At 38.7% G+C, this 72,089-nt stretch overlaps 1 protein-coding gene across 1 annotated transcript; it reads left to right on the forward strand.

Annotated features, from left to right (window-relative positions):
• Positions 1-12,276: 12,276 nt before the first annotated feature.
• LOC307188868 (spermatogenesis-associated protein 31A3-like) lies at positions 12,277-16,304 on the forward strand (the record flags this gene model as incomplete). Its single annotated transcript, XM_079926543.1, is given in 12 exon segments — positions 12,277-12,711; positions 12,715-12,774; positions 12,778-13,228; positions 13,231-14,413; positions 14,415-14,560; positions 14,563-14,607; positions 14,610-14,930; positions 14,933-15,070; positions 15,073-15,114; positions 15,241-15,472; positions 15,474-15,748; positions 15,751-16,304. Coding segments are annotated over 12 exon segments (3,882 nt in total).
• Positions 16,305-72,089: the final 55,785 nt, after the last annotated feature.

The following is a 72,089-nucleotide window of genomic DNA, read 5'->3' on the forward strand; positions in this document are numbered from 1 at the left end:
GCAGGTGGGTACCCTTTTCTCCACACCCTCTCCAGCTTTTATTATCTGTAGATATTTTTTTGATGATGGCCATTCTGACTGGTTTGAGGTGATACATCATTGTGGTTTTGGTTTGCATTTCTCTAATGATTAGATCATATGGTTTTTATTCTTCAATTTGCTCATGTGATGTATCACATTGATAGATTTGCATATGTTGAAGGATCCTTGTATCCCTGGGATAAATCCCACTTGATCATGGTGTCTGATTCTTTCAATGTGCTGTTGGACTTTGTTTGCAAGTATTTTGTTGAGGATTTTTGATTCTATGTTCATTCATGATATTGTCCTTTTATTTTATTGGCATTTCCCATGAGGTTTTGTTATAGCAGTCTATATATATGTGTGTGTGTGTGTGTGTGTATATACACACACACACACACACACACACACACACACACATATATACACACAAATGCTCCTGGCCTCTTAATTTCAAATACAATTTCCATTTCTTTCATTTGTACTCTCCTCTTCTTATGTTTACTGGTTTTGATATCATATTTGTGTATGGATGATATCCTGCTTTTACTGTATGTTTGCCTTTACCAGTGAGCTTTCCCATTTGTGATTTTCTTGCTTCCCCTTGTGGCCTCTTTTTTTTTTTTTTCCCCCTGCCTAGGGAAGTTCCTTTAGCATTTGTTGCAAAAACTGGTCTGGTGGTGCTGAATTCTATTAGCTTCTATTTTTCTGCAAAGCTTTTGATTTCTCTATCAAATCTGAGTGACAGTCTTGCTGGGTAGAGTATTCTTGGTTGTAGGTTTTTGCCTTTCATCACTTTAAATATATCATGCCACTCCCTTCTGGCCTGCAGACTTTATTCTGAACAATCAGCTGATAAATTTATGGGGATTCCCTTGTATATTATTTTTTGCTTTTCCCTTGTTGCTTTTAATATTTTTTCTTTGTATTTAAATTTTGTCAGTTTGATTAATATGTGTCTCCACATGTTCCTCCTTGGCTTTATCCTGTATGGGATTCTTTCTGCACTTTCTGGACTTGGGTGAAATTTCCTTTCTCATGTTAGGGAAATTTTCAACTATAATCTCTTCAAATATTTTTCTCTTTCTCTTCTTCTGGGACCTGTATAATTTGAATGTTGGTGTGTTTAACATTGTCCCAGAAGTATCTGAGACTGTCCTCATTTCTTTTCATTCTTTTTTCTTTATTCTGTTCCATGGCACTGATTTCCATCATTCTATCTTCCAGCTCACTTATCCTTTCTTCTGCCTCAGTTATTTGGCTATTGACTCCTTCTAGTGTGTTTTTCATTTCAGCTATTGTATTATTCATCTCTGTTTGTTTGTTCTTTAGTTTTTCTAGGTCTTTGTTAAACATTTCTTGTATCTTCTTGATCTGAGCCTCCATTCTTTTTCTGAGATTTTGCATCATTTTTGCTATCATTACTCTGAATTCCTTTTCAGATAGATTGTCTCTCTCTTCTTCATTTAGTTGTTCTTGTAGGCTTTTTTATCTTGATCCTTTGTCTGCAACATATTTCTCTGTCATCTCATTTTGTCTACCTTACTGTGTGTGTGGTCTATTTTCCACAGGCTGCTTCTGGTGTCTGCCCTCTAGTGGGTGAGATTGGTCCAGGGCCTGATGTAGGCTTCCTGTTGGGAGAGACAGATGCCTGCCCTCTGGTGGATGGAGCTGTGTCTTGTCTCTCTGGTGGGCAGGGCTGTGTCAAAGTGTATGTTTTGGGGTGTCTGTGAGCTTAGTATGACATTAGGCAGGCTGTCTGCTGATAGGTGGGTCTGTGTTCCTGTCTTGCTTGTTGTTAGGCCTGAGGCATTCCAACACTGGAGCAGACAGGATGTTGGATAGGGTCAGGCCTTGGTGTTGAAATGGGATCCTCCAGGAGAGCTCACACCAATTAATATTCCCTGGGGCCTCCACTGCCACTCCCCTTGCCCCCACAGTGAGCTACATCCAACCCCTTCCTCCCCAGAAGACCCTCCAAGACTCCTACGTAGGTCTTGACCAGGTTCCGATGGAGGTACTGTTTTGTGCTGGGTCCCAGTGCATGTGCACCCTTGAAGAGTTTTTATTTCCTCCAGCCCTGTGGAGATCCTGCACTCAAGCCCCACTGGCCTTCAAGGCTAAATGCTCTGTGGGTTCTTCTTCCCCATGCCTGACCCATAGACTGTCTTGCAGGGCTATTTTTATGTGGGAATATTCCTGTGTAGCCTGCATGGTTTTATTTTTTTTTTCTTTTCTTTTCTTTTTTTTTTTTTTGTGTGTGTGCAAAGGCTATTTTTAGTATAGATATCTGCTACCTCTTTCCTTAGTGTATGCTGGCTGTTATCACCTTGATAGAGGGTTTGACTGGTGTTGTGGTGACCAGAGCCTGCACTGGATATTGAGTGGGGCATTCCCTTTCCTCTGTGGTTGTCACTGCCTTGTCAGGGTTGAGTTCTGATCCCTAGTCATTGGAGTAAAGGCCCTCAGATCTGTTTCTTAGCTGTGCTTCTGATCTGTGGTGTGAGGTAGGGAGGATTGGAGCACTCCCACTTGGAAAGAAGCCACTGAGTATTCCTCCTATAGAGGTGTTCACCTGTGGGTATGCTCTGTTTTGTCTCCTTTCACCCATTGTGTGGGCTTACAAAGTACACTGCTGTTGGTACTGCTCTCAGTCCCACCTTAACCATGGTTATGCCAGCAACTGGCCCTGGTGACTCAGGCATCATTTTCACCAGGCCACTGGCCCAGATCCACCGAGGTCAGGTCCCAGTACTGCAGTAATTGTGTACCTGGACCCACTATGTGAGATATGGAGGCAGCTCAGACTCTGGCCTGGCCAAACCCCAGCATGTACGTGCCCACAAAACCCACAGCTGCTAAAGCCAGACCTGTCTCAACTTCAGGAGCACTTGTCCGCTGGGATGTTCCCAGGTGCTGAATTTAGGAAGCCATAAGAGGGAATGTAATGCCATGATTTGCACAGCCATGAAGCGAGATTTCAGCTCTTCTTCCTTAGTTGCATGTTCCCTGGAACTCAGCTGTGGTTTCAGCCCCATCTCTGCATGTGGGCCACCCACTGACGTCTGCTCCCAAGGCTACTGGAGCACATGAGCTTGTCAGGCAGGAGGATGTAGAGGCGGCAATCAGGGCAGGCAGGCTGCCCAGATGAGAGGGTGCTGCGTGGCTATGGGATGTGCGAGCCTGTCAGGCAGGAGGTAGTCAAGGTGGCAAGCTGGGCAAATGGGCCACCCACACGGGAGAGTGCTGAGGTGATGATGGCTGGGGGCATGTGAGCCACTCTGGCAGGAGCCCTTCCTAGTGCCTGTGGAGGCAGGGGCCAGTGCATGAGGAGAGAGGCTGCAATGGTGGCCCCGCCCTTTGTGCATCACTCAATCATGGCACTTTTCTTCTATGGTGGTCTGGGCTTCCTCCAGGTATATTCCTTGTTGTGGAGCTCCTCAATCCTATCCCCTTGAGCTGTCTCCTCACAGCCAACATCATTCCCCTTCCTGGGTCTGTTTTTCAAACCCCACATTCCAACATTCAGCCCCCATGTGCACCAGTGGTCACCAGGGGCTGGGACATGCAGAGCTGTGGCCAGACCATTTGTGTAGGCCTCACTCTCTCCTGCCTGCCACAGACTGGTTGCTGCACTATTCTCTGAGCCACCAAATTTCTCCTTCTGCCCCAGCTTCTCTCCCCGCTGCTTCCCCAGATGCGGGAACCTCTTCTCATCTTCAGCTCTCCCCCCACCCCCGCCCAGGGTCACAGGTCACGTCCCACTTCATCTGCTCTTCCTTTTCCCTTCTTCTTTCTTTCATCCTACCTGGTTATGTGGGGATCTTTCTTGTCCTTTCAGGTGCCTGAGGTCCTCTGCTAGTGTTTATCAGGTGCTCTGTGAGAATTGTTCCATTTGTAGATGTATTCTTGATGCATTTGTGGGGAGATATGAACCCCACATCTTCCTACCCCTCCGTTTTCTTGACTGACTAATCAGCAGTTTGAGTTTTAAAAGGCCACATTTTCCTCCTTTTTTAACCTTGGTTTCAGGTTCTACCTAATTTAGCTAATTAGGCTCGGTCTCAGGTCATTGTGGTCTGTATTTACGTTTCTGATTTGTACCGATTTGCGAGACAAAGACAGTTGCTTTTAATTCCCCAAAGAACTGGCCTGTCACCTAAATAATATTAAAAGATTGATTTGCCCAACTACATTTTCTTTAATTTGCTTTTCTGTATCAGTGAGAAGATTTCCAACTAGACTGAAATTTCAGAATTCTATAGTCTAGAACTTTATGGTTTAATTTATCATACCTTCAAAACTTGCATAAGGCATTCAACAAAGACCCTCTTTCTGAGTGCACAGGTTAGACCCAGAGTAAAGTCTCCATTATTTATTTTTATTATCCCTTAAATATTAGCTCTCAGTTTTTACTTTATATTGTATAGGCTCAGGTGATCCCACTGGTTTCCTTTAGCATGTTTAATTAATATTTCCTTCATATGTCATCTTATAATATCAAGCAGGGGAAGAAGTCCCCAGTGAAACATCTCTATCCCACACAATATAATTAGGCAAAGGAGAGGTAATTATCTTATACAATGCCCATTTAAACATACCAATTTTTATAAACTTTCATCTCAATTCAATCAATTTTGTACCTTTGACTTTAGTTTTCATTAGGCTCCAATCAAGTCTTGGTCTTACAGGAGTTCTAAAATCTTTCCTTTCTTGTGTCCCCCAACCATTTTATCTGTTTTGTAGGAAAGACTCTGGGGTCCCCAGAGAGTGGTTTAGCCAAGGGACTCAGGCACTTTTGTCAATCTTTTAACTTGATTAATTGGTCTAACTTTTGCCCCAAGTAATTGTTGGTCAGGTATCTCAGTGTAATTTTACGTGTATAAAATTTATATATAATAAAGTATACATATTTTAAACTGGAGTAAATAGGGCAGACTTGTTTGGGTCTGACCCTTTAATGTTGAGCACAAGTAGGAGATCTCTTTGGCCCATCCAATCTTAGGTAGTTAGTTGTATCCAATCTTTGATTTATCTCATTAATGTCTGTTTTATTTATCACACTTTAAAATAACCATCTAAAGATTTCTTATTCATTTAGGAGAAGTTCCTTTAAAATTTCCACCTTGTTGGGAAAAAGTTTCTAGACTGTTCCTTCAGTTTTTTTCCCTGTTACTTAACCTAATTAACAATAATTATTCTAATGTTTTTATTAGCATCTGTAAGACCCATTGAGGGGAAGCAGAGACCACAAATAAGGTTTCCCAAACCAATTTTTGGGGTTTGTTTGAAACTAAAGGAGTTTTTAGGTTAACCATTATATGTCTAATTTTCAACATTTTTCCCCCCATATGAGCCAATAAAACAGCTGTTTATAATGAGAGCTCTCTAAAAATTTACCAATTTAGAAGTTTCTCCAATTTGAAGGATCCATTATCTGGCCATAAATGAGGTATACCTTAATAGTGACTCAAACCAATAAGACACAAGAGGCTTCCCCACAAAAGAGTGTAAAGGATGCTGTCTAAATAAGATCCAGAAAATTTACTCCCAAAAGTAGTTTAAGAAAGTAATGATCTTTGTAGTACAGGCTGACACAATGAAGGTTAAGATGGCAAAAAGCCCCTGAGAATTGGTACAGTCAGACAAAAGACTACTCAGAATCCCAGTGTATTTGACTGGCTACCAAATGTACACCATATAAGTACTTCTGGATGGTAGCGACCAAGTTCTCAAAACATACACACACACACACACACACACACACACACACACACACACACACTGAAGTATATCAGATAGAACACTTATATTTCAAAGACACAGGAAGAGAAATGTAAGTTTCCCCTAGAAAGCCTTTTGTTTTTTTGAAGTCAGAATTCTGAAAAGATGTTTTTATCAAGCCAGCTTTTTCTAACTTAACTGCATATGCAATAAAAGAGGCTTATCTTAGTCATTTTAGGGCAAGATTTTCTTTAAGTCCCAAGTAAGTAAGCACTTGTAAATGTAAATTTTGTATGTACATAAACCTGGCCAGGGTATAAGTTGGAGGCTGGAAATCTGTTGTTCCTTTTTCTTTTGTATTGAAAGCTAAGTTCCCCATTCTGAGTTCAATTTGTGAAGATCACTTTTATTTTGACAAACTCTATTAAAGTAGCCAATTCAAGTAAGACAAGTTAGTCTTCCACCTAATTACCCAGTCCAAATTTTACTCAGTGTCTTTCACCTGAGCAAAGTCTTCCCAGTCTTTCAACTGAAGATAAACCAGTGTCTAAACTGAGCAAGATCTTCGCAGTGTCTTTTAAGTGAGGCTAATCCACTTGAGCAAAAGTCTTCCCAGTGTTTTTCTACAGAGGATAAGCTCTCAGTGTTTAAACTGAGTAAAAATCTTCCCCGTGTCTTTCACTGAGGATGACCCAGGTACTCCTTCTTGAAACCAAGTTTCAAGGATAACCTACTACTCGAGAAGAGTTTAACACCACTGAATAAAACTTGGGATCATCAACCAAAACAGGAGATCCAAGAACCAAGAGAGACTCGCCCAAATTCGTCCTGACTCTCTGAAAGTGGACAGGCCCAAGAAGCCTCTGCTGGTGCCAAGACTCTGGATCCTCATAGAGTTCAGGCAAAGAAGAAAAGTCTGCTCTGGGCCCCTTCATTGGTTGCCAAGACTGCTGACTGAAAAATATGCACAACCCAAAAGGAGAATTATGTTTTATTTGGCAGATTTTCTGAGGACTTAAGCCCAGAACACAGCCTGTCAGATCACTCTGAGGAACTGCTCAGAAGACCTAAGGGAGGAGTCAACAAAAACCAGGTAGTCAGAACATCAAAAGATTACTATTAATTAAAGGAAACTAGACATCTCAAGTTAAGGACTTTAGCACGTTTCTATGTATGAGAAGATGAAAGAATCTGGGCTTCTTGAAATCATTCCTTTGATGTGCCCCTTAACTCTAGAATCAGTACCCTGTTTTTCTCCATCCCGAATCCCCTCAAGGTGCACAGTTGAGGGTTCCTGCTTTGATGTCTGACTTGATGGCTGCAACATCCTTTGTCTACTGATATGGCAGGGAACATTTTTCATCCACAGGTAAGAAATTGAGGAGAAAATTAACATAATTCATGATATAAAACCATTACAATATTAAAAATTCCCAAATGTCAAACAAACATAAGTACCCTTGACCTGTAAAATGGAAGATGCCATAGAAGGGAAAAAAAGAAACAATAAAGAAAATGTAGAAAATAAAGCATAAAATAAGATGGCAGAAATCAATAACAGTAGAACAACAAATAAATCAAGGTAAATGTTATCATAAGATTTTTAAATTTCAAAAAAAAACCCCATCAAACAAAACATATTGAAAATAAAGTAATAGAGAAAATTTAGACAGCAAATATGAATACAAAGAAGACCTGTTAAGTAGTTAGTCAGACATTAGCAGCAAGGAGGTGACAGTGGTGAGAAAGACAAGAGGAAGAAATTGAGTCACACCCAGCCATCTGGGGACTCTCCCTTGACTCCACCCAGAACGGGCAAAACTATGGTCGTGTGGTGGGCAGCTTATCCTGATAAAGAGAGGCACAGTAACACGAGGGGACTTCTCCAGGCTGTGCATGCCCAGACCAGAGAGGCGTATAACCTATAGTAAATCCAAACTCATTATACCATAATTACAATAAATTACATGTGGTTTTGCCCCTCCCCCCACCCAGTAGGAATTTCTTGGGGATTCAAGGATGAGAGCATGCTCAGCAGAAAACTTGTTACATAGCTCAGGACTATCAATCAAATAATGATCCCTTGTCACTCACCCCCACCTCCCTGCAAAATGCTCCTTAAAAGCGCTCTTAAGCCTTTATAGGAATGCTGCTTTCAATTCGCAGAAACAGCACCCCCACCCCCACCCCCACCCCCGAGAGTGTACCTTTCTTTGCTTCGATATACTTTGCTTTGGACTTGCTTCACTTCACTGAAATAGCCTGTTCTCAGAAATAGCCTGCTCTTTCTCTCTCCTTCTCTCTCTCCCTCTCTGAGAGTGTACCTATGCTTAAATAAACTTTGCTTTGTGCTTAAGTTTAACATGGTAGTTTGTGATCCTTTGCTTACTATCATGGAACCAAGATAGCTGGTCCAGGCCTTCCACTGACCTCCTCAGTTGAAGCTATTTTATTACAAAGCATGTCCGCCCGGTGACAGACCTAAATCTAAATTTTGATAAAAGGTTGAATTAAGGTGAGAATATCATATGGGAGGAAAAGATTGTAAGAAAAATAGTAGATGTAGAAGATATGTTTGTGAAAGTGCACATTCATGGCAATATAGCCAAATAAACTCACATGCCCACGTTCCCACTAAAACTGTATAAAATTATGACCAACAAGCAGAGAATACACATTATTTTAAAGCCCTCATGGGGCATTAAGACAAATTTACCATGCAAATCCTTCAGTGAATCTTGTGTTACTGCTAAAGGATAGAGGGTGGTGTCATAAGGGAATTTTGTGTAAGACTCAAAGCTCCCTTTCTATATGGTTCAGGCTGGACTTGAAGCTTCAGGGGCCTGGGAGAATGGGGCAGGGAAGGCAAGGCACACTCAGAAAAGAGAATACATACATAACACACTAGGGTTATATGAAGAGGCTGCTCAAGACCTGGCTTAGCCCCAAGGGTTTGACCCCCTAGTCCTACTCTTCACCCTACAGCCCTTTAGGGTCAGGACCTTGGCTCACCCTAACCCATTCCTAGCTTCTGGGTATAGTATGAGTGTACATGTCTGAATGTTCAGGTTCTCTCAAAATTTACATGTTGAAATCCTAACTCTTAAAGATAGGAGGCAGGGTCATGGAAAAGTGCTTATGAGCTTTCATGAATGGGCTTAGTGCCTTATAAAAGAGACTCCAGCGATATCTCTAGCCTCCTTCCATCATATGAGGATACAGAGAGAAGGCTCCAGCTGTGAACCAGGAAGAGAGCTCTCACTACGAGGTGACCATGCTGCTGACTTGATCTTGGGCTTCCCAGCCTCCAGAACTGTGATAATAAATGTCTGTTGTTTTTAATCTACCCAGTCTATGGTATATTGTTATAGCAGCCCTAATGGATTAAGACCACATATTTCAAAATTTACCTGGAGAGTGGGGACTGTCTTATCGTTGCAAACTAAGAAATTGGGTTGAGACAACATATGAAAGATTTTTTTAAGTAGAAAATTATGGATTATTGGATTTGAAAGTACTAGATTGGTTAAGGAAAATGAGTACGTGTGTATGTGCGTGTGTCCCCAAAGTTTTTGTGCAGTTTAAAGATTTACTAACTCCAGAATTATAAACGCTACAAACTTACAAAAATATCATTTGAAGGTTTAACTGTTACCAGATGCAAGTCTGTGTGCCTGATGCACAGTGAGGCTAAATACTGAAACATCAGAGTTTGGAGCAGAGAAAGGTTTACACAGTGCCATGCAAGAAGACGTGTGGCTCATGCCCAGGAAAAAACCCAAACTCCCTGAAGGCTTTCAGCAAAGCCTTTTTAAAAGCAAGGTGAGGGAGGGGCATGGCTAATTGTTGCAAATATCTTGGTGTTGGATCCTTTGTTCTAGCAGCTGGCTAGATGGGTCAGATCCTGGTCAGGTCACATGTTCCTGTAAACCTCCAACAAAACAATTATTATTCTCTGTTCTGCAAATTTTAATCTCCATGAATGGGCTCTTAAAAGTCAGAGCCTTAGAAATAGGCTATCCTGTATATTTCAGGCTATAGGCAACATTGTTTTACAAAAAGTGCAGAGCCAGACTGGGTCACAGGGATGGACAGAGTTAGCTCGGGCAACAAAGCATAAAGATTAAAGTAAAAAAGATCTAATGTGGAGTCAGATTTGTTCTTCCCTATTACATAACTATTTATAATTCTTTCATACTTATGAATTTTGAAAAATAAATTATTTTAATTTTTGTGTGTAGTTCCCTCTGATAGAAAATGAGGCAAAACATACACTATTCAAAATTCACAAAACTAAATAAGTGTAAAAGAAATTCAAGTTCTATCCCTGGGTTTATACAAGACATAAAAATGATGTGGGAAAGTTGGAGCTGAGGACAAAGGAAATCCTGAGTGTAAAAATTTCTGTGAAATAGCCAATCTTCCAGGGTCAACTTAAGATTTTCAAGAGTTATAAAATTGGTGGGCCTCAAGTAAAGATCTCTAATGGATGAAGCCACCAGGTTCCAGATGGAATGAATAGAAAATTGGCTAAGGTCTCTCTGACAGAATGAGAGTAGTTGGAAGGAGGGATCTGGAAACCCCAGGAGGGTGCAGGTGTCTGTGGGGTTGGATGGGAAGGAGGGGCAGTGATTCAGCCTATTTCTCTTATTGCTCCCTCCTCCACACTCAAGAGCCCTTTGTGACAAGGCCACAGCTCTGTGATGCAGGCCTGGGTTTCTGCCATTAAGTGAACTCCCAGTGCTCTGTTGCCTGAGGGCAGCAATGCAATTCAGAAGATGGAGAATCTCTTTTTTTTTGAAAAACATTGTTGCTATCTGGCTGAGATCCAGCCGGACTGCCTGGGTGATTGATATCATCCTTGCTGTTCCTGTGTGGACTGGGACTTTACCTAATGTTACTCCCCTGCTTCCAGAGTAATCCATTCTTAGCACCACCTAGGAAACATGGAAACATCAGGAAGGTAAGAAACCTTTGGCTTAATCCCAGCAGAGATTATCTCTTTTTTTCTTATTCTTATTTCCACTTTTCTAAACCACCTAGAGATACTCCTGAGATGGGAACTCTCAGAAAAGTATAGAACATCATCCTTCTAGGGAAAAGGCAGGCCAGAGAGGGGTTAGAGTGGGCATGAGGATTTCTAGCCCAAGATCTTAGACCAGGAGTTCAGGTATGGTAGAGGGTTCCAGGGCAAGTCCCAAATGCAGTGACTAATGGTCAAGGACTGGATTACTAAGAGTTCAGTCTCTGCAGGAAGGCTGATCCCTGAGCCCTGGTTCACCAGCCACCTTCCCACAGCGGGTGTCTCAAGTGAGACCTTCCTCTGTTTTGGGGCTGATCTAAAGGCAATGCTGAGCCCCTGAGAGCCTGAGAGAAGAGGCTGGAGTGGAGGTCTGGCCTTGGGAAGCAGAATCCTATCTGACAAAGCTCACGTGAGCATTTAAGTCTGAGAATGTGTGTGTTTCTTGATCAGAGGAACAGTGACAGAAGAAATCTATGGTGATTAAAACTTAAAAAATCCTTTGCACTCTTCAAAGAAGAAAAACTGAAAATATTGTTATCCACTTTAAAAATAAGTAAAAGGTGAAAAAACCCCACAGAGTTTTAGTTAAATGTAGAAAGTCATGTTGTTCATGAACACAGCTTGCCTAGATAGAGGAGAGTGAGAGTTGGGTGTTAGCCCCTCATTTTTTCTTATCTCTCAGCATCAAGTAGAGCTGAAGTGGAGGAGCAGGAGTAGGAAGAAAAGTAGATCTTTGAAAGCTAAGCCTTTGCCATTCAGCCCTGCATGCCCCCGAGAGTTAGCTTCCATCTCTCCTAATCCTGAGGGCCCAGCTTCACGGTCTCTGAGGATGCCAGTGGCAGAGCTTATTCTTCAGGAAACAGAGCCTTGGGGAGGCTCCTTGGAAGGAGATCAGAGCCCAGATACTTCCCAGAAATTTGTGCTTAGAATGAAGCCATAAGGACCTAGAAATGGGGCGTGTGGACTGTGGTGGGCCATTGGTGTCTGGGTTGGGAAGTGGGACCTCCAAGTCCAACTGTGGACAAGTTGTTTAACTTTGCTCAGATTCCTCTGTGTGATGACCACTGACCTTTCTCCCCTACAGGGCAGTTGTAAGGGCTACAGGGGTTAATTAACATGGAAGCACTTTGCAAAGGACAAACCCTTTTCAAGTGATCCTTACCATCACGGTCAGGGACATGTGGCCTTGGACACTGATACTTGGGCTCCAGAGTCTAATCCTCCAAAGATTTCCCTTAAAGGGCCATTGCACTCAGCCTCCTGAAAGACTCTTAAGCCTCTGCCTTCACCGCCATGACCCAGTATCCTGATTTCCAGCTTGCAGAGATTGCCTGGAAGAACTGGAGGGGACTCACAACCTGGTTTCACTTCTGCAAAGGTAAAGAATCTTTCCCCTTCTCTGCTGGGTCATCCTTCCTCCCAGAGGCTATAATGTGACCCCAGTCATGGGAGGGGGAGCCATGGGAGGGCATGGCTAAAGCCCTAGGGTGAGGGAGAGCAGGAGCATTATGAAGTCAGTGTGGGGGCAGAGGAGGGTTCTTGAGCTGCAGGTGCCCACCCCTGCCTGTCCTGTCCAGCCCTCCTGGCCCCATCTGCTCTCCTACAGCTGCCTGGGAAGGCTTCCTGGCAAGGGCAACTTTCATCAGCTCTCATGTCAAGACCCTCCTGGTGAGATGTGCAAAGCAGTGCCTGCTGGAGCCCACCAGCCATGCAGGGAGCCTGTGGAAGATACTGCTCCTGCCACATCCCTATTGGTTCCTCTTACCAAGTGCCATCTACATCTGGCCTCTTCCATTTCTCCAGGCCCAACGACCTCCTCAGTTTCTGTTCATTCACATACATCCCTGAGTGCCTCTCAGTCACCAGAGCTTTTTCTTCCACTGGATAGCCTTTCACCCCTGCCACTTGCTCTTTCCTCTCCCACATCATGTCTGCCTGATTCATAGGCCTGCCCTCTGACAGCCTCCTCTGCCCTACCACCACCAGACTCAATTCTGACTCTTACTTAGTGTGACTCTTCAATGGTACTACCACTGGGCACTGTCCCACAGAGGATGTCTCCACATACTCCTTGGTCATCTTCCATCATCCTAGCCATCTCAGGCCTTGGCCACTCAAGCTGTCCAATTTCAGCCCTGTCCTGGTGGCAGGCAGCTACCAAATCCTGGTGCCTATCAACCTCATCACAGAGCAAGTCCCAAAAAAAGCACCTTTCCCACAACCCACCAGAGGCCTCATTCTGCATAGGCCCCACAGACAGACAGATAGAGCTGAGTACCCCTCCTTTGCTCAACTCTGATGACCAGAACCTCCTGGAGATACAAGTCACAAACAGAGTTGAGATCAAGATTCGGAAGGAAAAAGAAAACAATGGATCACATCTAAAACAAATGAGCCCAAACTGCCACCTGAATTCTTTGGGGAATATGCTGAAATCACTAGGTACTGAGCAGAACACTACAACCCCCAAATTTTCTGGAGCATAAAAGACAAACCAGAGCAGCTGCCTTGTCTTCAGCAGTTCTCATATCCCAAGGTCTTGGGGGACCATCTACAGCAGAAATATAACCAGTTTTTCTGGGGTCTCCCTTCTCTGCACAGTGAATCCTTGGTGGCTACTGCCTGGATCTCCGAGAGCTTTTCAGCACCACAGTCTCCTTCTTTCTTATTCAATGGAATTTCAAATGCCTGCCCAGTTCAAATGCAAGCTAAAATATCTCCACTGCTTTTCCAGTTCCAGCCCCTGTCCCATCTAGAGTTCCAATCTCGACCCTTTATTCCAACAATACCTCAATTCCAGCCTCCACTTCTGGCTCAGGTCCAAACCCAGGCACATCTCAAATCCTCTCTCCCAATCCTACCACCTTCTTCTCTACCCCAGATTAGGGCCTGTGGAGCACCTTGCCCTACAGCCCAGAATAAGGTACACTTTCTTACCCCAACTGGGATTCAACATTCAGAATGGTCCTTGTTGCAGAAGCAACTAGAAAATGGGTGGGCTTTATCTTCTGTAGTCAAAAGATCTCAGGAACTCTTTAGTGTCTTCACTTCCAACATTCCTGAGGACAGCTGGGTTGCCTCCATCCTTCCTGAGAATTTTCCAATCAGTCCTGAGCTCCAGAAGCAACTGAAAGAACACTTCCAAAAGTGGCTCATCCAACACCGGTGGGAGCTGCCACAAAGGATCCAAGAGCCTTTAGAGATAAGGCAGCTTCAGGGAGAATTACCAGGGACATGCCAGGCAAAGGACAAGCATGGACCCTCACAGCCCTCTTTGTTTACAGGTGAAAGCAACAAAGATGCACAGAAGGTGGGGTTCCGGCTAAGTCAGGAACTGGGCAAGGGCCTGGGACATATTCTGGGGAAGATCCCAAAAGATCTCTCCAGAAGCTCAGAAAGCTCCCTAGTGAAGTTTAAGGAGGTGAACTCTGAGGAGTCAAAAAGTGACTTGAGGCTCTTGAGGAGTGACTCAGGAATTGATTTACTAAGGAGCTTAGACAAGAATCTAGAAAACATTTTGAAAGGCCATTTGGGCAAAAAGTTGGGGCAGATCAATGAGGGTTTGATTCCTGTGAATGTGCATCAATCCTGCCTTGTCCTCGAGCATGCTTCTCCCAAGTCCAATATTCACATGGAAACCAGAAATCTTGAAGGGTTGGGAACCCTGTATGAACACCTCCTGTAGGGTTTCCTTCCTTGATCCAGACACTCGAGAGGTGCTGGAAGCACATATTATAAGGTTTTTGGTAAAGCACAGGTGGACCCTACCCCTCAAGGTCCTCAAGCCCCTAAATCTAAGTTGAAAAAGTTTCAACCCTCCACCATTCTGCAGTTTGTCTTTTCCCTTCAGCCACCTGTGTATCTGGGTCCCACTCAACAGTCAAGTTTGCTGAGTTCCTGGGAAAACCTCCTCAGGCTAATTCAGGAGAGGAGGTGATAACAGGAGAGTCAGTTCCTACCCTGATGAGGCCTCTCCTTGTCCCCTCACTTGTGTGTAAGGAAATCCAGAGTGCCCTGAGAGGGATTCCATCTGGTGACTACCATGGGCCCTCAAAGGCTTCTCTGACTGGACAGGAGGGCAGGCCACCTTCTCCATCCCTCACACTCAGCCTTGTGGGCAGAACCTGGAAGAGTGAGACTGTGAAATGGGTCAAGAGGGACAGCCAGGTCCAAGTTCAGAAATGGTCAGGAATGAGCCAAGAGAGGAGAATGGTGGCCAGGCCTCACGAGACCCCTGCCATAGGGTAACAGTGATGGAGGTGAACTTAGGATCCCAATCTTTGAGAGGTGAAGAGGCCAGGGAGTTGTGGAGGCCAAGGAGTCCCCTGCTCTTCAACCACAGTCTAGTGTTATCTTGGAAACCAAAGTGTTGACAAAATTCCAAACCACATATGTACATATGAGGAGTTTAGAGGTACCAGGGACCAGTTAAAATTTCCTACTACATAGAATGTCTGTTTTCCAACATCCAGGTGAGCCATGCCTTAACATGGAGGTTGCTAGTGAGTTTAAGTCCAAAGTAAAGGTACAATCAGACAACCAGCTTCAGGACTTTCCCAAACACATGTTCCTTGCTGCAGACAACTTGGCTTCTCAGGTGCCTCAGTGCCATCCCCAGAGAGTCCCCACCAGAGACAGGTTAGCTTCCCAGGAGCCAAGTGGTCTTATGGAAGCCCAAAAGAGCAACCTAGGGCATCAGGAGCCCAAAACTTCAGGACTCATGGAAGAGCCAGAGCAAGATGATTGCCCCTACTTACAAAAGAGAGGACTGTAGGAAGTATAAACCAGGAGAGCATGAAGAAGGGTTTAAAGAATTAGGGACCTCTCAAGCTGGAAGTATGAGCCACCCTGCCCAGGTCAGGGGAATAACAGACTCTGTTGGGAGCAAATGTCTCCAGTTCATGCCAGAGAAGAAACATAGCCCTCCAGAAAGCCTCTTCAGAAAAAGGATGAGGCTATTTTTAAAGTGGATTTTCCCCAATAAAAACTCAATGGTCGAGATGCTCTGCAAAAATTCAAGCCCATATCAGCCACTGCCCAGAGTCACAGATCAGTCAAAAGCAGATCAATCTTGAAGAGTGAGACTGCTGAGGGTCAGGCACTCATGACAGCTGTTGGACAGATCCTAGAAGAAAAAATAGCAATTCACCATGGACTTCGTGCCACAAAGTTAAATGAACACAAACAGGAATTCCAAGCCCCAGTATGTGGGTGTTTCTGCTACCATAGGCTTACCTCCTACCCAGAGCAAGGGAGAATGATGGGTTATATAGCCTGCAGTCATCAAGCCACCTCCAAGGACCAGAGTTGTTCTATCAGGGAAAGGGAAGTCAGACACCAACATAGTTTGAAAAGTGTAAGATTCGACGATGAGCAGCTGGGCCTAATGTGCCTCCCATCCTCGCCCTCCAAGAAGAGTCTGTTTCCAGTTAGTACCTGTCAGTATGGGCCAAGGATTCCAGGTACCCCAGCCCGCCATCAACACTGTCCAAGGCATTGTCATCTTTGGGGAGGTGTCTTGCCTGGTCAACAGTAAAATCCTTCTTTAGTCTTCCCTTTAGTAGGAAAACATGTCTCCAAGTAAAAATTCAGTCCATGTAGGGAAAATGATTTTCTCATTAGCACATCCAACATATTTAATGTTCCCCGATACATATATATATATATTTTTCTTTCTTTCTCATAAGAGCATAGTGTAATGGCTGCTGTCTGTGCTGTGCACTTTGTCTTCTAGAAGGGAGGGGCATGGAGGGAGGTTGACAGTAGCATCACAAGCTTGCTCCTTGTCTCGTGTCCCTTCATTTCACCTTATAATACTGTCATTACACAAACCAAAGCTACTCTAACAATGAGATGGGAAAAACCTATGAAGCCCACACCCAAGGATCTGGTTCAACCAGTCTTTCTCCTTCTTCTCTGCTACTTTGAACTTTATACAACTGTAGTGGATAGGTTTACACGATAGGGCCGGACATTCCAATTCAGGCTCCAGGAAGTGTCAGAGCCAAGTGGATGGAAGTTTGGGGAGAATAGAGTATGGGCTCTGAGTTCAGAAGCAGGAGAAATCTTGCCCCTGGATCTCTTGGTAGGCAATATACAACATCTGCTCTTAAGAGCTCCTTCTCTCTCTGATTAAGGCTGGGATTGAGATATGCCCTATGAACCCCTTTTAGCTTAGCCATAAAAAAATGTACAGCATCACCCTCCCCCACCTCTGTTTTTCCTACACTTTAGAGCAGCAGCAAGGATGGCATTTCGAGCTCTGTGTGTGTAGGTGGGGGGAGTATCAGGGAGGCTGCTGAGGGCTGTGTTGAGCCCAGTCCCATATAAATGAATGGCTATGTTCATGGGTCACCTACCTTCCACTCTATGTTAACCCCAGAGAAGGAGTTTTGGATGAATGGAATAGGAGTGTGACTGTGTGTAGTAACTATCTGATGGTCAAACACTGTGAATTTAGGGTGGGATGTAGGTGTAGAAAAAACATTGGATCCAAGGAAGGAGCAAAGTGGTACCATATTCCCATAAATGTGCAGTGAAAGAGCAGCCCCCTGACATACAGCCACCATCTAAAGGCCTAAAGGGGAGGAAAAGTTAAGGGTCCAGTAGCTCATCATAGCGCCACCCCAGGGTCTCTACCCTATTCCAACTCTAAGATCACAGACCTAGAAAAACCATCTTTAGGTCAAAACAGAAGGTCAAACTTATAGAAGTAAAGCAAATCAGGGAAGGTTAATCTCTTAATACTATATTTAATAAGCTTACACATCATCACCTCTTGACTTTTAGAAAGGATAACTTAGCAATAGGTGTAAAAGCCAGGACTAGGGAACGTGGGATGTGACTCCTAGTCTGGTGACCTTCACATAAACACATGGCCCGAGGACTGCTCCAGGGGAGAGGTGGGGACTGGCTTGTGATTGTGTAGTAAGCCTTGCCTGTCTCCCAGTCCTTGATCACCCCAGAGCCTGGCAGGTGAAGAAACAATCAGACAGGATTTGTGGTGGTGTGGAGGTGACCTGTGCAAAATGGATGGGGCAGGGTGCAATCCAGGAGTGTTCCACTGATCTGTTTCTAGCACAGCTTTTCTTGTCTCCTGACCCCCATCCATATGGAAAAGCAGGGAGATGAGGAAGAATTTCTCTAGAGTGATTTGGCACTTTCTGCCATGTGCAGGGCGCATGGTGGACACAGCTCCAGGTGGTGTCTTTCCCATTGTGGAGATTTCTGTTCCAGCTGATGCCCCTGATCCAGATGACAACAGAAATGGACCCCATCCCCCATACTAGTCAGGCCCCTCAACATGTGGAAATGCTGGGACCTGGGGTGGAGGGGGCAGAGTGAGCACAGGACTGCTGACACCCCTGGTTTCTCCCTGGAGCCAGGCCCTACCTCTGGGCCCCAATTCCCAAGGCAGCCTCCAGAATGGGCAGAGCAGTGAGAGTGGAGCCAGGACTTGTGGGAGGGGCCGGTACCCAGAGGAAAGAGTTGACAGGGCTGTGACCTGAGCCTGGCTGCTGCTGGGTCCTCTCAGGGACACCCAGAAGTGAGTTCTGGGAATATGGGGAAGTTGGACTTGGACCCCCCTGACTCCTGCTGGGAGAAGTGCCACAGACAGGTGATGCTGATGGAACAATAAGAAAACAGAAAGAAGCAAGTCCCTTTGTACTTCTCTTGCTGCTCCGTCTTCCATAAGGTACAGTAAGACAAGAAATAGAGAGACCAAAAGAAAAAAGAAATGGAGAGACCCAGAGACGATACACAAAGACTTCACAGACACACCTCTAAAGAGAGACTTCTCACACAAACACCTTTCTCAGAGATCACATACTGAGACCTCACACAGGGAGGGACCTCTTGTTGCCTCACAGACCCTCAGACAGAAACCTAGCACAGATTTAACAGATTTCCCAGAGATACCTTCCAAAGGGACCTCATACAGAGGCTTCACACAGAGATCTCACCCAGAGACAACACACAGAGACTTGGTACAAAGACCACACAGAGACTTGGCACAAAGACCTCACAGAGACCTCACATCTATTCTTCAGTATCCATTGACAAGTCTTTCTTAGTGAATATGAAACCACTTAGCAAACTGGCAGCATGATAAATATATTATCAGTTGTGCCCCTCTGATATCCACCAGACACTCATTGTCAGCATTACTCTAAATGGGGAAATGTTTGAGAAGTTTTGTTCTTTTGTAAGGTCATTGCCTCTGAACAAAAGAATTATACATTCTACATGTAGATTTGCAAATTTCATTCTTAGGTGTTCATTAGCTTGAAAATCACAAATTATATTTTTTTATTTATATTTGTTTTAGAAGAATGAAGAAAATAATGTTTATTTCTTAGAAATGCATGTAGTACTCTATTTTTTTATTTTTAAAAATTTTTATTGGAGTATAGTTGATTTACAAATTTGTGTTAGTTTCAGGTGTACAGCAAAGTGAGCCAGTTATACATATACATATATCCACTTTTTTTAAAGATTCTTTTCCCATATAGGCCATTACAGAGTATTGAGTAGAGTTCCCTGTGCTATACAGTAGGTTATTATTAATTATCTATTTTATATATAGTAGTGTGTATATGTCAATCCCAATCTCCCAATTTATCCCTCCCCCCCTTATCCCCTGGTAACCATAAGTTTTCATTTGTACCCTTTTTTTAGGAGAATCACAAATTTTAAACACAACTAAAACACTGTCAGTCTCCAGTGAGAGAAAATATTTGTCCAGTTTTAGTTATCATCCAGTCAAATGGTATCTGGCACATTTTTTACTTTATTGGGGACAAAGCTTAAACTTGAGACAGCTTACTTGTTTCCTTTGGAAACATAAGAAAAACCTGCAACAAAAACCTGCAACCTGAAATAAACCAAGAAAGAAGCATCGGGACTCACATTCACTTCCCAGAGGACTGCGTAACTAGCACATTATTTTGCACATAATAGCTTGCATCAGGTTTGTGGGGTTTGCTTTATTTTTTAACTGGCCAATAATCATGTGAGGATTTTTCACAAGTCAAATTTCCGGTTTTAAATTTTACATTCTGGCAAAATTATGCTTCTGAATATTATTTTATTTCTTAAAATATAGTAATGCCCTAAAATGATATTACACAATCATAACATTCAGCTAACATACTTAAAAAGATGGGCTATTAAGGATTCATTCTTAAATAATTCTATGAAATTCACATTTTCTAAGATATGCAGTTAGGATCCATTTTATATTCATTACAGTGTTAACACATTGCTTTAAAAATTTTTGAAAGATTATAAAATATATGACTTAGCCTATGTTTGACATTATACATGTTACCTCATAAAATTACTGAGGGAAGCATATCTTAATATCTGAATTGAAGGTAGTGTACACTTAATCTACATTTGGCTTATAACAATGAATAATGAAAGGCTTTCATTTATTATATGTCCCACACTTTCCAAAGGATACACTTCTAAAAGACTACTGATTTCTCACTGCTAATTAGCAACCTATTGTCCTTGCCTTGGTAAAACCTATTTTAATGACAGCTGGTTAAGTCTCCCAGATTATCCATTGGTATTACAGCATCACAGTCTTTTAAGAGGAGCAGGGCTGACATGAGGACTCTTTGGGCTTATTTCTACAAGAAATTTAGTTTTTCTATTCTCCTAATTAAAAAATGTATAATTATTAATTTTTCACTTTACTCCCTTATGTCATTGAATCAGAAAACAATGGAATATGGTCATGTATGTCATCTAATACTCTATCAGATCACTTTTTTTTAATAGTGCAGCTTACGCAGGTAAGTTTACTGATCAGAACAAAATGGAATCAATTAGGAAAAAGTTCATACAGGAAAATATCCTTTTCAAAGTTGACTATTTTAACACAGTTAAATAAGTGATTATTTTTTAATCCTTTGAGTTAAAGTTGTTCAGGGTGGCCAAGAAAGTCTGGAAACATGAAAAATGTCCATAAAAGCACTTTATTACTATAATATGTTTAATGTGTTGCTCCTCGTTATTAATTCACAGTTCATTAAGTTGGACAAAATTACAATGAACAATGTGCATTAAAGCAAAATTCCCATCAATCATTTTCCATCTGTCATACACTGTGTCAGATGATTTGTGTGTCTAATTTTCATGGAAAAACTTGTACCTTTACTCCAGAATAAGAAATCAAGGGGGATCAATCTATTAAAAAGATATTAATATTCCCAGACTCTGTGGCCTTCAGTATTTTCTTTTTAAGAAGATTCACCTAGTGCAAATCTTATAAATATTTTTACCATTTAATATGCCCAGACAAAATGGATACAAAAATTAGATAAAAGAGAAAACAACAAAAACAGATCCCCTTTGTTTTCAAAACATTTGATGTTTACATCAAAATATTTTGCTGAAAATGAAGTGATTTTTAATCTATAGTTAAAAGACACTCTATAATGATATTTAGAACATATTACAGATCTGAATTTTTACAAATAGATTTTTATTTAAAACAGGTCTCACACTGATATCAATAAACCAGGCACTCTAGAACAAAATGTGGAGAGATGGCAATTATGTGATGACTTCTTAATACTCCAAAGGAAAAAGATTTTTTCCAAAGTAGTCCAATATTAACCCTTAAGATCTGCTCCCCTTGATAGGTTTCAATATTATTTTCTGTTTCATACACATTTACTTTATAATTAACTCCTACAGGAGGACATTTCTGGAAATGTTCCCAGATATGTACAGCCACACTTTCTGTCATGACCACACCATGGAAAAAGTAGGGAACATCCAGAACCTGACGATCCAGGGGTTTCATAATTACCCCTTTGAAGTCAGTCAGAATCATAATCATTCCCAGAACAGGGTTGGTCTTTATATATGTGCCCCTAGACATGCAGATTGTAACATTACCCACCCAAAGGCAAGTTGTCTTCCTTACTCAGGTTTGCAGGGGTGCCAACTCACTGTGGTAGCTAGAAGAGTCCGTTGCCCCCACCCTGGACCTGCATTCTGTACTCTCCACAGACACATTGTACTACAGATATACAAGTGGTGCTGATGAAACTTCCAGAAAGCTATAAAATGATGCATGCCAGGCACGGTAGATGAGGATTTAGAAAATGCTAACATTTTTTCTAGGAAATAAAGGTGACATACCTCTCTGGCTTTAAGCATTTTTGTGCATTAGCTGGCCCCCTGGATCTGGGAAAAAGCATCTGATTTTAAAGTTTCTCAGCCTCATTCTCTGCAGTGAAATCTGAAGCTCTTCCTTCCTTCTCAGAGTCCAGAAGCTGGAATTGATACAGTGTGCTCTCTGTGATTTCAGTCTCTACCATTTGTTTCCAATGACCACTTCAACTCAGATATCTCTCAATTCAGGGATCACTCCTAAACTTCAGGAAGAAGGTCACTGCCCTTTTTATTCCCACCACAATGTTATGCTAGTAACCCTTTACAGTGTCAATAAATTTATTTTGTAGAATGTGCCCCTTGGACTCCACCTGCTAAATCTGTTTTTTGGGCAAATCATTTATTACTTAGCTATACAAATTTTATAAAATCATATTTCATAAAATTGTATTTTATAAAATGTTATTTTCTTATTTGATAAAATTGGTAAATCTCGGGATTTAGGCTTAATTATTATTTTTTAAAATAGTACTCATTTTGCCAATTTTTCTCTTTTTACATATATCAGAAAATATGTTAAGAACTCAACTGTGAAGATATCACTATTTTTTTTTTCACTTTTTGTACTTAACTTTTATAACAAACCTTTATTATTGCACAGGAAACAAGAAAGTTTGTTCCTTGGAAAACATCAGTCTTAAGAACGTACTAAGTTAAAGCTTAGCATGTCAGATCTGTGAGTAACCTTGTCTTTCTTTAAATTTTTTTTTATTTTTTTGCTGTACGTGGGCCTCTCACTGTTGTGGCCTCTCCTGTTGCAGAGCACAGGCTCCGGACGCGCAGGCTCAGCAGCCATGGCTCACGGGCCCAGCCACTCCGCGGCATGTGGGATCTTCCAGGACCGGGACACGAACCCGTGTCCCCTGCATCGGCAGGCGGACCCTCAACCACTGCACCACCAGGGAAGCCCAACCTTGTCTTTTTATTCGTGATGTTTTTTCTGAATTGGTAAAAAAAAAAAAAAAAAAAAAAAGCCTTAAGAGCTTAGGAACAGAAGCAAACTGAGAATTAAAATCCAAATCATTCAAATGAAGTTTGTCAGAACAGTTTGTGCGTGGAGAGGACAGCTTCTAGGCACTTCAGAGAAACCAGCAGGGCAGAATTGAGAATAGCCAGCACCTTACAGGGCTTCTCACAGAAATGACTTAATGCAGAGAGGTGACTAGATTTCACAGGGAGACCAGGGAGAGGATGCAGAGATAATTAAATCACATTCAAGCACCTGTTCACCTGGGAGGTAAATTCCTTCATATTGTGGTCAGATGCTGTTTAGGGGGACACTGGTGCAGGGGAGGTGTTGGGAGGATGAACTCTTTTCTGAGTGATTTTGCAAGTGTGAAAATTCATCCAACAGAGATGCTAGAAAAATTTGCTCCTAGTAGCGAGCATCCAACATGATATTTTGGGACAAAAATGTGTATTTGGAAGAATTTTTCACAAAAGGGCAGTGATGGGAGGAAAAGATTCATATGGGCCTGGCTAGTAATATTCTTCCTTCACAATTTTCTTGTGGGTTCCTGAGGCCTCTTGTGATTGCTTGGAGACCTGGTCCCCAAGCAATGGTCCTCTTTGTCATACTCAGGGTAACCCAGGAAGTTGCTTGTCTGAAGCAGAAAAGGTTCTCCTTTCCACTCATGTCCTCTTGCTGACCAGATGAACACATGGCATCATCTACAGCTGAGAGGTGTTTGTTAACTAGCTTTGTTTCATAGGACACAGCTCATATATACTCTACAGTAATGTTTATCACCGTCTTTTATAATCTCAAGGTAAGAAGTAATCAGTGTTAAAATCATTCTACTGGAATAACAAAGCACATGATTTTTTTTTCCCTAATAGTGATTGTATTTGTTTGCTAGGGCTGCCATAACAAAATACCACACTGGCTACTAGGTGGCTTAAACAACAAAAATATATTTTCTCCAAGTTCTAGAGGCTAGAAGTCCAAGATCAAGTTATCAAGTTTAGTTTCTTTGAGGTCTCTCTCCTTTGATGGCTACCTTCTCGCTGTGTCCTCACATGGTTGCCCCTTAGTCTGTGCATGTCTGTGTTCTAATATTCCCCCCTTATAAAGATACAAGTCATATTGGATTAGTGCATCCATATGATCATTTTACCTTAATTTTCTCTTCCAAAGCAGTATTTCCAAGTAGAAGTTAAGCTTACTGTACAAGCAATCAGGTATTTAATAAGAGGCATTGCTATGGAGACAAAAAAAACAATGGTTAATAATTGAGGCAAATTTCATACCAGTTTTTGAGTTCTGAGGGTAGACAGTTGAGAAGATCTCTAAATGTCAGGGTTAAAGCATCTTTTGTAGTTTGAATGTCCATGATGATGTCATCAGATGTTCAGGTAAACTTTCTGAGTGGTCCATATAGCAACAAGAACGAAGAAGATTGTCTAAACATGAGCTGCTGTGATTTCTCTGAAGTTTATATTAAGATATCTACCTTCAGTATGCAGGACTTCAGAAAAAAAGGCAGTTTTAGTTTCAATGATTCCAAGTCAAAGGGGTGGGAGAAAATTTGGAAACACTAGTTTGGAGAGATGTAGTCAGGTAGTGGAGGAAACTAGAAAAATTCAGGATACAGTCCAGTTTTCAGGTAATTAACAAAACATCAAGGAAAATTAATAGCACTAGAATCTAATATCCACAATACGTATTTTGGTTTCTATTGAAAGATAATTTTTCTCTCTAAAATCACCCTCATTTCTATCAAAGATAGCCAAATTAAGACAAATTTGTTTGCAAAATAAGTCTAGATTCAATAAACTTGGTCTTGTTATTTATATAAGTATAGCAAGGATTGTGACTGACCATATAGGCTTATTTTTTATTTTTAGTTTTTGCTTTTATTAAGAGAATTTATTGCCTCTCTCTCCTCCCAATAGCTCAAACATAAAGAAGCAACATCAGAGGAAGACAGACAAATGGCTCTTTGAGTTTGTCCTTCTTAGCATTGGTGAAGGAAGAGGCAGCTTTCTCAAAGTTTTTATCTGCTTAATTGGATGTAGTGGAGAAAGGGAACAAGGAAAGTCAGAGGATAAGTGAACAGGCTCTGCACCTACCAAGGATGTGTTATCCTACTAATCGTCCCAGTAGGAATATTCCATTCATGTTCTTTGATCTGATCCTTGCATTGGAAGATACTTCTTTTTTTAATCTTTTTTTAATTTAAATTTTATTTTATATTGAAGTATAGTTGATTTACAATGTTGAATTAGTTTCAGGTGTACAGCAAAATGATTCAGTTATACATATATATATATCCATTCTTTTTCAGATTCTTTTGCCATATAGGTTATTACAGAATATTGAGTCGAGTTCCCTTTGCTATACAGTAGGGTCTTGTTGATTATCTATTTTATATATAGTAGTGTGTATATGTGAACCCAAATTCCTAATTTATCCTTCCCTATACCTTTTCCCTTTAGTAACCATGTTTGTTTTTTAAGTCTGTGAGTCTGTTTCTCTTTTGTAATTAAGTTCATTTGTATCATTTTTTTAGATTCCACAGATAAGTGATATCATATGATATTTGTCTTTCTCTGAATTATTTCACTTAGTATGATAATCTCTAGGTCAATTCATGTTGCTGCAAATGGCATTATTTCATTCATTTTTATGGCTGAGTAATATTCCATTGTATATATGTACCACATCTTCTTTATCCATTCATCTGTCAATGGACATTTAAGTTGCTTTCATGTCCTGGTTATTGTGAATAGTGCTGCACTGAACACTGGGGTGCATGTATCTTTTTGAAGTATAATTTTCTCCAGATACATGCGTAGGAGTGGGATTGCTGGATCATATGGTAGTTCTATTTTTAGTTTTTGAAGGAATCCCATAATATTCTCCATAGTGGTTGAACCAATTTATATTCCCACCAACAGTGTAGGAGGGCTCCTTTTCTCCACACCCTCTCCAACATTTTTGTAATCTACAGTTTGTAGACTTTTTGATGATGGTTATTCTGACTGGTGTGAGGTGATACCTCATTGTTGTTTTGATTTGCATTTCTCTAATAATTAGTGATGTTAAGCAGATTTTCATGTGCTTTTTGCCCATCTGTATGTATTCTTTGGAGAAATGTCTATTTAGATCTTCTGTCCATTTTTTGATTGGGTTGTTTGCTTTTTTGATATTGAGCTGCATGAGCTATTTATATACTTTGGAGATTATTCCATTGTCAGTCTCATCATTTGCAAATATTTTCTCCCATTCTGTAGGTTGTCTTTTTGTTTTGTTTATGGTTTCCTTTGCTGTGCAAAAGCTTTTAAGTTTTATTAGGTCCCATTTGTTTATTTTAGTTTTTGTTTTCTTTCCTCTAGGAGGTGGATCTAAAAAGATATTGCTGCTGTGAAAGAGTGTTCTGCCTGGATTTTCCTCTAAGAATTTTATAATATCCAGTCTTACATTTAAATCTTTAATGCATTTTGAGTTTATTTTTGTCTATGGTGTTAGAAACTTGTTCTAATTTCATTTTTTTACATGTAGCTGTCCAGTTTCCCCAGCACCACTTATTGAAGAGACTGTCTTTTCTCTATTGTATATTCCTGCTCCTTTGTCATAGATTAATTGACCATAGTTGTGTGGGTTTGTTTCTGGGCTTTCTATTCTGTTCCACTGATCTATATTTCTGTTTTTGTGCAAGTACCATACTGATTACTGTAGCTTTGTAATATATTCTGAAGACAGTGAGCCTGATTCCTCCAGCTCCATTTTGCTTTCACAGTATGCTTTGGCTATTTGGGGGTTTGTGTTTCTATACAAATTTTAAAATCTTCTGTTCTAGTTCTGTGAAAAATGCCATTGGTGGGGGCTTCCCTGGCAGTCCAGTGGTTGGGACTTTGCCTTCCAATGAGGGGGATGCAGGTTCGATCCTTGGTCAGGGAGTTGGGATCCCACATGCCATGCAGCCAAAAAACAAACAAACAAACAAACAAAAACATAAAACAGAAGCAATATTGTAACAAATTCAATAAAGACTAAAAATGGTCCACATCAAAAAAATCTAAAAAAAAAAAATTCCACTGGTAACTTAATAGGGATTGCATTGAATCTGTAGATTGCCTTGAGTAGTACAGTCATTTTGACAATGTTGATTCTTCCCATCCAAGCACATGGTATATCTCTCCATCTGTTTGTGTCACCTTCAATTTCTTTCATCAGCATCTTAGAGTTTTCAGAGTACAGGTCTTTTGTCTCCTTAAGTAGTTTTATTCATAGGTATTTTTTTCTTTTTGATGTGATTGTAAATGGGATTCCTTCCATAATTTCTCTTTCTGATCTTTTGTTTTTAGTGTATAGGAATGAAAGAGATTTCTGCATATTAATTTTGTAATCTGCGACTTTACTGAATTCATTGATGTGGTGTATCACACTGATTGATATGTGGATATTGAAAAACCCTTGCATCCCTGGGATAAATCCCACTTGATCATGGTGTCTGATCCTTTTAATGTGTTGTTGGATTCACTTTGCTAGTATTTTGTAAAGGATTTTTGAGTCTATGTTCATCAGTGATATTGACTTATTTTTTCTTTTTTTGTAGTACCTTTGTTTGGTTTTGGTATCAGGGTTATTATGGCCTCATAGGATGAGTTCGGGAGTGTTTCTTCTTCTGAAATTTTATGGAATAGTTTCAGAAGAACAGGTGTTTAGTATTCTCTAAATGCTTGATAGAATTCACCTGTGAAGCCATCTGATCTTGGACTTGTTTTTTGGGAGTTTCCTTTTTTTTTTCTTAATAAATTTTTTAAAATAAATTTATTTATTTTATTTTTGGCTGCATTGGGTGTTTGTTGCTGTATGTAGGCTTTCTTTTTTTAGTTGCAGTGAGTGGGGGCTACTCTTCATTGTGGTGCATGGGCTTCTCATTGTGGTGGCTTCTCTTGTTGCAGAGCATGGGATCTAGGCACGCAAGCTTCAGTAGTTGTGGCATGCAGGCTCAGCAGCTGTGGCTCATAGGCTCTAGAGAGCAGGCTTAGTAGTTGTGACCCACGGGCTTAGTTGCTCTGTGACATGTGGGATCTTCCTGGACCGGGGTTTGAACCCGTGTCCCCTGCCTTGGCAGGTGGTTTCTTAACAACTGCGCCACCAGGGATGCCCTGTTGGAGTTTCTTAATCACAGTTTCAATTTCAGGACTTGTGATTGGTCTGTTCATATTTTCTATTTCTTCCTGGTTCACTCTTCAAAGGTTGTACCTTTCTAAGAATTTGTCCATTTCTTCTAGGTTGTGCATTTTACAGGCATATAGTTTCTTGTAGTAGTCTCTTATGAGCTTCTGTATTTCTGTGGTGTCCATTGTAACTTCTTTTTTATTTCTAATTTTATTGATTTGAGCTCTCCCCATTTTTTTCTTGATGATGCTGACTAATGGTTTATCAATTTTGTTTATCTTTTCAAAGAACCAGCTTCTAGTTTCATTGATCTTTCCTACTGTTTTCTTTGTCTCTCATTTATTTCTGCTCTGATCTATATGATTTCTTTCCTTCTACTAAATTTGGGTTTTGTTTGTTCTCCTTTCTCTAGTTGCTTTACATATAAGGTTAGGTTGTTTATTTGACATTTTTCTTGTTTCCTGAGGTAAGATTTTATCACTATAAACTTCCCTCTTAGAAATGTTTTTGCTGCATCCCATAGGTTTTGGATCTTCATGGTTTTGTTTTCATTTGTAGGTATTTTTTACTTTTTGCTTTGATTTCTTCAGTGATACATTGGTTGCTTACAGTATATTGTTTAGCCTTCATGTATTTGTGTTTTTTACAGTTTTTTTCTTGTAGTTGATTTCTAATCTCATAGCATTGTGTTTGGAATAGGTGCTTCATATGATTTCAATTTTCTTAAATTTACCAAGGCTCACTTTGTGGCCCAGCATGTGATCCATCCTGGAGAATGTTTCATGTGCACTTGAGAATAATGTGTATACTGCTGCTTTCAGATGGAATGCTCTATAAATATCAATTAAGTCCTTCTGGTCTAATGTGTCATTCAAGGCCTGTGTTTTATTTTGTTTTTTTAACAAGGCCTGTGTTTTCATATTGATTTTCTGTCTGGATGATTTGTCCATTGATGAAAGTGGGGTGTTAATGTCCCCCAATACTATTGTATTACTGTCAATTTCTCCTTTTATGGCTATTAGTATTTGCCTTATATATTAAAGCTTTCTTATGTTGGGTGAATATATATTTACAATTGTTGTATCTTCTCCTTGGATTGATTCCTTGATCATTATGCAATGTCCTTCTTGGTCCTTGTTACAGTCTTTAATTTAGAGTCTATTTTGTCTGATATGACTATTGCTACTCTGGCTTTCCTTTGATTTCCATTTGTATGGAATACCTTTCTTTTACCCTCTCACTTTCAGTCTGTGTGGGTGTCTTGATCTAAAGTGAGTTTCTAGTAGGCAGCATATATATGGTTCTTGCTTTTGTATCTATTCAGCCAGTCTATGTCTTTTTTTTTTTTTTTTTTTTTTTTTTTGCGGTACACAGGCCTCTCACCAATGTGGCCTCTCCTGCTGCAGAGCAACAGGCTCCGGACACGCAGGCCCAGCAACCATGGCCCATGGGCACAGCCACTCCGCGGCACACGGGATCCTCCCAGACCGGGGCACGAACCTGCGTCCCCTGCATCGGCAGGTGGACTCCCAACCACTGCACCACCAGGGAAGCCCCAGTCTATGTCTTTTGGTTGGAGCATTTAGTCTATTTACTTTTAACGTAATTATCAATATGTATGTTCCTATTGTCATTTTGTTAATTGTTTTGGGTTTGTTTTTGTAGCTCTTTTTTCTTCCCTTCCTCTTTTTTCTCTTCCCTTGTGGTTTGATGACCATCTTTAGTGTTGCATTTGGGTTGCTTTTTCTTTGTGTATCTATTGTAGTTTTCTGGTTTGCATTTCCCATGAGGTTTTGATATAGCAGTGTGTGTATATATATATATATATATATATATATATATATGAGAAGTTGTTTTAAGTTGCTGGCCTCTTAATTTCAAATGCATTTCCAATATCCTGCATTTGTACTCTCCTCTTCTCATGATTGCTTGTTTTGATATCATATTTGTGAGTGGATGATTTCCTACCTTTACTGTATGTTTGCCTTTAATGGTGAGCTTTCCCATTCATAATTTTCTTTTTCTCTAGTTGTGGCATTTTCTTTTCCATCTAGAGAAGTTCCTTTAGCATTTGTTGTAAAGTTGGTTTGATGGTGCTGAATTCTCTTAGCTTTTGTTTATCTATAAAGCTTTTGATTTCTCTGTCAGGTCTGAATAAGAGCCTTGCTGGGTACAGTATTCTTGGTTGTAGGTTTTAGCCTTTCATCACTGTAAATATATTGGGCCACTCCCTTCTGGCCTGCAGAGTTTCTGCTGAAAAAATCAGCTGATAACCTTGCAGGGGTTTCCTTGTATGTTATTTGTTGTTTTTCTCTTGTTGCTTTTAATGTTTTCTTTGTCTTTAATTTTTGTCAATTTGATTAATGTGTGTTGGCATGTTCCTCCTTGGGTGTGTCCTGTATTTGACTCTCTGTGCTTCCTGGACTTGAGTGACTGTTTCTTTTCCATGTTAGGGAAGTTTTTGGCTATTATCTCTTCAAATATTTTTTCAGCCCCTCTGTCTCTCTCTTCTCCTTCTGGGACCCCTATAATGTGAATGTTGGCACATTTAATGTTGTCCCAGAGGTCTCTTAGACTGTCCACATTTGTTTTATTTTCTTTTCTGTATTCTGTTCTGAAGCAGTGATTTTCACCAATCTGTCTACCAGCTCACTTATTTATTCTTCTGCCTCATTTATTCTGCTATTGATTACTTCTATAGTATTTTTCATTTCATTTATTTTTTATCTCTCTTTGTTTTTTAAAACTTCTAGCTCTTTGTTAAAAATTTCATCTATGTTCTCGGTCTGTGCCTCCATTCTTTTTCCAGTTACTTGTATCATCTTTACTATCATTACTCTGAGTTCTTTTTCAGGAAGATTGCCTATCTCCACTTCACTTAGTTGTTTTTCTGGAGTTTGATGATGTTCCTTCATCTGGAACACATTTCTCTGCCTTCCATGTTTGTAGCCTCCTTTGCTCAGGCTGCAGGATCATGGCTCCTCTCACTTCTGGTGCCTGCCCCCTGATGGGTGAGGTTGGTCCAGGAGCTTGTGCAGTCTTCCTGGTGGTAGGGACTGGTGCCTGCCCACTGGTGGGTGGAGCTGGATCTTCTCCCTCTGGTGGGCAGGGCTGTGTCAAGTGGTGTGCTTGGAGGCGGCTGTGGGATCAGAATAACTTTAGGCAGTCTGTCTGCTCATGGGAGGGTCTGTGTTCCCACCCTGTTGGTTGTTTACCCTGAGGCAACTGGAGCGTGCAGGCTATTGGGTGGTGCCTGGTCTCAGTGCCCAAATGGTGACCTCCAGGAGAGCTCACACCAAAAAATATTCCCTGGGTCCTCTGCCACCAGTGTCCTTGCCCCCCCAGTGAGCCACAGCCAACTTCTTCCTCCCCAGGAGACCCTCCAAGACCCTCAGGTAGGTCTGGCCCAGGCTCTTATGGAGTTACTGCTTTGCCCTGGGTCCCAGTACACATGAAAACTTGTGTGCACCCTCCAAAAGTGGAGTCTCTGTTTCCCCCAATCCTGTGGAGCTCCTGCCCTCAAGTCCCACTGGCCTTCAAGACCAAATGATCTGGAATCTCCTCCTCCCATTGCCATGTCCCCAGGTTGAGGAGCCTCACGTGTGTCTCAGAACTCTCACTCCTGTGGGAGAACCTCTGTGATATGATGATTATTTTCCACTTTCTGGGTCACCCGCCCAGCAAGTATGAGATTTGATTATATCACGAAAGCACCCCTCCTACCATCTAGTTGTAGCTTCTTCTTTGTCTTTGGATGTAGAATGTCTTTTTTGCATGTTCAAGTCTTTTTTGTTGATGGTTGTTCAGCAGTTAGTTGTGATTTGGGTGGTTTCATGAGAGGAGGTGAGCTCACGTTCTTCTATTCTGCCATCTTTGTCTCTACCCTCTCTCCTGAATGTCATTGTGAGGAGTTCTGGCTTCTTAAAATTCAATTTTGATTGAAATTCATGAAGGACTTCAGGCTTTACCTTTGGTCAACCACTATCTCTGCAGAATATCTCCAGAGTTAGAGGGAAATCTCCCATATAGTCTCTTTTAAATCTGCTTTGCTGGAACTTTTTATAAGGAATCTCCAGATTAAACTTTTAATAGTCCCTTGAGGCTAAGAAACCAAGCCAATCATTTGACATCTATAGATTTGGGTGAATTCTTCTCCTCAATGTCCCCCAAATATTCTGAGGTTCTTGCATTTGCCAGGAAGTGACCTTCCTTACTCAGCTAGTAAGGCTGCTGGGAACTCTGTAAGCAAGGTACCACATTATTTTCCCAAGGGGCTTTATTGGCTCCATGAAGTCAACCTTAGTTTCTTAAAGCTGTTTGGTCAAACCTGAGTTTATGTATATCTCTCTCAAATATGACATTCCAGGCAAAACTTTAGTAATATAATCAATGTTTGCAATTATGTGCTATTATAAGGGGAACAGATTCTTATTGAACTTATGCAAATAACTATATTGCCAAGAAAATAAGAATGTTCACTGAAAGCTTCTGAATTCTGGAGGAATCGGGTAGGGAGAAAAAGACAAATGATTCGGTTTTGCTTACAAAGGTATAATTTACCAAATTGCTCTAAGCTTAAGAGAGAAAAACAAATTTCCCTAAATTTGGAGAAACAAAACTTAAAAAAAACCCAGCAATATTTCAAATTTAAAAATCATAGGGCTTCCCTGGTGGCGCAGTGGTTGAGAGTCCACCTGCTGATGCAGGGGACACAGGTTCCTGCCCTGGTGTGGGAAGATCCCACATGCCACAGAGCATCTAAGCCCATGCAGCACAACTACTGAGCCTGCACTCTAGAGCCCATGAGCCACAACTACTGAAGCCCATGCACCTAGAGCCCGTGCTCCACAACAAGAGAAGCCACTGCAATGAGAAGCCCACGCACCACAATGAAGAGTAGCTGCCATTTGCCACAATTAGAGAAAGCCCACACATAGCAACAAAGACCCAATGCAGCCAAAAATAAATAAATTTATTTTTAAAATCATAAATCATTATAACCATCTTCTTCAGTTTACTTAGTCCCATGTAATTAATTCTTGTTTTGTTTGATCTTTTGTTAGAAGTTTTATGAAACCATCAATTTCTCCATTAGGGTTTTGTAAATTCTTAGTTCAGTGGTATGATTTGAAATTCATCAGAAACTTGTGTTCTAGAATACTTGTTAGATCCTTTTCCATGAATTTCTCTGAAGATGAAACACATATTCAGGAAGCTTTTGTAAAAGCATCTGAGTAAAACCATTGTCTAAGTAATAAAAGACAAATATCCATTACTAAAAATTTGATTCATTCTAATGGAATTTACAAGAAAATTTATCTTTGTGACACAAAACATTTAAAATAATAACTAGAATTATGACTGATAACATTATACTAGGACATATCTAATTTTAGGAATTTCATATATTTTCTAGAACATTTATATTAATAACATTCACCCTTACAATATAACTTAGAGTTTATGATCATTTATTTAGCAATGCTTCCCATGTAAGTAACATACCAAATAAGCCTAATTAGTTTCATAGCTCTCTTTTCTAATAAGATAAAACAAATCTTTTAAGGTGTTCCAGGGGGCCTCTGGAAAACCTGAACGTTATTTCCAGGTCAATAAGACTTCATTTAGAATTTGATTTGGGGGAAAATCTACTTTTTCAAAAATAAAAATGTTTTAAAACGCTTTGTCAAATATGATCATATGTCACTGTGAATTAATATTATTTAGTTATCAATTTAATCAAAGTGACAAAGATTCATATGTAAATACAGATACAAAGACTTAGTTCTTTTAAGATTGAAAGCACTCAGTTTTTCTTCAAAATAATCAAAGACTCATAAAGACAGAATGTACAATATTTGTTTTGCTAGACAGATTACATTAAATGTAAAAACAGTCTTTGTTTACAGTTTCTCATTAAGAGCACACCAATAATTAAGAAAATTTTGCAAAAAGAGAGAAAAACAAATTTTAATTTTCTACCAGCGTACTGTGGATATTAAAACTCAATTACTTTATTAAATTCATTCCAATCTTAGTCAGACCTGACTACACATAAAATTCCTTCTAAATATTCCTTTTTAACAAACCTCTTACAACTTTCTATGTCTATTTTGGTTTGTCCCTTTTTCTCTTTCCCATTTAGAAGTTACCAGCTTTAGGACAAAAATCACTTAACAAAGTTTTTACTTTAACAAAAACATCTCCATACCTTACACTTTTTCTTACCCCAAAACACATTCTAATTTCCTTATAATTCCTAGTAGCTTTAACCACATATATTATTTAGAATTCTTAATCCTTTGAAACTTTAATTTTTTTGTAAAGATAAAGTTAAAAATTATTAACTGTGTAAGTATTTTGTGGCTTGGCAAACTTATAAATACATTTCATAATTTCTAGAAACATATTCTACTTCATAGTACAAGCTTTTAATGAAGCACAAGACATGTTTACTAATAGAACCAAACATATTTAGTGTGTAATAAGAGGTCAAAAGTAGGTAAACTTAGACTCGTTCAGCAATTAATATTTCAATATTTTGTCTTAGTTGGAAATGATCTAGACATTCAATTCATTTAATTTAACTTAGCAAAACTCTAAGGGTAGAATTTATCAAAGACATTTAGAAAACTATTTAAGTTGACATAGCAAAAACAATTATTGCTAAAAAATGTTTACCTAAAAGAATTCTTATCTTATGTCTAATTAATTTGTTCTTAACAATCACTCAGATTACTCATGACAATTTCATAAGATGTTAAAGTAGTGTTAGCCATCATCTTAAATTATTATTATTATTACTTTTTTCTGAGAAATTTTGTAAAAGCGGTAACATGAGCTTATTTGACTTTTAGTAAAACTACATAGAATAAAGCTATTATACTTAATGCTGATAACTCTTAAGATACGTCTGTATTAATGAAACCATTAAACCTGAACTAGATTTTACTTACCAAAAATTATCTTAGATCATGTGAATTTGAAAAATATTTGTATTAGTTTTTGTTATATTTTTGAGAATTTTTATATTGCTTGTTGGAATAAATTAAATTTACTCACTCAGATAGCTACAGTCTTTTATTATTTATGGAGAAGACTTTTAAGTCTTCTTGCCCTTTAAATGTACTTGCCTTTGGTAAACAATTTTAAGGAGACTGTGATTTAGAGTTTGAGCAAGAGAGGTTTTTTTAGTGGTTTTTGTTTAAAAAAAAATCTCTTTCCTTTTTTTTCATTAAATTTTAGTTTCAGGTTCTAACAATTGAGCTAATCTGGGCTCAGTCTCAGGCAATGTGGCTGTGTTTACATTTCAAGGACATGGTAAGATTTATAACTTTAAGGGACAGAGAAAAAAATGTAAAATTTCCTCTATGAGTTTTGGAGTGTATTTTTCTATTATCATAAGTCTCGGGGTAATTATTATTTTAAAAACTTTTTCTTCTTAAGTACAGGACAATTTTGCTCCAATTATCCTCAACTTTTATAATATCTACAAGAATTTGAGAAGAATAGTTTTCAGGGTTGGTGAAGATAAATGGGCCTTGACTTGTTCCTAAGTTGCATTTCTGGTTTTGTAGAGATTTGGAAGACAAAGATAATTGTTTCTATTAACTCTTGAATATTGGCTTCCAACTGATCTTTACCTAAGTATTTGCAGGAGGGCCTAAGGAATTGCTGAGGAGATGGGGCAATTTTTTTTTTCTTAAAAATGGGAATTCATGTTGAATCTTTATTTTAAATCTAATTTCTGTTTTTTCACCTTAATAATGATTCCCTAAGGCTAGCTGTTATACATTATTTTTCCTTTCAATTTGATCCTTCCATAAATACCAATATGACAGCTGTTTATGATGAGAGCTCTCAAAAAGGTTATCTTTAAATACAGCAAATTTAGAGGATCCATCATCTGGACATTGAGGAGTAAGACCTTACATTAATTTCAAATAGTGACTCAAATCAGTAAGCATTTTTATGGAACGACCCAGAGGTAACTTTTCAGGCTTAGAATAAATCCCTACCATGGATGAAATAAGCATACTTTCAGATGGAGAGGGCACAGATGATATAGCCCCTATAATGTGAAAATTCATTTCCAAGGATAATCTAAGAAAGCAAAGGCCTTCATTGCACAGCCAGTAAGGGTGGTATAATGCAAACTGTGTCCCTGGTCTCTCCTGGGAATTTGAGGCACCTCTGATCCCAAACCTACTAATCTGTGACATCAGGCATATGCTACTGGAATGGGACTTTTCCAACACTAACAAGGCAGTGAAGGTTGAAAAAACAAAGACCCCTTATGGACTGGGTCCCCTTAGGACAAACTCCTCTGACAGCTGACACAACAAGACTAGAGTGTCCAGTTTATGACTTTGTGTCTCAGAACCCCCGTAAATTCAACTGGTTACCAGATGCACCCCAGTAAATACACCATCCAGATGGTGGAGACCAGAGAGAATATTCTCACTGGACAAAAAGCCAAACTCTCAGGACACAGAAAAATACAGAAGGAAAAATCTCATCCAGTTTTTATATAGAGGACTGACATCAAAGTTTGTCTTAATAGGCACTGGACTGGAGAGAACTGTTAACTCACCAGCCTGTGAGGCTGTCTCAAACATCAGGCTTATAGGGCCTATGCCTGTATTCTGCCCTATGGTTCTTTCTTCTTATGAAACATGACTCAGGAGACAGAGACAAAGGAAAACAGTGACTATCTCTGGGAGGAAAGGATTAAGAAAAACTGAGATGAGATTACTCATTTCCAAATAACAGATTTCCTATGTCACAAGGATCTTGCTCCATAAGTATTTTCTTCTGCTAATCTAAATTTAGAGATAGAGAAAAAGAGACTCTTAAACACTTTCCCTCCCACCAGACCTTACAGGCCTGGGAAGTTGTGGAGATAAGAAATTTTACCTTCTGCTGGCCTTTATCATGTGTCCTAGGATCTCTCAGCTGCAGCAGTCTTGTGGTGGGAAGCAGGGTTTAGCCAGCCTCCTGGTTGTCTTGTCAGCTGTTGAGGAGGAAGAAATGTCCCTGCCAACCTTCTTGAGTTAAAGAAATAACAAGGTTTATACGGTCTTCTTGACCCTGAATTCCCTATCTCTGGTGCCAATGATGTCTTTCTACCTCCTGGTACAGGGAGGGCACCATTCACATGAGATATTAATTTCCTGCTTTCATGGAGACAGATAGGAAGGTCAGTGTGTCTCTCTTGCATGCATCAGTCATTTCTTCAGTAACTTTAATTCAAAGTAATATTCCACTGAGGCAAATTTTGGAGCATCCTGCCCTGGGCACCAACAAAGTCAAATGGTTTAGAGAGAAAGCAAGTCTCTATGTCAGCAGTGACCTGTGCTCATGGTGATTGTTATTCCATCCCCACAATACCATTGGGCTGGGTGCTCAAGAAAAAGAGCTGTGAAAACATGGCTCCTGTCTCTTATAATTTATAGTACCAATGTTTCAAAGAAAAAATTTTATTTAGTGCCTCCTTTGTGCTAGACAATAATGCTGGTATATTTTCAAGATATACAAATAATAGAAAGAGACATGTATGGTACTTGAATTGTAGTGAGACATTAAAATTTTTCCCCCCAAAAGAATCTTTTTGTTTATACTTATAAGAAAAAAATATGTAGATTCATTTTGGATAAGATAATTTATGAAGTGATAAATCTAACCTGAGAAAGTAGAAAAGAACACAGTACACAGGCTCTGAACATTCTACTCACAGAAAATATTGTCCTGTTCTTTTGCAGTATGGACTTGTTCCCCTGTCCCTATGTCTGTCTCTTCCCCTCTCTGTTTCTGCCTCTCTTCTCTCTCTCCCTCCCTCACACATACACACATTCACTCCCCTACAAAAAAACCCATTGACTAAATGCTAATTGGCAGGCACTGTGCTCAAACTGAGGATACAGTGGTGAGTTAAAATAAGAGATAATTTTTCCATCCTCGTCAAACTTATATTCCAAGATGGAGAAAGTGAATACTAATTAGTCACACAACCATAATATTGCAACCACAACTGACAAGCATAACCACTGAGTTAAGCTAAGCAAGCCACTATTGTTAGCTTTCTCTCAACCCTCATTAGAGTGTGTTCCAGTTAAAGGCCTTGAGTAAGTCAATATTCTGTTGAGAAAATCCAGGAAAATTCTCAGTCTTCCACATCTGAAATTATGCAGTTTGGAATGTCAGGAACAAGAGTGAGGGGAAAGGTCATTCAGAACTGCAACTAACCAGTTTCTCTCTTTCTGACTGCTGCAATAACCTCCTAGTCTATCCTGTGTTTACTCCCATTCCTCTGGCCTGTTCACAGAGCTGCCAAAGTGGTCCCTTAAAATTTAAGCCTGATTGTGCCACTCTATACTCAAAATCATCCAGTGAATTCAATTTAATTACAATAAATCCAAAGTTCTCACCAAGGCCTCAAAGTCCTTTTTGATCTGTTCTCCCCTTCTCCCATGTCTCTCTTGGCCTCATTCCTACCACTCTCCCCCTTGTTTTCTGCAATCCAGCCAAACTTGCTTCTTTTCCAGCTTTTACTAAAACGCTACTTAGTAGACAAACAATTTAATTTAAATTAAGCAAAAAATTTAATAAGACCCTTAACCAAAGAAGATACATGAATAGTAAATAAGCAACTTTTTAAAATGTTCAGCATTATTAGTCATCAAAGAAAAATTAAAACCACAATGCACATAATTTCACATCTACTAGAATGACTAAAATTAAAAAGATTGATAACATCAAATGTTAGTAAGGATGGAGAACAACCAGAAGTCTCATACATTCCTGAAGAAAATGAGAAATGATGTACTACTTTGGAAAACAGTTTGGCATTAATACAACCCCCTAATTTCACCCCCTAGGAATTTAAATGAGAAAAATATGTCCACATAAAATTTATACATGAACATTCATAGAAACAACTTTATTCATGATTGTGAAACTGAGTAGGATCCTGTGGGGCCTTCCCAGTGACAGACTCCCAGTGTTCCCTGCTTCTTGTTTGTAGAAAAAAGCTTTAGTCTCCTAGGCCTCCCTTGATTTCCAAAGAGCAGTTAATGATTATAGAACTGACAAAATTCAGAAACAAAGAAAAAGCAGTCAAGCAAGAAAAGTGACAATAGATTGAAAAACAGAGTGTTATCTATATCCCTTTCTCCTCAAGGGATATAGATAACAGTCTGACACATATCCTTGATGTGGTGCTCCAAGGACAATGGTGCTTCAAGGACAAAGAACAACCCTCTCTAAAAAAGTGTCAGCATTACACCCCTTACCAGACTCTTAATTGCCCTCCCCACCATGTTGTGATGGTTATAAAATTCCTGATCCCAGCTGGGCGATGGGACCTGTTCCAAATAAGAAAAGGCATCTTCCCTGTTCCACTGCCACCCTGTAGAAGGAACGTATATGTGCCTCGACCAATTAGTAAATGAAATTTTCACCTTGGACCATTCCTTTGTTTTCTGGCTATAAAAACTGATCAATAGCACATGTTTGGGGTCCACTCTCCCAGACTACTAGGAAGTTAGCCTGCTGTTCTGATAGAGACACTTTCCTCTAATAAATTCTATCTTCTTTACATTCTGCCTTGTGTCTGGAAATTCTTTTCCAACCCACGTTTGGACCACAACACTTGAGCCTTTTTTGTAGACACTAAGGCTCTCCACCTGGTGGAGGATTTGACTACATGCTGATCATAAGAATGTAGGTCCCAGACTGGTTGGAACAAGAAGGCTGCTGATTAAGGTTCCCAAAACATCACCCTGTCATCTCTCCACCAACTAATCAAAAGAATGTCCATGAACTGAATTCACTCTGAGACCCTCACTCCTAATGTTGCCTGTAGAAACACTTGCCCAAAAGTCTTCAGAGAGTTTGGGTCTTTTGAGCATTAGCTGCTTGTTATCCTTGCTTGGCATCCTGCAAATAAACGCTGTACTTTCCTTCACCACAACTGGTATCAGTAGATTGGCTTTGCTCTGCATTGGGTGAGTGAATCTGTGTTTGGTTTGGCAATAATTTTGGCAACCATGAAGGGGCCACCATCCCTAGTGGGCATCTCAACCATAGCACACTGGCCCCTGACCAGTGGCAGCTCATGGATACTACTCAGCAGCTGCTTGAGCACCTTTGTCTCAGGGGTGGCCCTGAACACTTGCCACTGACCAGGCATCATTGGCCCATGGCACTTTTGATTTCTGTGGTAAAGGGAAAAAGACGCATGCTTTGCTGGTTGAGATTTCTCTAGTAAGTAGTGGAACTTGTGTGTGGGACCAGGGTATTCATTCTCTTAGCCATTTGGGTCTGTCAGTGGCTAAACTGTTAAGAGAAAAAAGTTTTCTTGGAATATTGATTTGCTTTTGATTACAGATTGTAAATTTTCTTTACCTTTTAAATAATCTGTTATAATTTGCTGTATTTGTTTTTAAAATCTTTCATTGTCACTTTGGTTAAATGGATAAGTATTTTTTCACAGTGATCTGTAATCCTATTTGACCAAGTGTTTTGAAACTTTTTAACATTTTGGATAAACTTCTCAAGGATAGAATCCTAACTGAAGTTATTTCGACCTCTAGATAGCTTTGGGATGTTTCAGAGGACCCCTAAGTCATCTCAAAGAGAGATATTAAACTAATTAGGATTATTTGGTAAGTTATAGGAGGCACTGTCAATTGATTGGAGATAAATGTATCTCCAACCTTCTTAGGTTATACATTTAGATTATACTAAATATCATTAATATAGATATTCTTATAAATTATATAAAATTTCTAAAATTTGAATATGTCAAATTTGTATTTTACAGCAGTAAACAATTTTTTTGTGTCAATTGCATTTTAACCAGATCTTTAACTGTGTCTTTTTAAGTCTTTTTATCATTCATAGATGCTTTTGCAAAAATGCTTCATCTTCAGGAAGATTCATACTAAAGACTTTCTGACAAGTGCAGGTTTCTGATAACTTTCAAATCATACTGTTGAATTGAGTAAGAAATTAAAGAATTCTAATGGAAATCCTTATGGTTTCATAAAGGTTAAGGCTGCAAACTGTAAACAGCTCAAATGTTCATCATCAAGTGAATGAGTAATTCACATCAGCAATAAAGGGGAATGAAATATTAATATACACAACATGGATGACTCTCAAAACATGCTGAGTGAAAGAAAAGAGGAACAAAATACACACTGTTAGATTGTATTTATGTAAATTTGAGAATGGGAAAACTATAGTAACTGAAAGCAAATCATATCACTTTTGTAGGAAGGTGAGGAATGACCACAAAGGAGCCTAAGGAAACTTTCTGGGTAATGGAAATTTTGTATATTGTGGTAGTGATTACACAACTGTATATATTTGTCAAAATTTATCTAACTGTGCTATACACTTAACATGAGTGCTATTAGTTGTATGTAAATTATATCTCAATAAGGGTGATTTAAAAGAAATATATATTATGTATGACATATAAATATATGTTTACATATATTACATATATATCATAACAATAGAATAAAATATGTTCTTAGTGATTAAATTGCCATTTAGCCAACATCCAGAATGCCAAACATCCTTATTTTTTTTCTTGTTTTTCCTTTCTCTAACCTTTCAAAAAGCATCATTTTTAATAGTCACATCAACATTGCTGATTAGATTTTCAGTAATTTGAAAACACAGAAGACATTCCTTTTAAAAATATAAACAAAAGCTTCTTTCATCTGCTCTCTAGATCTTTTTATTCTTATGCCACATTCTTTACACCAGTTGATCAATTGAGTTAGGCACTCATTTACTTTTTCACAAATCTTTGTTGTGCTTCTGCTAGTTCTACATTAGGGACTATTAAGGAGGAAAACCACTGACACAAAATGGTTTCATTTGTGCTAAAGCCCAGGGTACCACGCATATATTTAATACTTAACCTACTTGCAATTTCTACCTTCACCAGAAATGTTATCTTAATTCTGAAATCTGGAATTTTCTGGTCAGCACCAATGTGGTAATCTATCACATGGGCCCTCTCCATCTCCCCCAACCCAAGAAGAAGAGGCAATCTGCATGATAAAACTCAAGGCTTCCCTTCCCTACAAAGAGAAGATAGTACTAGTCCCAAATAACCTTTTTTTTTTTTTTGCTAATGACTTTCTTGCCCACCCTCCTTTCTATAAAAACCTTCCATTCTGTATAACTTCTCAAAGTGCCCTTCTATTTACTAGATGAGATGCTGCCCAATTCATAAAGCATCAAATAAGGCCAATCAGATTTTCAAATTTACTCAGTTGAATTTTGTTTTTTAACAAGACTTGACCTTAAACAAGATAAACATTGCCCCTGTTTTGATCTCAGGTGACCTCAGCCTGCAGCTGCTTGAAGAAGGATTTTGGTTCCTGGCCAGAGAGTGAAGTCAGGCCGGGGCAGTGAAAGCACTAAATCCTAGCCACTAGACCACCAGGAACTAGTGGCCAGTGACAAGGTCTCAGCCTCTCTGCTGTGTAGAAATGAATTTCCACAGAGATGGAAAGTAGTGAAACAAGTAAAGTGTTTATTAGGAGGACAAAGAATACATGTGGATAGACACGTGGGCGGGCTCAGAGAGAGTTGTGCTCGCATGGTAGTTTGAATCACTTTTATGGGGAATTTTTTCCAGGTTTCCTTTGACCAATCATCTTGCTTTGCCTGGTTCTGAGTCCATATTTGGTATACCTCAGGATCCTCCCATGTTCGTGTGCATCTCTTAGCCAAGATGGGTTCTAGTGAAGAGGCCTATGGGTAGTTGACATCACTTACCATGGGGTGGTGCCCTCTCCCTTTTTGACCTCCAAGGAGCCCTTCTGCACATGTGTAGCTGGGAAGGTCTCCTTGACTTCGAGAATGAGGACTATCTAGTCTTTTATCTCTTATCTGGGCAGGGCCCAGCCTCCTCTCATGATTGTCCTGCTATTGATATTTTGGAGTTTCTGTCCAGAGGGAATGAACTCCTGCTGCTTACCCTGGAGCCCATCTATCTCCTGCCTCACTTTCACAGAACTCACAATCTGCTGTGAAAGACAGTCAGAATATGAGCACACACACACAAATAATTTTAAAGCCCGATAGATTTGAAGTCAATAGAAAAGACATTGAAAAAGAAATGGGCCTCCTTTTGATAAGGAAGTCAGAGGTTTCTCTGTAACTTGTTTTGAGAACAATAAGCCATGTCTTTTCCTTCTTCTACATTTTCTCTCCCCACTGCTCACCCCAACAAAATGCTGAAGACAGAATTTGCACTCAATAGATTACTTTTTAAATTGATGTAAAAGTATAAAGTATATTTATGTGCATTAAAGTATGGAAGGGTGTAGGGCGCGGTCAGCTAACTGCCACGCAGCAGGAAGCTGAAGTAAGCTGAATCATCCTTCCTGTGGCCACTGCGCTTGCGCTAAGTATACTAATGAGGTTTTAAAGTAGCGACCTATCCGATGCTGGCTCACAAGTCGCACCATCGGCGAAAGCCAATCACAGAGCGACACATGTTCTTAATCCCTATATAAGCAGACTGCTATAGGATTGCGGTGTCTTCCTTCCATCTTTTCTTTAACCAAGCTGTGCTCCAATAAAGTGTGATACGAGAAGAATCTTGCGTGTGGCGACTCGTCATTCTGCTGGTTGGAGGCGGCTCGCCGCATTTGGTGCCGAAACCCGGGAACTTCGCGCCCTGCATGGAGGACCGATTCAGAACTCGACACACGGAGTGAACCGTCGGATCAAGATCCGATCTGGGTGCCATCAAGACTGACGAGAATTGTTGAAGAAAACTTCAGAGAAGATGCTGAGCTGGATGTTCCTGATGATTCTTCCCTTGCTTAGGGCAGAGAATATGACGTTCTGGGGAATTAGCCGGACCTGGCCAGTTCCCATGCCGGTTCACTCTCAGAGCAGAGTTCTTCCAATATTTTATTCCACTAGTTGTGAAATGAATACGGCCTGTACCCAGCCATTGAATTATGACTGGGCACCGTATAATGCCAGTGATTTTATTTTGAATCGAAGTCTTTGTATTAGTTGGAATTCCACAAAGGATTGTATCCTTTTGGCCAGGATAACCTTGACCACTTGGAACAATCCACTTAGAAATAATTTGGTTCCATTGAATATGTTGAATGAAGCTTTGAGCAAGATAACTCAAGGCCACACTTCAGGTTCAGGTATAGGGAATTCCAGTGAAAATGAGATGAATATTACCACTTTAGTTTTGGAACATACAGGGATAGTTCCTTTAAGAAATAATGCTTCTGATAAAACAAGTGCCAACAGGACTGTTGTCGCCCCCTATTGTGAGCCAGTCACATCAACACCCCCAGTCTTTACCCCTTGTCAGGGGGGAACTTATGCTAAGTATGAACTTAGTTCAGGCTTTCAATTTTCCCCTGATTTAAAGTCCTATATGGGAAGAAAGGAAAAAGGAAATGATACTAATGAGACAAAAGGAAATGATAGTACAAAGTGGTATTTTGAAGGATGGCCATTTTATTCTTGGTTATTAGTTAATGAGGCAGGAGTAGGCATGGATATTTCTGCTTTGGCCACTTTACAGATGCCCTGAATAGGAGTGCAGAGATTGGAGAATTCCTAAAGGGAAACTGGTCTCAAGAAGCTGAACGGATGATATTTAAGCAAAAGATTCAGATTATGCAACTGAATGCTACCAAGCTGGAACCCGTTACCTTTGGAGATTTTACCTCTTGGCTCTCTTCTGCCTTTTCCTTCTTTAAAGAGTGGGTAGGGGTGGGGATCTTTGGGCTCTGCTGTATATTTGGGATTATAATATGTCTCTGGTTGGTCTGTCGCATGCGCGTCAGGGCACATCGAGATAAGGTCCTACTCACTCAAGCACTTTTGGCTGTTAGTGAAGGTGATTCTCCCGCAGCCTGGATCTCCGTCCTAAACAATTCGAATGGATTGCCCTTGCACGGAGAGGCCCTGTTGCCATTGCACCTCTATAGGGAATCAAAACTTATTCTGAGTCAGCCTTTGCACCCTGCAGCCCTTGTTGGCATTGCACGCAGGAAGGTGTCTCAGACATGCCAACGGAAGGCTGCCCTCGAACAGTGAGCACATCATGAGGTGAACACTTGTACGGGCTACATTCTGCTTGGTGATTCTAGTAAATAAAAAAGGGGGAGATGTAGGGCGCGGTCAGCTAACTGCCACGCAGCAGGAAGCTGAAGTAAGCTGAATCATCCTTCCTGTGGCCACTGCGCTTGCGCTAAGTATACTAATGAGGTTTTAAAGTAGCGACCTATCCGATGCTGGCTCACAAGTCGCACCATCGGCGAAAGCCAATCACAGAGCGACACATGTTCTTAATCCCTATATAAGCAGACTGCTATAGGATTGCGGTGTCTTCCTTCCATCTTTTCTTTAACCAAGCTGTGCTCCAATAAAGTGATACGAGAAGAATCTTGCGTGTGGCGACTCGTCATTCTGCTGGTCGGAGGCGGCTCGCCGCAGAAGGGCATACATTTGGAGCATAAAAGCTCAGTACCTGATGGAAATATCACATAAATTAGGAATATAAAACTAATTATATAATAGGGAAATTAAAAAGAAATTTCAGGCTGTGTAGAGACTAAAGAGAACAATAACATATAATAGCTGAATATTTTGGCATTTGAAATTGGAACTTTAAAAATAGGTAAGAGAGGAAGAAATAGGAGTCTTAATTAATAACTGAAGGGGGGATAAGTAGCTTATTTAGCTTATTTCTGCCTTTTTAGTTGCCTAAAATATCAGTTTTGAAACCAGATATGGTTGCAATGTATTAGTTCTGCACAAAGTTCTAGGATGAGTTTCCCCACACCCACAGTTTAGGGATAGTGCTTTACTCATAACTCGTCTTTCATGCATTTGCCTAAATTCTTGTGGAATACAATTGGACTTGCAGCTCATAAGTATGACCTTTGGATGTGTTTTAAACACTACTGAACTCCATTTTAATTTTACATATTAAAGCCTCTGGGCTCTATTTACTCTTTCATTATTTAACATTCATTTATCTTATGAAAAATACTGTGATTCACTGTTGGTCTAGCATTTTTTTTCACTTATTTGGATGATTTTTAGAATCCAAACTGTATTGTTATTTATCTTGGAAAACAGAAACACTTTCGGGAGTCAATTCTCTGAGTCCCAAACCCCTCACCTGACAGCCTCTTGTGGTGCTAGGTCCTGGAGGGAGGAGACAGCAGGATCTGCAGGTGGAGAGGCCTGGAGAGCTGAGGGTATTATGTGTCTGGTTTATCGCCAAGATTAGTCAAGCCCCAAATTATAGTGTTGACGGAGAAATTTTTCACGTAGTGAGGTATGGGGAAGTCATTTAGGCTTACACATGGTTCAGTCTAAACTCTGTGTGAACTGAAAGAGCCTGTCAAACACACACAGCACATCTGCTTTAACCATTAAGGAAAAGAAATGTCTGATTCAAAAATAAGGATAAATGACTCCCTTCTTATGATGTCCATGTTAACGCCCTCTCGAAGATGAGGTTCCTTTCCCAGGTACCAGGATCCTACTGTCTCACTATATACATACTAAATTTGTCTCTTTTGAAATCTTTAAGGAATATACCCCTGTCATGTTTGATGTATGTTCTTTGTTCTGATAAAGTATAAGACTACCATGCTTCAGTGGAGAAGTTCCTTAGTGCCTTTTGAGGGGCTGCCTCCCAGATTATAGCCCTCAGCTTGGCTCAAATACAACTATTTTATGTTCCTATTATAAATTCTTTATTATTTCCCTCCACAGTGTGTTATTCCTTATGAAGTCCAGCTGTTCTAGGCTGACACCAAGCCACCCTGAAGCAGCCATCATGTCTTCATTGCCTCTTTCTTACATCTGGGTCCTTGAAGGCTGCTGAGATCATACTTGCTTGTCTGTGTCCATGGAACCCAGGGCAGAGCCAAGGTCCCCCCACCACGTCCCTGGATTCTGGTACCAAACCCAGGAGAAGGTGTGCTCTAGTTATATCATCCTCACCTGGCACCAAGGCCAAGATAGTCATGTGTTTTTTCCCAGACTTCTTCTGTGGGAAAGGGTTTTGTGATGTTTTGTTTTCCCTAGTTTACCCTAGAGAGATGCAAGGAGGAAGTCTGATGCAGACTTTCCAGCTTATGAACATCTGAGGGCTGTGTCTCAGGTCAGGATCAACGTTCCCTTTTCCATGGGCATTCAAGTCAGTGAGGCAGCCTGACTTAAGGGCCAGGACCCTGCCTCTGTAGTCCTGGAGTTGATAGCTGAAGGCTGGGGACAGGGGTGCTGCAGTTCTGCCCAAGGGGAATTAAAGGCCAGAAAGCCCTGGTTTCTGCAGGAGTCTGATAATCTCCTGGAATGTATACCAGTTAACATAGAATTTCTTTATCCTATTTATTCATTATTGTTATTTCTCATTGTATTTTGGGACTGAATTTTTTTTTTTTTTTTTTTTTTTTTTTTTTTTTTGTGGTACGCGGGCCTCTCACTGTTGTGGTCTCTCCCATTGCGGAGCACAGGCTCCAGACGCGCAGGCCCAGCGACCATGGCTCATGGGCCTAGCTGCTCCGTGGCATGTGGGATCTTCCAGGACCAGGGCATGAACCCGTGTCCCCTGCATCGGCAGGCAGACTCTCAACCACTGCACCACCAGGGAAGCCCGGGACTCAATTTTTTATTGTTACAGAAATCCAATGTTTTCAAAGATTTTCCCTCAAGGATTCTACTGTTAACATTTTTCATTAAGAGGAATGCCTGTCTATTCCAATCTTTTTTCCCTCCATTATTTACTGTGTCTTTTTTAGGTCTTGTCCTTGTCTCCTGGACCACAGTCAGTAATGTCTCCACCTATGTATTCTGAGTGTGTGATTATTTGGTCCAAGGGGTTCTGCTGAATGAAGTATAAATTCTGATATCTTTCTCTTGCAAACTTTCAAAAACTACAAATAAAATGAAAATATGGGCAATATAAAATGAAAATATTATTTTCCATTCTTATTAATATCTATCTCTATATTTCAATAGAATTCAATTATTGGTCCCTGATGGCTATATTTTTCATAAGAATTCCCTAAATAATTACCAGTAATTCACTACTCCAATGTAATGTAGAAGATATTCTTAGTGTATTCTTCAAATTCATGTTGATGGAATGCTCAAGTTCCCTATATCAAATTGAGCTCCTATATTCCTTCTGAATAATAAAACTGATATGTTTGCTAAAGATTGTTGAACAACAACTTTTTAGCTTGACATGTACAGTACAAATATAGTATCACTAAGGGTGAAAATTTAGTATATGTCCTGTGAACTACCAATTTCATGTTCCACTCACAATCTAACCATTTAAATACAGAATTATTTCCTAATTCTCTGTTATATAAATCTCATTATAAATAACAAGCTTTTTTTTTTTTCGGTACGCGGGCCTCTCACTGTTGTGGCCTCTCCCGTTGCAGAGCACAGGCTCTGGACGCGCAGGCTCAGCGGCCATGGCTCACGGCCCAGCCGCTCTGCAGCATGTGGGATCTTCCCGGACCGGGGCACGAACCCGCGTCCCCTGTGTCGGCAGGCAGACTCTCAACCACTGTGCCACCAGGGAAGCCCAATAACAAGCATTTTAAAAGCTTTAAATTTTTAACTATAGCTAATTAATTTGTACCTTTTCTCCTCTATCAACAAAAATTGACTTTCATGGTTAACTCAGTTAAAAAATAAAACAGCACAATAGGAAAGAAGTAAAATATCTCCATTGCCTACAATATATAATAATATATATAAATATGTTGACGAAAAAACTTGGGTCTGCCCTCCCATGTGCAGTAACGCAAATCTACTGACACCAGGTTATGGCGAAGGAAAGTGCAGCATTTATTACAGGGTGCCATGCAGGGAGTTCAGGTCAGCTAGTGTTCAAAACACCTGAACTCCCTTTCCTGATGGGTTTCATGAAAGCATTTTTAAATACCAGGTGAGAGAGGGAAATCACAGGGTATGTGATCAGCTCCTGCACAATTCTTTGATTGGTTGAGGTGAGGTAACAGAGCAGTGTCACAGTGGTTAACATTATCGATCGTTAGGCTCCAGTAAAAGATCTCCTACATAAAATAGTTTTAAAACTTAATAAAAATAAACATTAACTGAGCAGAGGGAAAAAGTATCCTCAATTTCAGAACAGTGTAAAGTCAGCAAATATCACAACTGTTGCACCCCTTGAAGATATTGATCTTGACTGGTTGCGATTTTTAAGAAAACACATTTGGGTAAAATTAACTCTGCACTTAAAAAAATTGAGTCACAGGTTTTAGGTTTTCTAAATGCTCTAAAAGTACTTAATTTTCCTTTCAACCTCCCCCACAGTAAAGGGTCAGTGCCTCTTGTATTGCTTTCTCTCACTGAACACACCGAAGAAAAATTGCATCATGTTGGTGTCTATCTGAATAAGGTGCTCAGGGCTCTCCCTGAATCATTGCATGGTTCTCATTTGCACGTGGGAGCCAATGGGTCTAAGTGCAGGCCACCACAAGATGTTCCACTATGGCATGTGGATTATTTTGAGCTGAAAACAATCAAGGCCCAAAAGACTCAGGAAGAGCCTTTGAACTTCCCCCTTACTGCCTAAAATAATTTAAGACAGGAGGCCTGTCCCAGGAAGAAGCTATCACTAGAGATAAATGTAATATAATATTAGGTGTTGTAGAACAGGAGGAACATTGAAAAGCCCATTTGATCAAAATCCTCTCTGTGGGACTTCCCTGGTGGTGCAGTGGTTGAGAGTCCGCCTGCCAATGTAGGGGTCACAGGTTCGTGCCCCGTTCCGGGAAGATCTCACATGCCACAGAGCGGCTGGGCCCGTGAGCCATGGCCTCTGAGCCTGCGCGTCCGGAGCCTGTGCTCTGCAACGGGAGAGGTCACAACAGTGAGAGGCCCGCGTACCGCAAAAAAAAAAAAAAAAAAAAAAAAATCTTCTCTGTGTCTCATTGTCTTTGGATGGCTCAGCAAACATTTGTTTACCAAACAACTCTTTTTAACTTCCTGTGAGTTACCTTACTTCCCCTTGAAATTTCAGACCCATACCTCCTTCTGATGCCGAAATTTGGCCTCTGTGCACTGGTATGGAATCGAATTCGGAGGCAGAGTTTGGGAGAAGTAGAAAAGAATAGGTTTATCGCGTTGCCAGGCAAAGGGAGACACAGCAGGCTTATGTCCTCAAAACTGTGTGTCCCAACCTGGGCGGATTTGGTGAGGAGTTCTATAGCAATAGTTCAGGGTCAGGGTTGCTGATAAGGATTATGGTGTGTTCAGGGCCTGCAATCCTTTAATCTGGCCTCAGGTGGTCTCCTGATGAGCTTCTATGTTTCTCAAGGTTATGAAACTGTGACCTTCTCTCTAGAATGAAGTATGCTTCATCAGGTAGTTAACATCTTCCATTTGTTGGGGGTTTTAGTTCTGTAGAAGAGCTCAAAGTTATTATGTGTTTCCCTTCAGACAGAACAAGGATCTTGTCCCAAAACTGCACTATTTTTTCTTGACAGTTCCTCCCTTGTCTCTGTATCCCCTCCCTTCCCTGATTAGCAACTATTTGACCCTACCCTTTGGAATTCAGGGAACGTTGTGGAGGCTGAAGCCTAGTCCCTGCAAACAAGAAATGAGGGACACAGAAAGACTTTCGTGCCCAGGAGCCCCACAGGGTCCTGCTCAGTTTCACTTCTCTTTAGTCAAGAATATATATGTCACCTTGTCTTGCTGTCTTTGGAATTCTTCATACTTATGTGAATTCCCCCAAGTGCACATAATAATTTAATTTTCTCTTGTTAATCTGCCTTATGTCATTTTCATTGCCAGCCAAAGAGCTAATGTTACCCAAAAACCTAGGTTTGACTATTGGTGGGTGTCAAGCTGAAAGGCACAACAAAAACAAATATTGGGAGAAGAAAGGATTTATTCCTTGCAGCAAGTAAAGAGAACACCGGGGATCTTTCCCAAAGCAGTGTCTTCCTGAACAGCAAAATTGGGTAATTTTTAAGCTAAGGGTACATGCATATTCATGAAGGGGTTTGGGTGGTCCATAGAGTCCAAGCTTTAGTGGACTGAAGTCATGAGGGTCATAAAATGTCAATATCATCATTCCTTATGTTCCCAGTTGATCAGGCTAATCTTTACCATTGAAAGAGAACTGGAAGTCTTTACAATTATCTTTGTTATTGTTACTTCTTTTACCTGAAAACAGTCCTTTGATTCTGCATTATTTTGTTCCCTTAAGATCATTAGTTACTGAGACCCTTTCAACGGCAAGCATCCTGGCCAGGCTTAGATCACAAAATGGCTTAGGCCAAAAATGACCTTTGGGCCATGCAGAGACAGTAGAACACAGAATGGACTCTAATCTCTAGCCCTGGCAAGTTTCCCCCACCATACTTAGCTCATATTCTTTGCAGATATCTCTGGTGACAGCTCTATTCCAGGAATAGGCCCTCTATCTAAATTCCTTTTAGGCAGTTAGGGGGAAGGTCAGTTTCTTCTTGAGTCTTGTGAGCCTTTAGTGTTTTCAGCTAGAAATAATCTGCATGCCAGAGAGACATTTTGGAGTGGCAACTTTTCCCTTAAAGTCCAATCATGGGCTGGAATTGGGGTTTCTTTTAGCAGATAGGAGCTGTTCCAGAACCAAAGGAGTCAGTAGGTCTGTGGGCTATTCTCCCCAGAAAGGATTTCCAAAACTATGATTGATTGCTCACCTTATCAGAAACAAAGGACACAAATGATGATAGATAGATGATAGATATAGATAGATAGATAGATAGATAGATAGATAGATAGATAGATAGATGATAGATAGATAGATAGATAGTTGATAGATAGACCATGATATAATATACTATATATTGTGAGCATTATTAAACATATATAAAAAGAAATACTAAATAATAAGTTAATATTGAAGAGCATTGTTTATATGTTGCTAGTCATTCTGGCTGGATAACATCAGTGACATTTAGGACAAGATTGTTCATAAATCCATATTTCAAAGTCTTCTTGACAATATCTAATTTGTGGGGCTGAATTGTTAGGTATGATTAATTTGTCATTGGTTTTACCAGCAATATGGTATATAAAGAGTTTAAACAAGTAGTAGGAATCTACCAATTCAACATTTTCCTTGTTGTTCCCTTGTGTTTTCATTACTAGTACCTTCAAACTGCTAGTTCTTTGTAGGACATTTTTTTAAGCTACTTGTCCATTTTGTGAGAGTTATTTGGTTAAAACTAGATGTGATCAGTAAATCTGCACAGAGAGGAACCATACTCAGAGTGAACCAACAAGAGAGATCCCACTGTCAACTCCTCTGTATTGGGGACAGCCCTCTAACAAAAATTACACAAAATCTAGGGTTTTACTAAACCTGCAAACTAACAGATTAGCTTATTAGTGTTTCATGGATGCTGCAGAAGACAAAAGACACCAGGTCAGACACAACAGACTTTATTATTTATTGCAAAAGCAGTAGCAATGTCTTCATGTCCTCAAGAGTTCCCCAATCCCTCAAGAACCACAGGAGTACCAAAGGGTCCACAGTGAATGTCTACAGATGCAGTGGGTTGCAATATAGTACAAAGGTAGAAGAACTTGGATGATTCACCTTTTTATAGTGAGCAGAAGAAAATTTTCTCTATTTTTGTGGGAAAATATTACCTCATCTCTCAAGGTTACTTGTTGCACTTACAACCCTGAGAAATACATGCATAAAGAACAGTCAAGGTCTTGAACTCTTATCCTATCCAACCAGAATGTACAGGAATGCTCAGGGTTTATGACATATTGACTCTCTCAATACCCTCTTTTCTCAAGAGGCTTCATGAATCCCATGTGACAGGGACCACCTGACAAGGACCATGGGAGGGGTATTGCTGCTTTCTTGTGTAATTCCTGGGCCATGTATGTACCTCATTGGAGATCACTGCCTCAGAGAAATAATTTCAATTTATATATTTATTGGATGAGTAAACAAACAGAGCTTTTGGTGCACCAGAATTAAGTTAGGACTTTCCCCTTGTTTTTTTGTTTTCCAAATGAAGACCTTAAAAATCTATCATGATTTTCATTTCTTCAAGAAAGAAAATTTAGTGATCTTCAAAGAAAGAATATTTAAGATGTGCATAATTTCAGAATTAATCTTTCATAGTCAAACAAATTTAGTTTTAGGAGAAATTTATTATATCATTCTTACTGTTTTCATTATCCTGTGGACCTAGATCTCTGCTGGTCCTCAACTGACTTTTTGGAACTACTGTGTAGAGAGAGGGCAGCAAAGATGGCCAGCTGCAAGTGTGTTCTGTGTCATGTTATTCATGCTTTCTCTTCATTAAAGCATTTTTAGGGTCTTCAGATGGTGCTTGCAAACTGATTAAGAAATGGGAGACACAAGGAGGACAGAATCTATAGGATAGAATCTCTATGAGACAGAGTTGCTGCCATTGGCAACTTCAGAAATGAATGGCCCAAGGTCTTCACTGGTGGTGCAGTGATTAAGAATCCACCTGCCAATGCAGGGGACACGGGTTCCAGCCCTGGTCTAGGAAGATCCCATATGCCACGGAGCAACTAAGCCCGTGCACCACAACTACTGAGCCTGTGTTCTAGAGCCCACGCTCTACAACTACTGAAGCCCGAGTGCCTAGAACCCGTGCTCTGAAAAAGAAGCCACCACAATGAGAAGCCCATGCACTGCAATGAAGAGTAGCCCCCACTCGCCACAACTAAAGAAAAAAAAACCCCACGTGTGGCAACGAAGACACAACGCAGCCAAAAAAAAAAAAAAAAGAAGAAGAAAAAAACAATGGCCCAGAGCAGAATCTTTAATGGACACAACATGCTGTGTATTGGCTTGGTGGAACCTAATGGCTTAGAGTTGAAAGCAGAGATCCTTTCAAGATCTGACTGCAAGAGCTGCATCTATCAGTTGACCACCATGGTGTACTGTGCACTGATTTCTTTATTTAGTATGGTTTTTCTTAATATCCAAAGATAATCTCTTCTCTGTCTCCAATAATTTCCCTGAAGTGAAACTGATCCAAAATGTTATAAAGTCTCTGGTAATGTGTCAAAGTGATTATGTAGAGCTACCTATTGTTTTTTAACAAAACCAGTCAGGCCATTAACTGTCATCTTGTTGTGCAACATTATTTGAAAATTTCTTTCAATAATTAGAATAAAATTGGCTTTTTTGAGCTATCTTTTGAATCAGAGAGGAGAAATATAGAACTGAATTGTCCAGAATTATCTTTCTATTGCATAAATAATAATGACATATTCACCAGTCTAATTTACAGTGAATTTTATTTTTGTTTTTTATTGTTAAAAAACATATAACATTTACTATCATAACCATTTTTAAGTGTATAGTTCAGTAGTAGAAAGTGTATTCACATTGTTGTACAACAGATCTCTTGAATGTTTTCATTTTGCAAAACTGAAAATCCACATTGATTGAACAATAGTTCTCCTTTCTCCTCTCCCCCCACCCAGCCCCTAGCAACCACCATTATACTTTCTGTTTCTATGAGTTTTACTACTTTAGATATCTCATATAAGTGAAATTATAGTGTTTGTCGTTTTATAACTGGTTTATTAAATTAAACATAACGTCGTTAAAAAGTTCATCCATGTAGTAGATGTAACAAAATCTTTCTTTTTTAAGGCTGAATACCATTCCATTGTATGTATATACCACATTTTCTTATCCATTTATCCATTGATGGACATCTGGGTTATTTCTATCTCTTGGCTATTGTGAATAATGCTGCAGTAAACATAGACATGGAAGATCCTGCTTTCAATTATTTTGGATATATACCCAGAATCATTATTTCTGATCATGTGGTAATTTGATTTTTAATTTTTTGAGGAATTGCTATACTGTTTTCCACAGTAGCTGCACCATTTTACATTCCTGCCAACAGAGCACAAAGGTTCCAATTTTGTCATATCCTCACCAACACTTGTTAATTTTTTTAAGTTGGTTATCTTCATGGGTGTGAGGTGATATCTCATTTTGGTTTTGGTTTTTAGTTCTCTAATGATTACAGATGTTGAACATCTTTTATGTTTGTTGGCCATTTCTATGTGTTCTTTGGAGAAATGTCTACTCAAGTTCTTTGCCTATTTTTTAATTGGGTTATTTGTTGTTGTTGAGTTGTAAGAGTTCTTTATATATTCAAATATTAAGCCCTTAACAGACATATGATTTGCAAATATTTTCTCCCATTCTGTAGGCTACTTTTTTCACACTGATTGTTTCCTTTGATGTGCAGAAGTTTTTAAGTTTGGTGTAATCCCTTTTGCTTATTTTTGCTTTTGTTGCCCATGCTTTTAGTGTCATATCTTAAAAATCATTGTCAAATATAATGTCATGAAGCATTTTTTTCTTTTAGAAAAAGAATTATTAGGTCTTATGCTTAGATTTTTAATCCACTTTGAGTTAATTTTTTGTATGGTGTAAGGTTAGGGTCCAGTTTCATTTTTTTTGCATGTGGATATCCAGTTTTCCAGTGCCATTTGTTGAAGAGACTGTCCTTTCCCCATTGAGTAGTCTTGGCACCCTTATTGAAGATTGTTTGACTATAGTCAAGGGGTTATATCTGGGCTTTCTATCTAATATGTCATTGGCCTATTTATGTCAGTACCTCACTGTAATTTTACATATATCAGACAATTCTGTGACATAAATGTTAACTTTTATTTATGCTTTAACTCCAGTAAAGGTCACAAGGTGCTTAACTGACACAACTTTTGGATAGTGTTTCAAGATATATTGATTACATTCTCTAATAAAATCAGAGAAAATTGCATCAGTGTTTCAAGCCACAGAATCCCTTGAAGAATTCTTTTATTAATCAATAAAGATAAATTGGTCTGGATTGAAAATATTATCACAAACATAATTGACTAGGGAATATAATAAAAATGTTGCCTTTACAGGTGAGGTACAACAGTAAACCTCCTTGAAAACAAGGCTCATATAAATTCTCTACCCCACGGGAACAGTTTTCCATCCTTCCATTGCCCAGGACAGTTTACAGTTAGTATGAGAAAGGATATTCTCACCATATGCTTGTTTTTATTCTCCTCAATGCATGTGAGATTGATCAAATGGCTATTCTCAAATCTAAAGATGCACAACACCCCAAAGTATTTATTGTTTTTAATCTTCTTAATTTTCATTCTAAAGTAAAATTATTTGCATTTTTCTTTTTCAATTTCTATTGTTTTGCAACTATTTTGGAGATAGATGTTATTAGCTTTAGATATTAATTATTTTTCTCACATCTTCACCAAATAATAAGATAAAACAGGATGACACATCTTATTCAACAGTTATGTTGTGTTGACAAGCCAAGGCATAAGCTCTTTTCTAGATGATGATTATTTTTGTGGGGTGCTGGCATAAGTTTGTTCAAACATTTTATCTCTAATCTTAACTATCTTTTAAAAATACTGATTACTACTACTTAACATTTTTTGCAGAGTACTATAAATATAAAATTGGTCCATGTCGATAAATAAAATTAATATTGCACTTTCAACCAGTCATATTGGAATTGTTACAACAGAAAAGTTTTTCTTTACTTTTTTTTTTTTTTTTTTTTGCAGTACGCGGGCCTTTCACTGTTGTGGCCTCTCCCGTTGCGGAGCACAGGCTCCGGACACGCAGGCTCAGCGGCCATGGCTCACGGGCCCAGCCTCTCCGTGGCATGTGGGATCTTCCCGGACAGGGGCACGAACCCGTGTCCCCTGCATCGGCAGGCAGACTCTCAACCACTACGCCACCAGGGAAGCCCTAGAACACTTTTTCTTTTAGTTGGTTATAGGTTTTACTATCAGGCATGAACTTATATTTTGAGTTTATATTCCATGTATATAAACTTCCAATTTTGTACACTAAAGAAATCACATTTATTAAACATCTAACCACATAGAAAGGCTCTGAGACAGTTGCTTACCCTTGGAATTGTTCTATCACAGAGACTTTCTAAGTCTCAGGCTGCCCAGTCCTTCTAAATACGTCACCCCTGTGCATAAAAACTGTAGGGGCCACTTAGATCCATGACATGCACAATCAAAACCTCCATCATTATCTTGTATAAAGAGAGGAGATGGATACTGCCCTTCTCCTCTTTATGACCCCAAACTCTGGAGGTCATGAGCCTCCAGAGTTTGGGGTTATAAAGTGACTAAATATGCATGTTCCTAACAGCATTAGATATGAATTTTATTATTCTAAATCTTTCTGATAAACTAGTAATTAGTTCTAAACCATTTTTAAAACTGAATGTCATGGTAGGTATAGATATAAGTAGAGATGATATTTAAAATATTTGACCTCCAGTATGGCACAAGCAACAACCAATAAGAAAAAGACAGTAATGTACTGCTGGGGTGAGGCCCTAAAGAAATTTAGCTGCCTAGAGAGAGGGGAGATTATAGACAGTCCTAGGTGAGAAAACAAAATGATGGAAGCTCAGGACAGAAGCTCTTTATCAATCAAACAAAAGTGTTGCAATATTGTTACAACTTTACACCTTGTACAGCCACACTTCCGTGTGCCAACAAAAAACAAGCCCTAAGAATATAGATGTTGAATCAGTCACTCTGGTGCACCCTGGACATACTACTACATTTCATTTATGTCACTATTATAGACCTCTATAGGTCTATAACTTTATATTCAAAGATAAATATTTGGTCCCAGCATAGACTATGTCATCCTTGATGCTAAGGCATATGTAAATGTTTACATTTATATTCACAACATAAGGCTTAGCACTTTGCACATGACAGGACTTCAATAAAGCTTGTAGAATAACTGATTTAAACAAAACAGTTTTGTCTCTATGTGTATAAACATTTACTTTTCATAATTAAACCTGAAACATCTTGAAAGTAGTAAAGTGGACAATGCCTGAATGATAGACCAGTGTTTTCTCAGGAACTGGTATATATAATGGACACCTCTGGGACAGCCCACAAAAGCTGCTTTTCCAAGTGTTCATAGAAAAAAGAGAAAAATAACATTTAACTTTTATATCAGTATAGTATCATTCCAGAAACAGATGGCACGTGCAAGTGGTTTTCTGAAGAACATATAAAGAAGCTGCTTATAGAGCTGTGGGACAGGTAAAGGATCTAGGAAGAGATGGCAGCCAGAGACTAGTAATAGTAGGAAGAACATTCCACCTCTATATCTGAAGGGGCAGGAGAGAAAATGTGTTATTGGAGCTTGGCTAAGGCTGAAGTCATGAAGCAGGGTAAATATAAAATATTTTTAAATGATTATTTAAATCTTTTTAAAAATAATTGACTATCTAATGTGGTATGGTAAAAATAACATGTAAAATGTGTGAGAAGAGCACAAAAGCCACGAGGGGAAAAATGGAAGTATACAAATTTAAAAAAATTTTATACTATATATTAAGTGGTATAATGTCTCTTGAAAGTAAACTGTGATAAGTTAAAGATGTGAACTATAAACCCTGAAACAATCACTATAAGTAATTAGTCAGACTTATAGTTCATAAGCCAACAAAGGAGATTGAATGGAATCATTAAAAAACAATTAATCTAACAGAAGGCAGAAAAAGATGAAACAATTTAAAGCAAATAGTAAGGTGATAGATTTAAACCCAACTATATTAATAATAATATTAAATGTAAATGCTCTAAACACCCTGGTCAAAACCCAGAAATTCTCAGATTGGATTAAAAAGCAAGGTCTATATATATTCTACCTACAACAAACCTACATTAAATGTAAATATAAGATTAGGTTAAAAGTAAAAGAATTGGAAAAAATATATATATATATACACACACACACACATATACACACACTAATCTAAAGAAAGCAGAAGTATATAAATAACAAAGATTTCAGAGCAAAGAATATTATAAAGGACACAGAGGGTTAATTATAATGATAAAAGGGCCAATCAAGCAGACACACACTGCTAAATGTCTATGTGCTTAATAACATGGTTTCAAAGTACCTCAAGATAAAACTGATAGAACATAGAATTTCAGGGAGAAATATTAAAGTTCACAATTATAGTCAGATTTCAATACTCATTTCTCAGTGAGATGAAACATGTAGATAGAAATCCAATACTAACATAGAAAGCTTGATTAACACTACTAATGAACTTGCTTTAATTGATATGTATAGAATACATCTAAAAACATCAGAATACATGTTCTTTGCAATGCACATGAAACATTTAACTATTCTAGGCCATAAAATAAGTCTCAATAAACTTAAAATTTTTCAATTCTCACAATGTATGTTCTCTAACAACAGTGGAATTAAATTAGAAGTCAATAACAGAAGGATCTCTAGAATTTCTTTACATACTTGAAAACAGAATAAAACACTTATAAATAACTCATGGGTTAAAATAGAGTCAAACAATTAAAATGTATTTTGAGATGAATAAAAAAGAACATATTTTAAGATTAGTGGGATCTCCCTCATTGAGAACTTAGAGGGAAATTTATAGCACTAAATAATTATATTAGAAAAGCTCTCAAGTCAATGACTTCAGCTTCCACCTTAAAAACCAGAAAAAGAAGAGCAAATAAAGCCAAAATATGCCAAATAAAGGAAATAAAAACTATCAGTGTGGAGCTTCCCTGGTGGCGCAGTCGTTGGTGGTCTGCCTGCCAGTTCAGGGGACGTGGGCTCATGCCCCGGTCCGGGAGGATCCCACGTGCTGTGGAGCGGCTGGGCCCGCTGGGCCTGCGTGTCCAGAGCCTGTGCTCCGTGGCGGGAGGGGCCACAGCAATGAGGGGCCCGTGTACCGCAAAAAAAAAAAAAAACTATCAGTGTGGAAATCAACAAAATAAAAATGAGCAAAATAAAACTACAAAAAGTTAATGAAACTAAAACTTTGTTCTCTGAGAAATTCCATATTCGTAAACATCTATTCAGGCTGATCAAAAAAATGCATACAAATGGCCATATCAGGAATAATATAATTAACATAACAATAGATTCTACAGATATTAAAAAGATAATAAAGGGTAATTATAAACACATTATTCTAATAGATTTGACAACTAAGGTGAAATGCACAAATTCCTCAAAAAACAAGCTTACCTAACTTCACTCAATAAGAAATAGCCAGAATAGCCCCATACCTATTTTAAAAACTGAATTTGTAGTTTAAAATCTTCCCACACAAAAATAACCTCTAGGTGAAGACGGCTGTTGGGGGAGGTCATTGAGAAGATGTAAGCAGAAGCTGACCCTCAAAATGGACCCAGGCAATTGGAGGTTCCCCACCCACTCCTCTGTCTTTGGAATGTGTTCTGCTTGCCATCCCCACTCCCAGAAGTTGCCCCAAGGATACAGCCTTGAAATAGAAATATGGTGTTGAGACTATCCGGATGGTATATGTGACTGAACCAGTTAAGGACTCTATATAAATGTTTAAGATTTAGCAGGCAGATGCAGAGATCTACAAATCTTGAGGCCACCCCAGACAAGCCTCATAAATAAGTTCCCTTGCCTATTAAACCTGTCATTTACAAATCTGGAGTGATCTGTCTCTTTCTTTGTTCTCTCCCTGCCTTCTGCATATGGGGGCCAGTTTCATATTACATCTGGGAAACTCCCAAGGAGGTTGTGAAGCAACAGTGGCTTCACTGGCAAATTCTACCAAACATTTAGGAAGAAATAATGCCAATTCTACATAAATGAAAAGAAAATTGAGAGATAGGGCTACTTTTCAGTTTATATTATGAGGCCAACCTTACCCAGATTCTAAAACCAAAGACATTAAAAGAAAAGAAAACTGCAGGTCAATATCCCTCATGAATATAAGTGGAAAAAATCTTAACACAATTTTAGCAAATCAAATCCAGCAATATGTAAAAAAGGCTAATACATACACAAGTGGTGTTTTTCTTAAGAATGCCAAGTTGGTTTAATCTTCAAAAATCAATCAATGTAATTAAACTTATGAATAGATTAAAAAGAAAAAAAATCTGAATAAACACACAAATATCATTTGAAAACAACCCATACCTGTTTCTAATAAAATCCTTTGGAGTAGCACTATTTGCAATAGCCAAGACATAGAAGCAACCTAAGTGTCCATGGACAGATGAATGGATATAGATGTGGAATATATATATATATATATATATATATATATATATATATATACACACACATATATATATACACACACATATATATATACATACATACTCCCAGCCATAGAAAAGAATAAAATAATGCCATTTGTAGTAACATGGATGGACCTAGAAATTGTCAAACTAAGTGAAGTAAGTCAGGCAGAGAAAGACAAATATAATATGATATCACTTATACATGGAATCTAAAAAAATGATACAAATGAACTTATCTACAAAACAGACTCACATACATAGAAAACAAACTATGGTTACCAAATGGGAAAGGGGAAGAATAAATTAGGAATTTGAGATTAACAGATACACAGTACTATATAAAATAGATAAACAATAAGAACCTACTGTATAGCACAGGGAACTCTATTCAATAACTTGCAATAACCTATAATGGAAAGGAATATATATATATAACTTTGCTATACACCTGAAACTAACACAACATTGTAAATCAACTATACTTCAATTTTTTGAAAAACTTTGGCAAACTAGGAATAGGAGAGAACTTCTTCAACCTGATAAAGGGGACCTATGAAAAACCTGTAGTTAACATCATAATTAATAGTGAAAAGCTGAATGTGTTCACATAAGATCAGGTGCAAGGCAAGTATGTCCATTCTCACCACTTCTGTTCAGCGTTTTGCTAGAAGTCCTAGCCAGTGCAATAAGACAAGAAAAAGAAATGAGGCATTCAAGTTAGAAAGGGAAGAAATAAAGTTGTCTCTGTTTACAGATGACTTCATTGTCTATATAGAAAATCCTATGATCTGCACAAAAAGCTTTTAGGACCACTCTGTGTGTTTATAAAGTTTTTTATACAAGATCAATACACAAAAATCAACTGTCTTTCTATATACCAGTAGCAATTAGAAATTTAAAAATATTCCACTTACAATACCATCAAAAATGCGATTTATTAAAAGGTAAATCTGATAAAATATGTGCAATAAAACCACAAAACATTGTGGAGAGAAATTAAAGAGAACCTAAATAAATTCAGAGATATGCTATGTTTATAGATCAAAAGATTCAATATTGTAATGATGTCATGATCTCTAGATTCAGTACAATCCCAATCAAAACCCTAGAATGCTTTTTTGGTAGACACTTAAAAGCTGATTCTAAAATTCATATGCAAAGGCAAAGGATCTGGAACAGCCAAGGCAACTTTGAAAAAGAAGAACAGAGTTGGAGTCCTTAAACTATCTGACTTCAGATTTATTTTAAAGTGACAGTGCAAAGACAGGATGGCATCAGTATCAAGATAGACCAATAGAGCAAAGGAAAAGAATGGAGTCCAGAAATAGATCCACACATTTATAGAGACTTAATTTTGAAAAAGGTGCAAAAATAATTATTGGAGAAATAAGATTTTCAACAATGTGATGAAATAATTGAATATCTATACATAAAAAATATTAACTTCAATCCATACCTAACATCACATGCAAAACTAATTCAAAGTATTTAATAAATCTAAATGTATAACCTACAATTAAAATAAGAAGAAAATCCTTTTACTTGCAGCAACCTGGATGAACCTGAAAGGTGTATGTTAAATGAAATAAAGCCAGACAGAGAAAGACAATGACTGCATGGTATCACTTACGTATGGAATCTTTAAAAAAAAGAAAAAAAAAAGGTTTTTTTAAAGTCAGAAACAGAGAGTAGGAATGTGGTTGCCAGGGTCTGGTGAGGCTAAAAGAGAAAGTTTTGTAAAACGATAGTTATATTCTAGTTATATGATGAATAAGGTCTGAGGATCTAATGTTGACTATAGTTGATAACACTGTATAGTATAATTGGGTATACACACAATATTGTTTAATTAAAATTTGCTGAATGTAGAACTTAAATATTCTCACAAAAAAGTTTTAAAAATGTAAATATGTGAGATGATGGATGTGTTAATTAACTGGATGGGGGAATCCTTTCACATTGTATACACATACCAAATCATCACATTAAATATTGTCTGACAAGGCATTTATTTGTCAATTATAACTCAAAAAAGCTGGAAAAAATTAAAGCACACTGTAGGTAAAAATTTCCACTTGTTGGGGGAGGGGGAGGGAAGACTGAACACACCAAGTGCTGGCAAAGATTTGAAGCAAGTGAAGCACTCATACACTACTTGAGGGAACGTAAAAACAATTTTTCAATTTTATAAGAAGGCAAATATACATAGCATATGACCTATCCATTCCAATCTTTGGTATTTAGCTTAGAGAAATAAAATCAGATGTCTGTACAAAGACTTGTCTATGAATGTTTATAGAATCTTTACATTTAATAACCCAAAACTAGAGAAAACCCAAATGCCAACAAATGACTGGATGCAATATATTCATGAAATAAATTTTGATACATACAATAACATGTACGAGTCTGATAAAATTTTTTTGAATGAAGAAAAGCTGACAAAAAAGTAAATCCTACCTAATTCTATTTATATAAAAGTCTATAAAATAAAAAATAATCCCAAATATCTAAACAGCTCATACAACTCAACATCAAAAAAAAACCTGGTTATGGTAAAAATGGGCAGAAAACCTGAGAAGACATTTTTCCAAAGAAGACATACCTATGGCCAACAGGCAACTCAATAAAGAGATGCTTAATATTACTAATCATCAGAGAAACACAAATTAAAACTATAATGAGATGTCACCTCACACCTGACAGAATAAAGGTCACAAACAACAAATGTTGGTGAGGATGTGGAGAAATGGGAACCCTCATACACTGTTGGTGGGAGTATAAATTGGTGCAGCCACTGTGGAAAACAGTATGGAGGTTTATCACAAAAAAAGACCCAAAAACTAAAAATAGAACTACCATATACCCCAGCAATTCCATTCCTGGATGTATATTCTAAAAAAATAAAAACACTAATTTGAAAAAGATACATACACCCTAATGTTCATAGCATAATTATGACTGCCAAGATATGTCCATTAACAGATGAATGGAAAAAGAAGATGTGATATACACACACACACACACACACACACACACACACAATGAAATACTACTCAGCCATAAACAAGAATAAAACTTTGCAACAGCAAGGACGGACTTGGAGGGCATTATGCTAAGTGAAATAAGTCAGACAGAGAAAGACAAATACTGTATGATATCACTTATATGTGGAATCTAAAAAATAAAACAAACCAGTAAATGTAACAAAAAAGAAACAAATGCACAGATATAGAGAACAAACTAGTGGTTACCAGTGGGGAGAGAGAAGGGGATTTGGGCAAGACAGGGGTAGGGGATTAAGAGGTACAAACTACTATGGATAAAATAAATGAGCTAGAACAATATATTGTACAACACAGGGAATATAGCCGATATTTTATAATAATTATAAATGGAGTATATACCTGAAACATATAATATTGTACAATTCTATCTCAATAAAAATAATTATTAATTAATCTATAGTGACAAAAGCAAATCAGTCATTGCCTGAGGATTTAGAGGATGGGGGTCCTGAAGTGGGGTAGCAAAGAGGGATTCCAAAAGAGCATTAGGAAACTTTTAGTGTGATGGATCTATTCAACATCTTCGTATGGGTGTATGTAAAAAGTTATCAAACTTACACTTAATAGATGTATAATTTGTTGTGTGTCAATTATACTTCAATAAAGCTGTTTAAATAAAGGGGTTGTAAATGTCTTCCTTAGTACAGTCACTTAACTAATGGAGACACAGAGGCATAGAGATATTCTCCAAATCACACATTTACCCACTATCCACATCTCATAACTCAAGCCAAATAGTCCTTTTGTTACTCCAAACAATCTATTTGCAAGAATAACTTCACTGATAATTCAGTTGATAGATATCCTTAGAATAAAACCTTTCAAAATATCAGAGCATGTTACATATTATATCATAATTTCAATGCACAAAACTAGAAAACATCACCCTATGCAGGCTGTCACAAAGATTTCAAAGTACAGAAAATATTCTTGATAAGTAATTTGTCATTTAAAGGAAATATGAAAGAAACTTGACTTTATTAGCTTTCATGTAATAGCAATGCTGTATGATGTTTTCTACTTCTTGTGTTAATTTTCTATACCTGCATAGCAAATTACTATAATCTAACAGTTTAGAAAAACATAACAAAATTTATGATCTCAGTTGTCATGAGTCAGGAGTCTACACACATTAACTAGGTCCTCACTTCAGGATCTGACTGGGCTAAAATCAAGGTGTCAGCCAGAGCTATTATCTTATCTGAGTCTCAAGTCCTCTTCCTAGCTCCCTGGCAGTTGGTAGAATTTAGTTCCTTGAGGTTACAGGACTGCCTGCTATTCCTTGCCACAGGGTCTTCTCCATAATTCTATAGTTTGTTTCTTACAGGCCAACAGAAAATCATCTCTGCTGCTTCAAATCTCTCTCTTCAGGAAGGACTCAACTCCTTTTAAGAGCTCACCTAGTTAGATCAGACCCAGTGAGGATAATCTCCCTTTTCATTAAATCAAAGTCCTCTCATTTCAGATTTTAATTACATTTTTAAAATCCCTTCACCTTTGAAACATAATCACAGTCATGAAATCCATTATATTCACAGTCCTACCCATACTCTAGGGGAGGGAATAATATAAAGTACATACCCCGGTATGTTGGAATTTTCGGGCCCACCTCAAAATTCAGAGTTACATCACATCTCTTTGGATAAACTTCACTATGGAAAGTGTATATTTCTCTCAGTGTTGCTACTGAAATTCTAAGTAATCATAACAGATTAGAAGGGGAAGAGGGATTTTTAAACATCAACATTACACCAAATCCAGTTCTGAGAGATACCTTCCCTGCTTTGTTCCCCTCCATCACAAGCTTGCCTCATACATAGGGAAGCTTCACTGACAGTCGTGGTTTCCAAGGTAGTGTTTAAACCAGAGGTGGCTGAACAAGACAGAACACTGGAATATAGGAAGAAAATAAAATATAAAAACTTTAATTCATACTTCTTTTATCCCATCATTTTAAAATTACTTTATATTTGCATAATATTTATAATCACATAAAATTATAGAGCAGTACTATAAGCATACAATTTACAAATAAATGAATACACATACATTGGAGATGCACCCTCAAGAACCATTTTCTAATGGGGTGAATAATACAAATGTTGAAGTCCACTGACATATCTGGGTTTTTTCAAAGGAGCAAACCCAGAATTTACAATAACCATAGGCCCTGGGTTTCTTCACCAGGCCAGTAACACCTGGGATTTTATTGAGACAGAATGAGGGCCACAGATATAACCTAAAGGAGCTATTTCACCAAACTCTGAAACCCAGTGGGCCCCATCTGCCCAGCTCTGTGTTACATTCATTTTGTGAATCATTCCCGCCCACCCCTGCTGTGAAGACCACACAGACTTTCAAAGGGACCTTAAATCAATTGCAAGAGTTGTGTCAGGTGGAACAGAAAGATCAGATTTGGTTAAAATAGAATGGAGGTAGAATGGAGCAACCACAAAGCCTGTCACGGCCACAGAGTTTGCAAGGGTATAGGGTCCCCAACAGGAGTGCAGGGCAGCCTCCTGCTGGAGAATGCTGAACATTAGCATGCATCGGGCCTCCTGAAACACATGACAGAGTTGCAATGAAGACAGAACAGGATGGATAGTGTGGAAAATTTTTAGGGAAAGCCAACCAACAATTGTGCATGTGGCAGCTGCCAATAAAACTTAGTAGTAAAAAAAAAAAAAAAAAAAAAAAAAACTTAGTAGTAGGGTCACAGTGACCTAAGAGGTTCACACAAATTAATACAACCTGGCACATTCAGGTTGTAAGTATCAGAGCTTGACTCCAGAAGCCGTGATTGGTAAGAAACACTAGTAACTTTTTATGCTTTTCTTAGCCTTACTGGAATGACCAATTAATGGGGAGAAATTTATATTATTCATAGGTGGATTGGTCACAACCTCAGACAGATTTCAATTTCTTTCCAAATTTCTTCATGGGAATATCTGAGAAAAACACAAGAAAGTGCTTCTGAAATGTAAACACTTTCTAGGAATAAAGAAATGGTACTTATATATGATTTTGACAATAGCCTTTGTGACAAAATTGAAATTATAATGGAGGAATCATCATTCAGGCACACAAAAATGGAGTCAAATAGCCATTGAGAATCTGGTTTCAGACATGTCCCTACACCACTGAGAAGTTAAACCTTCTGTGAACTATTCCTAACCCAAGAACACCAGCCTTTTTAAAAATGTCTGCTAACTGCAAATTTGTGTCTCTCCTTGTAACTATGCAACCATAATGGACCCCAACCAACCCTGATTAACAAGTACCCTTACTTCTTGCTAGCTCCAATTATAATTCTTGATAAACAATTCATGTAACTAACTGTAACCTTGTGGTTTTTGCCTTTATAAACCTCCCGCATATTGTAGTCCAGCAGAATACAATTCAAGTGCTTCTTGATTCTGTGTCTCTTAGGCTGCAGTCCTAACAACCCCCAAAATAAATACTTTTTTTGTTTCAAACATGTCCTCATTTCTGAAATTTTGGTTAATAGCCTCTTACAAAAATGAATGGAAGACATCAATGCAATGATGTGCATTTTTATAGAAATGCATAATATTTTAATTGTTGTTGAAATAAAATTCTAAAGGTAGTTTGCCAATTTTATAAACTTTATTTTCACATATAAGAAAACCCACAGGAAGATGTTATTTACTTGGGATAATGTAAAACAGTTCTGGGAGAGATAAGAAAAATAGACTCTCATTGACCACATAATTTGATTAGATGTAGTGACTAGACTAAAAAGCAGAGAGGAGGTTTCAAAAAAATATTTGATAAAATTAAACATCAGATCAATATGCCTGGGGTGCAGAACCACTGATCATTCTCACAACTGGCATATTGAGAAGGGATCCTAGATGCCAGGCAGAATAACTTCAGGGAGCCATCTTAAACACTGGTGTATCTGAAGTCAATAATCAACAGTCTGTATTGAAAACAGCACCTTTGTTTATCAGTGCTTGTCACAATGAAGGAATATGTGCAAAGAACAAGTTCAGCCAGAGGAGTACTTCAATTTATAATGCCTAAATCAGTCACTTTTTGTCATAATACTAGGCATAGATAATGGTTGATCCAGCACAGACTGTCTGCATTACCCCACAATTTCCTGCAGTAGACGTGTCATTATTTGGTGCACTCTTTCAATATTAACACATCATTGTACTCAGGTATGTTTGTCAATATCAAGCTAAATGTCAATAGAAGACTCATTGAAGGTTTGAAACTCTTGCAACTTGTTCTTGGAGACAATGCTAACAGAATTTTTTTTAAAAATTGTCTTGTGCTACTATTCTCATTTAGGTACCAATAAGTGAAGCCATGCTGGGGAAAAAAGTCGCTCTTTCTGATACCTGCCCACTCTGAGCTCAGAGCCCTTTCATCCCTGTCAAAGATAGGTACCTAGACACTGCAACAATTTCCTGAGGGGGCTCTTACCTGTGGTTTTTAAAGCAAAATGAGCTCATCTGTGACTTTTCTTCCAAAACTGCTTGTGAAGTGAATATCCTGTATGCTAGTCATGTCTCTCCATCCCTGCAGTATTTGTAACACTGTGTTCCCCTTTGTTCTTAGTTGCTGCTATTTCAATAGGATTCTGTGAAGTGGTGGGAGTGGGGAGTTAGTCAACCAGCTTGAATAGAAATAGCAGTTGTAATCTTAAAACAAAGAAGAAAAGTGTTTGGGTGAGGGTGAGAGAGTCAAAGTCTTACTGTGAACTTAAAATCACAGTACGTATGAAGTTGCCCTGGTTCTAGCACCACATTTTAGTTATTTTATAATATTGAAATAGAACAAATTCTATTAAATTTGAGAATAGTATCTCTTTCACTGTGACAGCCACCACATATGTTGATACTGTGTTTCCAGGTAGAGTATAAACAATACATATACAAGGCATATTTCCAGTAACTTGTATAAAGTCTATTATGTACATGTTTAATAAATACTCATTATTATAAATATTCATAAACAAATAAATGAATAAATGTTCTCTAAATACCTTATATCTAAACTATACAAATCTAGTAAGACAGATTTTAACACTTTCAAATAATGTGGTGGGACAGTGTTCACTGCAGCTCTATTTACAATAGCCAGGACATGGAAGCAACCTAAGTGTCCATTGACAGATGAATGGATAAAGCAGATGTGGCACATATATACAATGGAATATTAGCCATAAAATGAAATGAAATTGAGTTATTTGTAGCGAGGTGGATGGACCGAGAGTCTGTCATACAGAGTGAAGTAAGTCAGAAAGAGAAAAACAAATACCGTATGCTAACACATATATATGGAATCTAAAAAAAAAAAAAAATGGTCATGAAGAACCTAACGGCAAGGCGGGAATAAAGACTCAGACCTACTAGAGAATGGACTTGAGGACATGGGGAGGGGGAAGTGTAAGCTGGGACAAAGTGAGAGAGTGGCTTGGACATATATACACTACCAAATGTAAAATAGATAGCTAGTGGGAAGCAGCTGCATAGCACAGGGAGATCAGCTCAGTGCTTTGTGACCACCAAGAGGGGTGGGATAGGGAGGGTGGGAGGGAGGGAGACACAAGAGGGAAGAGATATGGGGATATATGTATATGTATAGCATTCACTTTGTTATAAAGCAGAAACTAACACACCATTGTAAAACAATTATACTCCAAAAAAATGTTTAAAAACAAAAACGTAAGAAATGCAGTGGGAAAAAATTTGTTAAGTAAAATAGAAAAAATAATCAAATTTAAATGAAGTAAAAAACTTCCAAATCAGTAAATCCAAGGCTTTTATGGGTAAAATATGAATATCCTTACAGCTTTTGAATAGTCTTAATTGCAAATACTAACTGTTTATAAAATATGAAGTAAAGAGCAAATTGGTTTCAAAATACTAGTTCTATTGTGCTACTGTCGAGGTAGGAAACATTTCACCCTTAACCTTCTTTAGTTATTTTGGCTGGTCTAATAATTAAATTGACACAAAACAGATTAACAGGAGAAAAACACAATTTAATTTGTTTGCACAAAGTTCTCATAAAGATGGGGCTAAGAAGTGACCAGAGCAGGCAGATTTTATACTTTTTAGACAAAGAAACAATACATTTGTGAAGAATTGACAGAACAAAGAAATTTAGGCTGTGGGTGCTTAATTAGTGAAGAATCTAAACAGAGTTGTGCTTAGGGTAGTAAATTAGTAGAGAAGCGATAAGGTTGATTTGTACATTCTTCTCAGCCCTAAATTCTCTATCTCTGGTGATAAGGATGTCCTTCATGGAAGATTTATTTCCTGCTTTCAGGGAGACAAAGAGGAGGGTCAAGGGGCTCTCTTGCCTTGGCCATTTCTTAAATAACTTTACTTCAAAATAATCAAGATGCCACTTTGGCATGTTTTGGAGTGACCTGTCCTAAGCCCCAGCACCACAAATTCAAAGTACTGAAGAAGTAGTACCAAAGAAGGTAATCCCTTAAAAATTGCAAATTGAGGATTCTAAACATATGGAGTAACAATCCTTTTTTCTCTTTAAAATTTAATATGATAAAATGTTACTAATATATGTAATAGTGTTGTGACAAATAATTCTATAATTCTGTAATTTCTTCTATTTTTATCTATATTAAAGTAAATGAGAAAAAAGTTACAAAAATGCCTGTAGGCTTACTGCCTAATAATTTTTACTTTAAATTATAAATCTATATGTTTTAATATATTTCTATTACTTTCTTCAATAAATGTATATTCTACATATGTTGCTGCTGAATGTAGACCAGTTTCAATCTTCTACATATCATGACTCCTCAAAGACCCCATCAAAACTGAAATTTACTGAAGCCCAAACAGCCATGTCAGCCAGGTCTGCATGCCCTTGGATTGGGTGATTTCCTCTATAACTACATCTTTCCTGTCAGCATCTCCAACTCTCCTCTGCCACTCAGGTTTCTAATTATGAAGCTTCATGAAGATAATGATTGGATCATTTACCAACTTTTGGGTTTATGATACATAATATATATAGAATTTGCCTGTGAATGCTGAAGGACAAAATAAACATATGTCCTTTTTCCCCCAAAACTGAAGATACATGTCAATCTATTATTAAAATAATTTTTAAAATCATAAGAAATATTTAAATAATGTTTTTCATGGATATTACTCTTTTTAATTATTCGACATGCCAAGTTTTATTTAATTTCCCTAAAGTGTCCTTGGGTTTTTATGGCTATCATATATATTACAGCTGTTGACTGAAAAAAGAATGATAGCCTCTTAGATAGCTCTTAAGAACTGCTCTGAAGAGGTGGGGGAAGGTCAGTATATATATGGTTTTGGTGAAGGGGGTGCATGCAATCAATCATACAACTCAGTAGGAGGTTGCTGCTAGTCACTAGGAGCAAATGTCTCCATTAATGATTTTAGTGCTTTTTCTAGGTATGAGAAGATGCAAGAAATTGGGCTTGTAACATTTTCCCCTGAAAATATCTAATTATCTGAAGACCTGTTCTGTCAGTTTTTTTCCAAAGCAAAGAGTGCCTAATTCCTGATCTCAACCCCGAACTACTTTCAGGGTGTGTTAAAGGTCAGCAAGTACAGTGGCTAGTGACTTCATTCTTGTAGAACTGGATGCAAGTGATATTTTTTAGTTTGCACAGTATAGTATATATTTCATACTGTAATGTGCCAGGAAAAATGTAATCTAGCTTGTGACAAGGTGAGCTTTG

Source organism: Stenella coeruleoalba (assembly GCF_951394435.1).
Source record: "Stenella coeruleoalba genome assembly, chromosome: 7".
In the NCBI taxonomy this organism is placed as follows: Eukaryota; Metazoa; Chordata; class Mammalia; order Artiodactyla; family Delphinidae; genus Stenella; species Stenella coeruleoalba.